The sequence below is a fragment of the Phyllostomus hastatus genome, unplaced genomic scaffold (assembly GCF_019186645.2).
Source record: "Phyllostomus hastatus isolate PE091 unplaced genomic scaffold, TTU_PhHast_1.1 phas_scaffold_55, whole genome shotgun sequence".
NCBI classification, from domain to species: Eukaryota; Metazoa; Chordata; class Mammalia; order Chiroptera; family Phyllostomidae; genus Phyllostomus; species Phyllostomus hastatus.
Genome location: NW_025334035.1, coordinates 12,654,676 through 12,723,248, shown reverse-complemented (window position 1 = coordinate 12,723,248; position 68,573 = coordinate 12,654,676). Strand labels below are relative to the sequence as shown.

The 68,573-nt window shown below is 41.4% G+C and overlaps 1 protein-coding gene across 1 annotated transcript; it reads left to right on the top strand.

Annotated features, from left to right (window-relative positions):
- The first annotated feature begins 13,233 nt into the window (after positions 1-13,233).
- On the top strand, positions 13,234-25,313 carry LOC123809131. Its single transcript, XM_045823993.1, has 3 exons — positions 13,234-13,356; positions 24,397-24,625; positions 24,895-25,313. Exons 2-3 carry the CDS (start codon positions 24,427-24,429, stop codon positions 25,311-25,313), a joined length of 618 nt encoding a protein of 205 aa, XP_045679949.1. The 5' UTR covers positions 13,234-13,356; positions 24,397-24,426.
- Positions 25,314-68,573: the final 43,260 nt, after the last annotated feature.

The window sequence follows — 68,573 nt, the reverse complement described above, 5'->3', positions numbered from 1 at the left end:
TACTTAGTTTGTTTCTGTGGGATTGGCCAATAAGTTCATTAATTTTTTCCTATAATATGGCTCTAGTAGCACTTAGTTGTCTTCAATTTCATTCAAGACAATTTTATTAGATTACATTGTGACAACTGTGCACATTTTAAAAAATACATCAAAATTGGTGAGTTTTTGTGTAGCCATTTTAATATTAAAGATGGAAGAAAATATGCATTTTCAGCATATTATGCTTTATTATTTCAAGAAGGTTAAAAACACAACTGATATGCAAAAAAAGATTTGTGCAGTGGATGGAGAAGGCACTGTGACTGCTTGAACGTGTCAAAAGTGGTTTGTGAAGTTTTGTGCTGTAGATCTCTTGCTGGACAATGCTCCTTGGTTGGGTAGACCAGTTGAAGTTGATAGTGACCAAACTGAGACATTAATTCAGAACAATCAATATTCTACCATGTAGGAGATAGTCAACATACTCAAAATATCCAAATCAATGAGGTTATTGGTGAAAATGAAAAATGTGTTTTTTGTTTTTATGGAAAAATCTAGACAGACTTTTTGGCTAACCCAGTAAGCCTCTAGCAAATTTTTTAAACAAAGAGAGAGGTAGTTGGTGTTAATTGTGTGTTTTTATTCTGTATTTTTTACACTCTGACATCTCGGAGGCCTTGCTGACCCTGGAGGGACGGCCCCTCCCAGGATTAGCAAATTCCTAGAGATACAAGCAGCGTTGCCCGGGTCACATGCAAACCAGCCATCAGGGGTGTTCACACCCCAATGCCTCCACTCCAAGCTCTCCGACTCAGGCCATTGTCCCTCCACTGGGACTACCCCAGAGCCACCCACCTGACAGCTAGGGACAGCCCTGTGCCCAGAGCCAGCTGAAATTAGTCAAACAGGTCCATCTGAAACCTGCCTGCCCCACCTGTTCCTTCCCTGGAAGGCACACTCTGGCTCTGGCCTACAACCCCTCCCCCCCGCACTGACCTGGGGCTTCCCCATGTGGCCCCCCAGAGTCAGGGAGTACCCTTCCTCTTGGGAATTTTGTGCAAGAAGCTGCCTTTTCAATAGCAGCTGTCTCCTTATCTATTGGCTTTGCCATACCTGAATAATAATGAAATCCACATTTTAAAACAGTCCAGAAAAGGGGGTGGGGAACCTCTCATTACTCAGAGACCCAAAGCCTGTGACAACCGGAGTCTGGGCAGCCCTCCCCCGCTGTGAGGTGGCCAAAGTTGTGTTATCAGCCCATCTGGACTGTGTTTCTACCTTCATTCAAGGACACACCAAGGGAGTCCAGGCCAGGAAGCAGAAGGGGGCCTATAGTGTGTAAATCCACTGTGGGAGGTAAGCCCTCCATGGAAAAAATGCAGTGTACCTGGGGAGAGAGTGAAGATCCAAGTGACAGAACATACTGGGTAATACAAGCTTCATGTACTACACTAGCTCCGGAAGTTGGAGGTCCACACAGTAGTTGTGGATGATTCCACCTCAGTAAAGCAGACTGCATATCAGAATCACTTGGAAAGATTTTTTTAAAATTTATGGGTATGGCCTGATCATCTGCATCTTTATTTTTTGTTTATTTGTTTTTTAAAATTTTACTTTTCAATGACAGTTTACATTCAATATTATTTTATATAAATTTCAGGTGTACAGCATAGTGGTTAGACCAGGAGTGTCAAACTCATTTTCACTGGGGGCCACATCAGCCTCACAGTTGCCTTTACAGGGCTGAATGTAACTTTAGGAGTGTATAAATGTAATTACTCCTTAACAGTTAAGTGAGAGCTTGGCAATGCTGCTGAGTAGAAACAAGGTGCCTGGCCAGGTAAAACAAGGTGGAGGGCCAGATTCAGCCTGTGGGCTTTGTGTTTGCCACCTGTGGGTTAGACAATCACATGTTTTGCAAAGTGCTTCCCCTGTACAATGTAAGTTTAACAAATTCAAGAAGATTGAAATCATATTAAGCATATTCTCAGATCACAAGGCTAGACTGTAAATCAACTACAATAAAAAAACAAAAAAAAACAAAACTGAGCCCTGGCTGGTATGGCTCAGTGGATTGAGCACTGGCCTGCAAATCAAAGGGTTGCTGGTTCACTTCCCAGCCAGGGCATGTGTCTGGGTTGCAGTCCAAGTCTCCAGTTGGTGGTGTGCTAGAGGCAACCACACATTGATGTTTCTCTCCCTCTCTCTCCCATCCCTTCTCTCTAAAAATAAATACATAAAATATTTTTTAAAAAATGAAAAACATTCAAACACATCGAGGCTAAATATCATGTTATTAAACAATGAATGGTTGACAGTGATATCAAGGAAGAAATAAAACATTATCTGGAAACAAATGAAAATGAGAGCACAACAGCCCCACACCTACAGGACACAGTGAAAGCGGTCCTGAGAGGGAAGTTCATAGCATTAAAGGCCAATGTCAAAATGCATGAAAAACCTCAAATAAAAAAAAAATCTAACCCTACACCTAAAAGGACTACAAAAAGAACAACAACAAAGCCCAGAGTAAGTAGAAGTGTTACAGAACAGAACAAGGGGGGCCTGGGACAATATACTATTATTTAAAAGGCCCTCAGGTCCGTCATGTCCGCCACCAGAGGAAAGACGTCTCTCAATGCTAGAGATTTGTGAAAAGGAAAGGAAATGTTTATTTAATGCTATACAAACTTAAAGTAGGGACCTAATGTCTTCATCAAAAATCCTAAAGTCCCTCAAAACACCCACAAACACACACAGTCCTTCCTTCCTTCCCCCTTTGCCCAGTCCAGAGTACCGTATCTCAGGAAAGGAAATAGAAGTCTACGGCTCAGGCAGTCCTCTGGTTCTTAGTTAGTTCTCCATCTCGACTGGGAGACCTCCCTGGGTTCCCAGCACCCTCCACTGAGTCGCCGGGATCTCTGCGAAAACCAGGTGGTGGTTCCCCTTCTAAAGCTGCGGGAGTCTCCACTCTGTCAAGGCCGCGTGGTTCTCTCTTCTAAAGCAGCACAGTTCTCTCTCTCAGGGCTGCGGGAGTCTCCACTCTGCTAAAGACACATGGTTCTCTCTCTCTGGAATGCGCATGGCTCTCCTTCTCAGGGCTGCGCATGGCTCTCCTTCTCAAGGCAGCATGGTTCTCCTTCCTAAAGCACCACGGTTCTCTCTCTCAATGGCTGAGCATGGCTCTCCTCAATGGCCGCCACGTCTGGGTTTTAAATCCCCGCGGCCAATCTTCCTCTACAGCCTCATTTCCAGCTTCTCCCACACTCAGCTTCACATGCCAGAATTCACATCCTTCCAGCTTCACTGGGCTGCCATCATGAGTCTGGGCAGGTGTGGCCCCTGTCCTGGAGCCAATCTTCTCCGAGCTCCCACGCAGGCGCTGTAGCTTGGGGGATCTGCCCCCAGTCTCATCTTGGTGGGGAAGTTACTTCCATTCCCCTGGCTCAGAGATGATCACAGCTATTTAACATATCTAAGTGACCAGCCAAAGGCTATAGATATGTTAAATGACCATGCCCGGAGGGTAGCTGCAAGGCTGTTGCTATGCAAAACAGCTCTCAATGGCCCTGCTCCATTTGTCCCTTCCCCCAACCCACACCCTGGGTTGGGGGATGGAGACATCTTAAAATCTCCCGGACACCTTAAGTTCTGGACCCCATTTCAAATGCCCATTTGGGGTCCCCCCTCTTGGCTGCACCCTGTAACAGAAGGAAGGAAATATTGAAGACCAGAGTGGAAATAAATGACATAGCAACTAAAAAAGGAATGAAACCAAGAGCTGTTTCTTTGGAAAGATCAACAAGATTGATGAAAATTTAACCAGACCCATCAAGAAAAAAAGAGACAGGACCCAAATAAAGAGGAGCCAATCAGAAATGAAAGAGAAGTTACAAGCAAACCAATATGAAAGATTGTAAGAGATTACTATGAACAACTATATGCCAATAAATTGGACAATCTGGGAAAAATGGACAAATTCCTAGAAACACAAACTTCCAAAACTAATTTGGGAAGAATCAGAATACATGAACAGACTGATGACAAATAAGAAAATTGAAGCAGTAATGAAAAATATTCCAGCAAACAAAAGTCCTGGACAAAATGGCTTCACAGGTGAGTTTTACCAATCATTCAAAGAAGAACTAACACCTATCCTTCTTAACCTAGTCCAAAAATTCAAAAGGAGGGAAGACTTCCAAACTGTCTTTACAAGACCAGTGTTATTCTACTTCCAAACCCAGACAAAGACAATACAAAGAAAGAAAATTATAGACCTCAGATGGTAAAATCCTCAATTAAATAGTAGCAAACCAGATCCAGCAATACATTACAAAGATCATATATCATGACCAAGTAGGCTTTAGTCTGAGGATGCAAGGTTGCTACAATATTTGCAAATCAATAAATATGGTACATCAAATCTAAAAAATTAAGAACAAAATTCACATGATCATATCAATAGATATATGGATATCACATAGATACAGACAACAATGTGGGGATAGCCAGAGAGAAAGGGGGTTAAGGGTAGGTATAGGTGGGCAAAGGTGTTGGGAACTGCCCTGCCTGGTTTCAGAAGCTGTAACTCCTCATGGCTAAGGCTGAGTGAGAGACCTTGGGACCATAAACCACTGAGGAGACAAAGCTTATCTCCCTGGCAGGGATACTGCCTCTGCCCCCTTTACTTCACCCTGATTGGCTCAGAGCCAGTTGGCCAATGACGGGTAAGATTCTTCAAGGGAGGATGACCTAAGATGGGCATGGTCACAAAGGGGCCCCCAGAAAAGGACTTGGGGGGTTATAGGAAAAAGGGGGTGATGGACCCTCACCTCTCAGCTTTGACATAGCCTGAGTCCTCATTCTGTCTGCAAGAAGTCTCCTAATCTCTTGGCTGCCTTACTTCCCCTGCCTGACTTAAGCCTGAAACAATGTAGAGGGCAGTGCAGCCCTGTGCTGGAAAGGGCAGGTTCCCGGGGGGTGATCAGGCCTAAGAATGCATGAAATCCTGTGGAACCTGCTTTGCTAAGAATGCTCTCAATTTTCTGATAAGGGTCCGAGCAGGAAATGAGTTTGTTTCCCAAAGTTTTATAGCCCTTTAGCTAACTGACCCTGACTCAGAATAAGCCCCCATAGTTCTTTGAGTGTTATCTATTGTTTGATCCTTACTGCCTGACAATGATTGATGAGCTTTACCTGTATTCCTGTGCAAATGGAACCCAATAGAAGCCCATTGAGGAAAAGCCTCCTGGTCCTTTTCCTTTGAGAGATCTGTCACCTTTCCTCCCCAAGCAGATCATGTCTTGGTAGACTTATCCTCATCCATGGTGGCTGGGGTGGCCCTGCAGGTGGAGCCCCTGAACACAAAGGGGTGGGAATGCAGATGGAAAGAGACTTTGAGACTTTGTTGGGGTGATGGGCGTATGATGTAGTGTGAAGATGATGTTTTGTTGAGTTGTACACTTGAAACCTGTATGGTTTTCTGAACCAATGTCACCCCAATAAATACAATTTTTAAAAGTGATCCCCTAATATTTCCAATACCTAACTGGAACCATGCATAGTTATTATAATATCACTGACTCTATTCCCTATGCTGTACTTTATTCCTCATGTCTGTCATGTAACTACCAATCTGTACTTCTCCATCTGTTCACCTTTTTCATTCAGTCCCCCAACACCCCTCCCCTGTGGTAACCATCAGTCTGCTTTCTGTATCTATGAGTCTGTTTCTGTTCTGTTTCTTAACTTATGTTTTTCTTTAGATTACACATATAAGTAAAATCATATGATATTTGTGTTTGACTTACTTATTTCACTGAACATAATGGCCTCCACATCCATCCATGCTGTTATAAATAGTAAGATTTCATTCTCTTTTATGACTGAGTAAAATTCCATTGTATACATACACTATGCTTTTATCCACTCATCTATTGATGGGCACTTGGGTTTGCTTCCCTAGTTTGGTATTGTAAATAGTGCTGCAATGAACATAAGAGGGCATATATTCTTTTGAATTAGTGCTTTGTGCTTGTTTGGATATATTTCCAGAAATGAGATCACTGCCTCAAAAGGGAGTTTCATTTTTAATTTTTTGAGCAAACACCATACTGCCTTCCACAGTGGCTGCACCAGTCTGCATTCCCACCAACAGCGCACAAGGGTTCCCTTTTCTCCACATCCTTGCCAACACTTGTTTGTTGATTTGTTTATGATGGCCGTTCTGACAAGTTGAGGTGATATCTTATTGTGGTTTTAATTTGCATTTCTCTGATGATTAGTAACATTGAGCATCTTTTCAGGTGTATATTGGCCATGTGTATGTCCTCTTTGGAGAAATGACTATTCAGGTCTTTCCCCCATTTTTTAATTGGATTGTTTATTTATTTACTTTTTTTGGTATTCATCCACATTTTTAAAGCATTCCCTAGGTGTCCCAATGACCAGCCAGGATTGGAAACTTAGCAGCTCCCCAGTGTCTGAGCTCTCTTTCCTGGGCTTTTCCTTCCTGATCTCGAGCCGCTGCCACAGCTGGAGCATCCCATCCCCCATGACAACACCCACATGCAAATCTCTGTCTTGGACTCTTTGGGAAATAAGAGAACTTTCCCAGAATTATAGGGAACCTCTTCACATGGAATGGCAAATGTAGCCCCGCCCTATCACAAAACCAATAGGTGCAAGTTGGCACACAGGAAGCCAAACCCATGGATTGGCTTTCCTGTGGAAACCAGTCCTGCATTATATCAAGGCTGATTTGAGGCTTGCTTTTGCTAAAACTCCCTCACCCTGAACTGAAGCAGCAAATGCTTGCTGCATATCTTTAAAGTAACTTCCTGAAGCCTGTGCTAATTCTCCCAAGGACAGAGTGTAACCAGACCAATCACTCTTATCGTTCCCTTGCATTGGCAATATTTTTTCCTTGTTAATTGGTAAGAAGTAATCAGTAACATCCTTTCCTTTGTTATCTGTAAAAAGTAATCACCAAAAGCAAACCTGAGCATAATGAATGAGAACCCTCGTTGATGTATGTTATTAGAAAGCAATAAAATCCTGTCCAGGCAAGGATCAGGACGCTCTCTCACTCAAAGAGTGGCTGTGCTGTCCCCTTTTCTCCACAGGACTTTGGTAGTCCATGTGAATTTGTTCGTTGCATCCACAACACTGCGGACACCACTGAACATCACTGGTGTATGGGTGTGTGTGTGCTCAGTTTAAAAGAAACTTCATGTTTACAGTCTACAATAGTATATGTTTGAGAGTTCTTGTACAGGAAGTGTAACAACGTTGACATCATAGGGGTAGCAGAAGAAGAGAAAGCAACAGATCCAAAACCTATTTAAAGAAATAATGACTGAAAATTTCCCTAACCTACTGAAGGAAAAAGACACATAAATCCAGGAAGTGCAGATTCCCAAACAAGAGGAACCCAAACAGGCCCACACTAAGACACATTATAATAAAAATGGCAAAAGTTAAAGACAAAGAGAGAATCTTAAAAGCAGCAAGAGAAAAGCAGGTACTTAATTGTCTACAAGGGAGCTCCCATAAGACCATCAGTTGGCTTCTCAACAGATTCAATTCGGGCCAGAAGGGACTGGCATGAAATATTCAAAGTGACAAAAAGCAAAGATTAACAACCAAGACTACTTTACACGGCAAGGCTATCATACCAAATTGAAGGAGATATAAAGAGCTTCCCAGACAAGAAAAATCTAAAGGAGTTAGTTCATCACCACCAAACCAGCATTACAAGAAATGTTAAAGGTACTTCTTTAAAAAGAAGAAAGAAAAAGAAGAGAAGGAGAAATATACTTTAAAAATAAAATGGCAGTAAGTGCATATCTATCAATAATCACTTTAAATGTAAATGGCTTAAATGTTTCAATTAGTGACACTGAGCTTCTTTTCATGTCTATTGGCCATCTGTATGTCCTCTTGTTACAGTCTATAGGGGGTTCCTCCCCACCTGTCTGGGTTTGTTTTGCCCACCACCTGAGGAAAGATGTCTCTTAATACCACATATCAGTGAAAAGGAAAGGAATTTATTATTCATCTGAAATAACACAAACTAAAGTTCTCCACAAATGCACACATTCCTCCCAGCACCCTCCACGTGGCAAAAGGAAGCACCTCCAAAGCCTCGTGGTCCTGACTCTCACCCAAGCCTCATGGTCCCAACCAAGACACCAAAGCTGCGTGGTCTTAAACAGACGTGTGGTCCCAAAAAGAGAGACCCCCAATGGCTGCTGTGCCTCCATTTAAATCCCAGTGCTAATCTTCCTCTGCAGCCCCATTTCCGACTTCTCTCACAATTGGCCACAGCTGCCCACACTCTGGGCAGGTGTGGCCCTGTGGTGTGGAGCCAATTATCTCCAAACTCTTCTGGACCCTATTACAAATCCCTATTTGGGGCTCCCCTCTTGGCTGAACCCTGTTACACTCTTTGGAGAAGTGTCTATTCCAGTCTTTTGCCCATTTTTTCATTGGGTTATTTGGGGGGTTCTTTGGTGTTGACCTTTAACTGTTCTTTATAAATTTTGGATAGTAAACCCTTATCAAATGTATCAGTGAATATGTTCTCCCATTCAGGGGGTTGTCTTTTCACTTTGTCGATGGTTTCTTTTGCTGTGCAAAAATTTTCTAGTTCAGTGTACTCCCATTTGTTTATTTTTTCTCGTTTCCTTGGCCCAAAGAGATGTATCAGAAAAAATGTGGCTACAAGAAATGTCCAACATTCTACTGCCTGTTTTCTTCTAGCATTTTTATAGTATTGAGTCTAACACTTAAGTTTTTGATCCATTTTGACTTTATTGTTGTGTGTGTGATAACAAGGTGGTCTAGTTTCATTCTTTTGCACATATCTGGCTGGTTTTCCCAACACTATTTATTGAATAAACTATCCTTAACATATTGTATTTTTTACTTCCTTTGTCAAATATTGACTATAATGGCATGGGTTTATTACTGGGCTCTCTATTTTGTTCCATTGGTCTATATGCCTGTTTTTCTGCCAGCACTATGCTGTATTAAATACTATGGCCTTTTAGCATAGTTTGATATTAGGCAGCATGATTCCTCCAAATTTGTTTTTTCTTTCTCAAGATAGCTGTTGCTATTCAGGGTCTTTTGTGGTTCCATATAAATGTTTGGAATATTTGTTCTGTGAAATATGCCACTGGTATCTTAAAAGGACTTGTGTTGAATCTGTAGATTGCTTTGGGTAGTATGGGCATTTTAATGATGTTAATTCTTCCTATCCATGAACAAGGTATGTGCTTGTACTTATTTCTATCTTCAATTTCTTTCATTAGTGTCTACTAATTTTCCCAGTACAGGTCTTTTATATTCTTGGTTAAATTTATTCCTAGGTACTGTATTCTTTTTGAAGCATTTGGGAATGAGATTGTTTTCTTAATTTCACTTTCTGATAATTCATTATTGGAGTATAAAATGCATCTGATACCTGAATATTAATTTTGTATCCTGCTACTTTACTGAATTCATTTATCAGTCCTAGTAGTTTTTGGTGGAATCTTTAGGGTTCTCTAGACACATGTTAAGAGGTTTAAGAGCCATGAAAGAATATGGAATATCTGGCATTCCAGCCATTTCCCCAGTTTGTCTTCTTCCTATCTCTAAGTTCTATTGTATAACTTATATTTTGAGATTTCTAATTTTTGAATCGCCTTTTACCAAAGGCATTGTCAGCTTAGAGTGAGAAAGACAGTGAGTCAGAAAGGATACTGGTGTTGGGCCAGAAGGAAGCCTGGAGAAGTTAGGAGATGGACAAGTTAAGCATTTCCTTGTTCCGACTTAAGCATCGGAACAAGGACGCTGATCTCTGTGGTTGCCTTTTCTTCTTCCAGTGCATCTCTCCCCACACTGTATCTTTAGATCTTTCTTTCTCCCCTGGCTTCAGGGTAGCTTCTAGCTAGTGGAGTGGGACAAGGGATTTCTGGATCAGTGAGTTCCCTGTCTACTCTCTGTCAGACTTCCCATTTCAGTTGCATCTTCTATTACAGTGGCTTAGCAGGAACATCACTGCACAGGGAGGAGAGTACAGTATTCCTGGGCCTACACAGCGCTGCATATTAAAAATGACATGGCCACACTGGAGAGAATCCGGATGTAAATACTTTTTTACAACCAGAGTTTTGGAGATGTGATCAGAATGCAACTATCAAACAAGAGAGAGGCTAATGAACCTAGAAAAAGAAAAACCATCATGACTGGAATTCATCAAAAAACAGAACAGGCCCTTCTACCATGAGAGGACACAGCAAGAAGACAGCTATCTGGGAGCCAGGAAGCAGGCCTTCACCAGATACTGAATCTGCCAGTGCCTTAATTTTGGACATCCTAGCCTTCAGAACTAACATTTCCGTCACCTCAAAAAACAAAAAGCAGGACTTCTGGCCAAGATGGAGGCATAGGTAGACACACTATGCCTCCTTGCACAACCAAAAGAATGACAACAACAATGTAAAAACAAAAAACAACCCAAACTGACAGAAAATTGAATTGTATGGAAGTCCGACAACCAAGAAGTTAAAGATGAAACATCCATCCAGCCCAGTAGGAGGGGTGGAGATGGGCAGCTGGGCAGAGAGGACTCTTGGCAAAGTGGTGGCTGTAAGACCGGGGTGGGCAAGGCAGTAGCTGGTGGAGAGGGCAGTCTGACATTCACTTGTGGATAAATTGGGAGGACCACCTGGGGAGGAAGACAGATCCCCACAACCCCAGGTCCCAAATAAAGCCTCAAACCCATGGAAAACACACCTGTGGGGGTTGAGGTGTCACTGGGAGAAACTCCCAGCCTCACAGGAGAGTTCATTGGAGAGACACACAGGGTCCTAGAACATACACAAGCTCCTCCACCTAGGAATCAGCTGAGAAGGGTCCACTTTGCTCGTGGGTAGCCAGGGAAGTGACTGAAATCCAGCAGAGAGCAGAGCAAGCACCACTGTTTCCTCTCGGACCCCTTTCCCACATATAGCTTCACAATGCAAAGAAGTGGGTTGCCTCACCCTGGTGAACACCTAAGGCTCTGCCCCTCATATATAGCAGGCACACTGAGACAAAACAAAAAATGGCTCAAATGAAAGGACAGATCAAAGCTCCAGCTTTGCGACGAAGAGATAGCCAACCTACCAGATGCACAGTTCAAAACACTGGTAATCAGGATGCTCACAGGGTTGCTTGAATTTGGTTGCAAATTAGATGAAAAAATGAAGGCAATGCTAAGTGAAATAAAGGAAAATGTATAGGGAACCAATAGTGATGGGAAGGAAACTGAGACTCTAATCAATGGTGTGGACCAGAAGGAAGAAAGAAACATTCAACCAGACAAGAATGAAGAAACGAGAGTTCAAAAAAATGAGGAGAGGCTTAGGAACCTCCAGGACATCTTTAAATGTTCCAATATCCGAATTATAGGGGTGCCAGAAGGAGAAGAGGATGAGCAAGAAATTGAAAACTCATTTGAACAAATAATGGAGGAGAACTTCCCCAATCTGGTGAAGGAAACAGACTTCCAGGAAGTCCAGGAAGCTCAGAGAGTCCCAAAGAAGTGGGACCCAAGGAGAAACACACCAAGGCACATCATAATTACATTACCAAGATTAAAAATAAGGATTCTTAAAAGCAGCAAGAGAAAAGAAGACAGTTACCTACAAAGGAGTTCCCATAAGATTGTCAGCTGATTTCTCAAAAGAGACCTTATAGGCAAGAAGGGGCTGGAAAGAAGTATTCCAAGTTATGAAAGGCAAGGACCTACATCCAAGATTACTCTATCCAGAAAAGCTTTCATTTAGAATGGAAGGGCAGGTAAAGTGCTTCTCAGATAAGGTCAAGTTAAAGGAATTCATCATCACCAAGCCTTATTTTATGAAATGTTAAAGGGATTTATCTAAGAAAAAGAAGATAAAAATATGAACAGTGAAATGACAACAAACTCACAGTTATTAACAACTACATCTAAAACAAAAACAAAAACAAACTAAGCAAACTACTAGAACAGGAAGAGAATCACAGAAATGGAGATCACATGGAGGGTTAGCAACAGGGGAGTGGGAGGGGGAGAGAGCAGGAAAAGGTACAGAGAATAAGTAGCATAAATGGTAGGTAGAAAATAGACAGGGTGAGGTTAATACTATAGAAAATGTAGAAGCCAAAGAACTTATATGTATGACACATGGACATGAACTAAAGGGGGGAAATGTGGGTGGGAGGGGTGTGCAGGGTGGAGGGGAATAAAGGGTAGGGGAAATGGGACAACTGTAATAGCATAATCAATAAAATATATTTTAACAAAACAACACAAATCAAGAGATTTAAACTCACGTGTTCAAAATTTTAGGTGTCTACTAAACCAAAACTTGTGACTTTTTAACACTGAAACCAGCTACTAAGTGGTGTGAAAAATCTAAATCCTTAGAAATTAAAACACACATATACTCCTGTTTAACAGCGGACCCAGAAGGATACACCAAGTAGCTAGGCAAAGTTCCTCCTAGCCCTGATTCAAATCTTGGACTTTTTCAAGGCTGTACCTGATGAACATTTATCAATAAAATGTTTTCATTTTATATTTCTATTCTCTAAGTTTGTCCTATAAATACCTGCACACCAACTTCCGGTTCACCTTATCAAGAGAAGCAGGGCAACTTTAGAAAAGGAGAATGGCTTGTTTTGTTGTACCGCAGCAAAACCAGTAAGATACTAGAATCTTTTAAATGTCTCACTCCAGAATACAGCGTTCAAATAAATGTTAGGCAAAAACTTAAAACTAAGTGCCTTTTTTTCTGAGCCAGTCCTGGGTAGGTACCTGGGTTTAGAGATCTGTACAGTACATAATCCCTGGGTTTCAGGAGGCAGGCACTGGTTACCAAGCTTCTGTCCTGCAAGGTGACTGACAATATGAACTCCCCGCATGGTACCAGAGTCCGGGAATAACAGGCTTTTACACTGAGCTCGAAACTCCTCGCCCAGAACTTTCTGGCCTTTTAACTCAATAAGCCCGATTTCACAGAAGTGCTTTTCTACAGGCGGCCCCTGCTAAACCTAAGGCCAAGTGACACTCTGAGAAGCGCTGTAAGGTCTGCGCCCAGGGGACACAGGCACGAGAAGGCCCAGGAGAAGCCCCGGGGGGCCAAGGAGGGCAGACTACACACAGCCGTTGCCTCCCCTGGGCGGAGTCCGGTGCGCACCTTGGTGAACCATCCTACGTTTCTACAACGAGCCTGCCGCCTCCTCTCAGGGCCGAAACACCAAGTAGAAGACGTGGGAGGCGGCGCCCAACGACAGCGACAGCGGCAGCAATAGCGACGACCAATTTCCACCGCACAAAAGGGCCCCGCTTCTTCCGACAAGGTAGCCACCGTGCCACGGCTACTGAGCTAGGGCGTCCTGGGTCTTCGCCTCCATGCCCGGAGGGGCGCGGGGACTACGGTGATCGCGCGGATAAGCGCTGCTGCCCCCTGCAGAGGACTGAGACACCATCGCCCGTCCGCTCCTGCCGGGGCCAGCTCCGGGGAGACAGGGCTGAGCCCGGGAGAGGGACCGGCCTAGGGGCCAGCGGGGCTCCCTGCCCACCCCACCGTTTCCACTGGGGAGTGCTGGCCTGCAGTGCTCCTGCAGTCTTCTCCCTGCGTTGCTCCGCCAAGGAAGAGCCCAGGCCAAATGGCGACCCTTTGGTTCTCAGGCTTGCAGGCTTGGGCCCATCACCAGCTCCTCCCTCTTGTCTGCCCACGTGCACGGCCGCGTAGCGGCCTCTTGGAAGCCGAGGCCTGTTTGGGAGACTTGCGCCTCCGCCCTTCGCCTAGCCACACACTGGCGAGTGTAGCCTTCCCTCCCAGGGACTCAGTTCCAGGGAGCTGTCCAGAACAAAAGGCAGTCAGCTGGGGAGCTCCCTGCTCACCGAGGGCTCAGTTCCAGGCCGGGCGGCTTCTGAGCACCAATGTGGCCCTTCCAGGCTCTTAAAGGATGTCTCACCACCTGCGTAGGCAAACCCAGCTGACAGATATGTGTGCATGTGTGTATTTGTTGCTAATCAAGACCAGAAATAGACAACTTGTATTTGTGCCCAGTATTGATGCAGTTAACCCCTCTCCCGCAATTTCTCACACTTTCCCCATCTTCCCTGACTCATCCCAATTTTATGGTATGGGGTCTCACAATTCCGTATTTAACTCATTTTCAGTTTAACCTTTCATATGGTGTAACAAAGTGGTCTAGTTTCATTTACTGTATTTATCTGTCCAATATCCCCAACAAGATTTATTGAATATATTTTTTACCTCATTGTATGTTCTTGTCTCCTCTGTCAAATATTAATTGATATTAATTCACCATAATAGCATGGGTTTATTTTGGGGTTCTCTGTTGTCTTACTGATTTTTATAGCTGTTTTATGCTACTACCATGCTGTTTTGATTAGTATGACCTTGTAGTATGCTTTGTTGTCAGTTAATATGATTCCTCCAAATTTGTTTTTCTTTCTCAAGGTTACTGTGCTTATTTGGGGGCTTTTGTGATTCTATAAATTTTTGGAGTATTTGTCTTAGTTCTGTGAAATACACCATTGGTTATGTCAATATGAATTATGGTTGAATCTATGAATTGCTTTGGGTAGGATGGACATTTTAATGAGGTTCATTCTTCCTATCCATAAACATGCTTTATGCTTTCATTTATTTGAATCTTTCTCAAATTTCTTTTCTGTGTCATAATTTTGTGAGTTCAGGTCTTTTATATCCTTAATTAAATTTATTCCTAGGTATTTTATTTTTATTTTGATAAAATTATAAGTGGAATTTTTTAGATTAACTTTCTGAGAGTTCATTATTGAAGTGTCGAAATTCAGTTGATTTCTCAATATTTTGTATTCTGCTACTTTTCTGAATTCATATATCAGTTCTAGTAGGGTTTTTTTGTTTTGTTTTGTTTTGGTGTAATCTTTAGGTTTCTCTGTATTCAGTATCATGTATCTGCAAATAATGACAGTTCTTCCTTTCCTACTTGAATGCCTTTTATATCTTCTTTTAGTTTCATTGCTGTGACTAGGAATTTTAGTACTATGTTGAATAAGAGTGGTGAAAGTGGATATCCATGTCCTGTTTTTAATCTTAACAGAAACATTTTACTTTTTGCTTAATGAGTAGGTTGTTTGGCTGTGGGTTTGACATAAACAGCCTATATACAGTTAAATTATGTTCCATTTATTGTCACTTTGCTGAGTGTTTATGATGAATGTGTGCTGGATTTTATCAAAAGCTTTTTCTGTATCTATTTATATGATCCTGTGATCTTTATCCTTCATTTTGTTTATGTGATGTGTCATGTTTATTGGTTCTCAGATATTGTACTAACATAGCATCCCAAGAATAATTCCTACTTGATCATGGTGTGGGATTTTTTTTTTCGAACCTACTAAGTTTATTTGGGATCAAAATGAATTGCGATTCTGGAAGTACAAATTCAGGCAGAAACCCAAATAATGTTCTCATCACAGGGTGAGGGCAAGGGGATTTTTGTGAGAAGAGGAAGAGAATGATGACATGAACGGGAGAAAGGAGTTTTTGTTCATGCTAAAAAGCTATGCGTGTCTGGTTACTCGTGATCTTCAGAAAGAGGCTCCATTATCATCAGTCATTGTGGTCAGGATGTCTTCTTTCTTCTAAGTTTTGCAAACAGTTGTTTGTAATCAAAGTTGGTTTGGATCATTCCAAAGTTATTTTTCCCAGTTCAACCATTCCAAAGTTTCAAGGAGCAGGACATGCAAACAGTGCCTGTGGACTGGCTGCTCTAGTTCCATATTAAAATGGCTTCATTTATGTTAATGTTTCACACCCTCTGGGTGACTGCTTTCCAGTTATAAAGATTTTATGCTTTTTCTCCACCATCATTTATTGAGCACCTCCTATGCACCTGGCATTTTCCCAGGCAATTTACATAAGCTACCTCATTCGGTTCTATGAGGTAGGAATCATTATATGTCTGTTTTTTAGAGATATGGAACCAAACACCAGACAGTTTGAATAATCCACACAATTTCACACAGCCAAGAAGAGGTCAAGAGAAAATACCTACACAGGTCTGATGAATGCAGAGCAGGTTTCCTTTCTTTTTAAAGTACTGCTGCATCTGCTTTGTTAATATGGTGTTGAGGATTTGAGCATCCAGGTTTATCAGAGAGATTGGCCTATAATTTTCTTTCTTTGTAGTGTCTTTATCTGGTTTTGGTATTAGAATAATGACTAGCCTTGTAAAATGAGCTTGGGAGTTTTCCTTCGTCTTGAATTTTTTGGAATAGTCTGAGGAGACTAAGTGTTAGTTCTTTAAATGTTTGGTAAAATTCACCTGTAAAGCCATCTGGTACAGGATTTTGTTTGTTGTAAATTTTTTGGTTATTACTTTCATTACTATTTCATTACTTGTAGTTGATCTGTTCTTGACTAAGTTTTTGAAGATTGCACAGAAATTTATCCACTTGTTCCAGATTGTTCAACTTCTTGATCTATAATTGTTTTAATATTTTCTTACAATCCCTTGTATTTCTTTGGTGTCAGTTGTTACTTCTCTTTCACTTCTTATTTTATTTTTTTGGGTCCTCACTATTTTTTTCTTCATGAGTCTGGTAAAGCGTTTATCGATCTTGTTTATCCTTTTAAAGACCCCAGCTATTGGTTTCATTGAAAAATTGTATTTTTTTTAGACTCTATTTCATTTATTCCTGCTCTGATATTTATGATTTTCTTTCTTCTTCACACTTTCAGGTGTGAAAGAAGAAAGGTTTCTTTAGGTGTAAGTTTAGATTGTTTATTGAAGGTGTTTCTTGTTTCTTGAGGCAGGCCTATGTTTTCATGAATTTCACGCTTAGGACTGCTTTTCTCTTTGTCCCATAAAATTTTGAGTTGCTCCATTCTTATTTTCATTTGTCTCAAGGTATCTTTTACTTTCTTCCTTGATCTCACTGTTAACCCATTCACTGTTTAGTACCATGCTGATCAGCCTCAATGTGTTTGTGTGTTTTTCATTATTTTTTCTTGTAATTGATTATTAGTATCACCATTCTTGTCAGAAGATTCTTGATATGATTTCAACCTTCTTACATTTATTGAGACTTATTTTGTATTCTTACATGTGGTCAATCCTGAAAAATGTTCTGTGAGCACTTGAAATGTATGAATATTCTACTACTTTGGGGTGAAATGCTCTGAAAGTATCAATTCAAACCAATGGTCCAGTGTGTTATTTAAGGTACCTGTTTTGTTGTTGATTTTATGCCTAGATTTACCCATGGAGGTCAGTGGCTTTATTAACATCCCCTACTATGACTGTATTGCTCCTTTTATGTCCATCATGACTTGCTTTATATTATTGGGTGCTCCTATGTTGAGTGCATAAATGTTTATAAAGATTATATTCTATTGTTGGATGAATCTCTTTCTCATTGTGCCAAGTCCTTATTTGTCTCTTATTATAGCCTTTACCTAAAGTATTTTTTTCTGATAAAAGTAATGCTAACTCAGTTTTTTTGTTTGTAACCATTGCATGAAGTATCCCTATCCAACTCTTTACTTTCAATGTGTATTTCCTTCTGAGGTGGGTCTCCTGTAGACAGTATGACAGTATATATGTGGGTCTTGTTTCTTGTGGATTCAGTTATCCTATGTCCTTGATTGGAGTATTTAATCCATTTACATTTGAAGTGATTATTGATAGGTACAGATTTATTGCCATTTTACTTTATCATTGGGTTCCACTTTTTTTTTTTCATTGTCTTTACTGTTGGGAACTGTCCTGCCTGGTTTCAGAAGCTGTAACGCCCCCATGGCTAAAGCTGAGTAAAAAGACCTTGGGACCATAAGCCACTAAGGAGACAAAACTTATCCTCCCAGCAGGGGCGCAGCCTCTGCCCTGCTTGGCCCCTGGAGGATGGTTGGACAGTGAATGATGCCTAAGATTCCTCAAGGGAGGAACAACCTAAGACAGATACAGTCTCGAAGGGGCCATCAGGGAAGGATTTAGGGGATTATGAAGGAGGGGCAAAAAACCCTCACCCTTGGCTTTGTCTTAGCCTGAATTCTCATTCTATCTGTAAGAAGTCTTCTAATCTCTTGGCTTCCTTGCTTCCCCTGCCTGACTCAAGCTGGAAACCTTGCCAGAGGGTGGTGCAGCCCTGTGCCAGAATAGGCTATCAGGCCTAAGAAAGAGTGCATAAAATCCTATGAAACTTGCTTTGCTAAGAATACCCTCAATTTAAATGTTAAGGGTCCAAGCATAAAATGAGTTTGTTTCCCGAAGTTTTATGGTCCTTTGCCCGGTCACTCTATCTATCTGACCCAGACTCAGAATAAGCCCTTATAGTTCTTTGAATATTATCTATTCTTTGATCATTACTGCCTGACAATGATTGATGAGCTTTATGTATACGCCCTGCATTTCTATGCAAACTAAATCCAGTGAAAGCCCAGAGAAAAAGGTGCTCAAAGTCCTTCTCCTCTGAGAGATTAGTCAGCCTTTTCTCCCCAAGCAGATCATATCTTGGTAGATTTATTCTCATCAGTGGGACAGAGCTCCCCCACACTTTACAAGTGTCCTTTTAACAGGTTTTTTTTTTTTTGGTTTTTTTTTTTGTAATATTGGACTGGTGGTACCAATCTTATTTAACTATTTCTTGTCTGTGAGGCTCTTTATATCTCCTTCAGTTTTAACCAATAGGCTTCTTGGGTAGTATTGATTGCAGGTCCTTGCTTTTCAACACTTTGAATATTCTTGTGGATCCATTTTGGCCTGACATGGTTCTGTTTAGAAATCAGCTGACAGTCTTATGAAAGCCCCCTTGTAAGTAATTAACTCCTGTCCTCTTGCTGCTTTTAAGAATTTTCTCTTTGGTTTTAAACTTGGCCATTTGAATTATGGTGTGCCTTGGTGTGGGCCTCTTGGGTTTATCTTGTTTGGAACTCTGTGCTGCTTAAACTTGGATGCTTATTTTCTTTGTCAGGTTAGGAAAGTGTTCAGTAATTATTTCCTTGTATAGGGCCTCTATGCCCTTCTCTCCCTCTTCTCCCTCTGGGACCTCTATAATATAGATGTTGTTATGCTTGATGTCCCTGAGGTCTCTCAACTATTCTTATTTTTAAAATTCTTTTTTTTTGTTTGCTGCTCTGATTGGGGGTTTTCTGCTACCTTTTTTTCCAAATCACTGATTCCAGCTTCTGCATCATTTAATGTGTAGCCAATTCTCTCTACATATTCATTTCAGATATTGTACAGTTCGTTCCTGACTATTTTTTTTCAGAGTTTCTATGTCCTTTTTTACATGCTCACTATCTCTTTGTTCATGTTTTCACTGAGTTCATCCATTCTTCCCCTGTTTTTTGAAATATATTCTATTGATTATGCTATTACAGTTGTCCCATTTTCCCCCATCCTTTATTCCCCTCCACCCTGCACACCCTCCCACCCACATTCCCTCCTTTAGTTCATGTCTATGTGTCATAAGTTCTTTAGCTTCTACATTTCCCATATTATTCTTGCCTTCCCTCTGTGTATTTTCTACCTACCATCTATGCTACTTATTCTCTGTACCTTTTCCCCCTTTCTCCTCCTCCCACTCTCCTGTTGCTAACCCTTCATGTGATCTCCATTTCTGTGGTTCTGTTCCTGTTCTAGTAGTTTGCTTAGTTTGTTTTTGTTTTTGTTTTAGGTATAGTTGTTAATAATTGTGAGTTTGCTGTCATTTTACTGTACATGTTTTTTATCTTCTTTTTCTTAGATAAGTCCCTTTAACATTTCAGATAATAAAGGCTTGGTGATGATGAACTCTTTAACTTGACCTTATCTGAGAAGCACTTTATCTGCCCTTCCATTCTAAGTTAAAGCTTTGCTGGACAGAGCAATCTGGGATGTAGGTCCTTGCCTTTCATGACTGGGAATACTTCTTTCCAGTCCCTTCTTGCCTGCAAGGTCTGTTTTGAGAAATCAGCTGACAGTCTGATGGGAACTCCTTTGTAGGTGACTGTTTCCTTTTCTCTTGTTGCTTCTAGGATTCTCTCCTCATTTTAATCTTGGGTAATGTAATATGATGTGCCTTGGTGTGTTCCTCCTTGGGTCCCACTTCTTTGGGACTCTCTGAGCTTCCTGGACTCCCTGGAAGTCTATTTCCTTTGCCAGATTGGGGAAGTTCTCCTTTATTATTTGTTCAAATAACTTCTCCACTTGTTGCTCTTCCTCATCCCCTTCTGGTACCCCTATAACTCAGATGTTGGGAGGTTTCAAGATGTCCTGGAGGTTCCTAAGCCTCTCCTCATTTTTTTGAATTTGTATTTCTTCATTCTTTTCTGTTTGATTGTTTCTTTCTTCCTTCTGGTCCACTCCATTGATTGGAGTCCCAGTTTTCTTCCCATCACTATTGGTTCCCTGTGCATTTTCCTTTATTTCACTTAGCGTAGCCTTCATTTTTTTACCTAATTTGGGACCAAATTCAACCAGTTCTGTGAGCATCCTGATCACCAGTGCTTTGAACTGTGCATCTGATAGGCAGGCTATCTCTTTGTCACTTAGTTGTATTTGCTCTGGTGCTTTGATCTGTTCTAATGTTTGGGCCATTTTTTTTTTTTTTGTCTTGTCACGCCTGTTTTGTAGTAAGGGGCAGAGCCTTAGGTGTTCACAAGAGGGAGTCAACCCAGTCACTGGATTGTGATGCTGTATGTGGGGGAGGGGTTCGAGAGGGAACAATGGCACTTGCTCCTCTCTCTGCTGGATTTCAGTCCCTTCCCCCGCTTCCTCCAAGCAAACTGGGCCTTTCTGTTGCTGATTCCAGTGTGGGTGGGCTTATGTATGTTCTAGGACCCTGTGTGTCTCTCCAACAAACTGGCCTGTGAGGCTGAGAGTCTCTCCCTGCACCTCTACCCCCATAGGTGTTTTCAATAGGTGTTTTGAGGCTTTATTTCCCAGCGCTGGAACCCTGGATTGCATGGTTTGTCTCACTCCCCAGCTTGCTTGGTTTATCTGTGCGTGAATGTGTGACTACCCAGTCAGCTAGCCACCTTGTGCACCATGCCTTGCTTCACAATCCGCTACCTCGCTGGGTCTGCCTGTTGCCACCCCACTTCCAGGGTCTGCTAGCCGCTGCCTGTGTGCCCAGGGTCCGCCCACTGCCATCTTGCATGCCTGTGGTTTGTCAGCTGCTGCCTTGTATGCCTGGTGCCACCCCTTTTTCTGCTGAGACCTCTCTCCACCTGGCTGCCCAACTTCACCCCTCCTACTGGTCTGGATGAATTTGTCTATTTTCACTCCTTGGTTGTGAAAGGAGTGGACTTCCATACAGTTGGACTTCCATACAGTTCAATTTTCTGCCAGTTCTGTTTTTTTTGTTTGTTTCTAAATTGTTGTCCTTATTTTGGATGTTCGAGGAGGCACGGTGTGTCTACCTATGCCTCCATCTTGGCCGGAAGTTCCCCTAAGTTTCTTGATGGCCCTTTTTAACTGCTATGTTAAGGTCAGTATCTATTTGACTGCTTGTCTCCACTTCACTTAGTAATTGTTCTGGGAATTTCTCCTGTTCTTTCCTGTGGGGCATCTTTCTTTGTCTCTGTCTCCTTGTTTTGGCTGCTTTCCTGATTTTGTTTCTGTGCATTAGGTAATTCCGCTGAGTCTCCCAGTCTCAGTATGGTGGCCTTATGTAGTGGGTGCCCTGTGGGGCTCACTGCTAGGTGTGGCAGGAATGTCCCTTGTGTTCGTTATGAGAGCTTCCTGCTGTAGTTGAGTCTTCATTGCTGTTGGCCCATCCGTGGGTGGGACTGACCCTCAGACTGGCTGACTCTGAGGACTGGCTCCGACCACAGTGTGTGATGAGCTGCTGCTCTGGGGCAGACCTCACAAAGCTGAATTTGGCCCTGCAGTGTCTGGTGCCAGCCAAAGATGTACCTTTGGGTGTTCCACATTTGGAGCTCATTGAGTCCTGCTCTCCTGTGGTCTGAAGCCTGCTATCTGGAGTGTTTCTGAGTTTAAGGTGTTAAAAGCAATGCTTTGAATCTCTGCATTGTTTTGGATGATATGGACATTTTAACAAATGTTTCTGCCTGTTCATGACCACAGGATATATTTCTATTTATTTGTAGCTCCAATTTCTTTCCTCAGTGTCTCAGAATTTTCTATCTTCTTTTACCACATATTTTTTATTTACCACATTGGTGAATTTTATTTGGAATTTCTACAAAACTTTATTTGAGCCAAACAGTGGTACACCTGGGAACCTGATCTCAATAGACTGAGCAAAATGCTCTCCCTCCTTGGGTCAACTTACTCCTAAGTATTTTATTTTATTATTGTTTAAACAATTGTCAGTGACACTGTTTTCTTAATATTCCTTTCAGATAGTTTATTATTGGTGTCAAAAACTCAACTGATTTCTGGATATTTATTTTATATCATGCTACTTCATCCAATCCATGTGTCAGTTTGAGTAGTTTCCAGGTGGAACCTTTAGGGTTCTCTATATATAATGTCATGTAGTGTGCAAATAATGACAGTTTTATATCTTCCATTACATTTTGGATGACTTTTATTTTTCTGACTGCTGTGTCAAGCACTCTAGTACTAAGTGCAGCAGGAGTGGTAAAAGTGGACACCCTTGACTTCTTCCTCTTAAGGGAAATATTTTTAGTTTCTGCCCATTGAGTATGACATTGACTGGGTTTATCTTATATGGCCTTCACTATGTTGAAGTATGTTCCCTGTATTCCCACTTTGCTGAGAGTTTTCGTCATAAATGGGTGCTGGATTTTATCAAATGCTTTTCAGCATCTATTGAAATGATCATTTTAATTTGATGCTTCATTTTGTTTATGTAGTGTATCACAATTTTTGATTTGTGTATATTGTATCAACCTTGCATTTCCAGAATAAATCCCACTTGGTCAGGGTGTATGATTTTTTAATGTAATGCTTGAACAGTTTGCAAGTATTTTATTGAGGATTATAGCATCTATGGTCATCCAAAATATGGTCCTATAATTTTTTCTTCATCTTTATCTGGTTTTAAAATTAGCATAATGCTGAACTTGTAAAATTAGCTTTGGAATCTTCCAACCTCTTGAAATTCTTGGAATAGTCTTAAATGACTTCTGACCCTGTGTCTCATTTAGAACATACATCCCTACCCTGAGATTATGCACAAACTTACAAAAGGGCTTCTTTTCTTTCAACTGCTCTCTATTCTGTCTGGAAAGTCCCTTTAAATAACAGAAATGGTATTTCAGATAATAACAAATATATGTGACCAGAAACAAAAAGGCACCTATTGTAAGATCCTGTTCATCAAATTGTCCAGAGTAGGTAATGGAGCAGAGACACAAAGCACATCAGGGGCTGGCAGGGTGGGGAGGAGAAGGACTGTATCTTTGTGGGGCAGGTTTCCTTTTGGGGAGATGGAACACCCTGCAGCTGCACAGTGGTGACGCTTGCACAGCATCTGATAGTGCATCATGCTCTGGAGTGGCACAATTTAAAATAAAAACAGTAACTTTCAGTGATAACATAACAAATCACACTGTAAAGAAAATACGTTAAAATGTCATAGAGGTGGAACAAACAAATTCTGGTAGGACAGAAAGTATTGGTTCAATAAGCGGCTATAGAGGTGACCCTGAGGCATGTCTGAGTCAGTCCCTGTGCTGTGCCTGGAAGTGGGGCAGTTGTGGGGGAGAGGGTTCCTCAGGCAGGGGTCAGTGCTCCTGTCTGAGGAGACCCTCAGGATAGAGGATCCAGACAGTGACCTCACTCCCTGATAATAGAGCCCAGCAGAACTTGGAACCCTGGTAACTAGGCAGCCACGTTCTCACTTAGCTGACTTAGATGGATGTATTTCATGTAGCAGGATGTTTGCTTGTTGTCTGCCCCTATCCCAAGGCCAAGGCCTCGAAAGAAGAGGCGGTGATAGTGTGGTTCATCGCAGCTGCTGCTGGGTCCAGACTCAGCGTCAACGCCTTTTCACAGGGGAACAGAGAGGTAACACACAGGGAGCCTAGGGCAGTTTTGTTCGGGCCAGGCCATCACTATGATTCCACCTCAGCAACCCTATATGTTACCTACCTGTGTGTGCACATGTGTGTCAGGGGGTTCCCTGAGCAGGTACAGGCTGAGACAGGAAAGAATTCTGGTTGGCCGGTCACGTTCAACTGTAGGTCAAGGCTGGGTGGGTTCATGTGGAGTATGGATGGCATCCTCTGCCCAAAGTTCATCCCAAGCCTGGGAGGTGAACCTCATTGCCCCTGTGTGTAGGTCTGAGAGACACAGGTCTGGGCCTGATTCTGGAGCAGAAGGTACAGTGGTCAGGAATAGCAGCTACTAGGGCCCATCAGAGCTTGAGGCCTTGGGACCGGCTGCCGGTTATTATCATTGCAGAGGTCAAGAAAGGTCCTTGAGGACCAACAGATGGTAGATGAAGTCTCCAGCCTTGTCTCTACACATGGATCTGGGGATCCAGGGCCCATGGATGGGAAAAAGACTCTTCCCCTGAAGTCAGCCAGGCTTTACATGGAACTGACATTTTCAGAATTGGTCCTGGAGCACGGTGGCCTGGTTACCACACCTGAGTTCAATGATGCAGTTTCCAAGGAGGAAGATCCAAAGGGTGAGAAGGTGGAAGAGGTGGGTGTGTGTGGTGGGTGAGGTACAAGTAAGCTTACAGGGAGGGGTTGGTGCCAGATACACAGGAGGCACCCACAGAGGCTGCCCTGGAGTGCAGATCAGACTCAGACCACCCATCTGCTGGACTGCCCGCAGAGACGATGTCCTGGCTGTGGCTTCTCCAGAAGGCTCTGGCTGTATTCTGTCTGTTGGGTAGGGGACATGGAAATTCGGGCATGTGGGTGATCTTTTCTCCTCTCATGAATCCAGTAGGAGCCCAGGAGGCAGACCAAGCTCCTGATTCAGCACCTGTCCAACACCTGGAGGAGCTGGCTATAGGGTCAGACAGGGATGACACTCCAGGCCAGGAGAGCAGCCCATTGCCAAGGGTGGTGCCACCTCAAGTGACCACTCTAGCTGTAGCTGTGGAGCCCGGGCCAGGCTCTGCATCATCTGCTGACCTTATGGAGGCCCCATTCCACCTGCCTGAAGAGTCCTCCCTGGAACCTGCCCTGGTTGCCACCACTGGGGAGGAGCTGGCTCTGCAAAGTGCACCTGGGCCAGTTCTGGAGCTGCGTATTATCCCTCCGGTTCTCCCACTCCCACCCGAAGTTGTGTTACCTCCCCTGTTTGACCTTCTCCTTTTATACTGTTTAATTGTTGCATTTTCCCTTTCTCCATGGCATGGTTAATTTAAAGTGTTAAATAAATTTTATTCTTTAAATTGTAAATTGTGCTACTTCTGAGCATGATATACACTCATGACACTGTGCAAGCCTCACCACTGACCAGGTGCAGGATGTTCCATCTGCCAAAAAAGAAACCTGCAGCAAAAGTACTCACTCCCCACACCTCTTTCCCTGGCAACCCCTGATGTGCTTTCTGTGTCTTTTTTTTTAAGTTATTCTGGACATTTCCTATAAGTGGAATGTTACGACAGGTGCCTTTTGCTGTTTGCTCACATATTTTTGTCATTTAAGAGAAAATTCCCAGAAGGATAAGATCACATATAAAAAATTAAGCTCTGTCCTCGCTGGTGTGGGCAGTGGATTGAGCACTGTCCTGCGAACCACACAGTCACCAGTTTGATTTCTTGTTGGGGCACATGCTGGGATGTGGGCCTGGTCCCCTTTTGTGGGCAAACCAGATGCAACCAATCGATGTTTCTCTTGCACATTGATGTTTTTCTGCTTGTCTTTTGCCCTCACTTCTTCCTTCTCTGAAAATAAATAAATACAATCTTAAAATTAAAAAAAAACATACAAACAAAAAAATAAGCCTTTTTGGTAAACATGTATATGATCTCAAGATACAGACCCCACTGCTAAGTGTGACCTGAGGGCTAGAAGGAAGTCATGCAGTGGCTGCCTCATCCTGTGCCCAGACAAGAGGATAAAATGCAGCAATCTGGAAGGACAAAGACAAGCTGGATGGCATTCCTCAGCAACAGGAGGCCAGTGAATCGTCTCATACCTGTGGTACAGCAAAGTCTCTCAAGTCCATGTTTTCTAAAGGGACAGAGTATGCACATGTACTTCCGGAGAGAGGCACTGCACACCTGTCTACATGTCACAGATGCCCGGCCTCTATGATGGGAACACGTGCACTGTCAACACTGGGAACAGAGCACTGTCACCCTCAGGCTGGCAGGCTTCTGGTCTGGTGGTGACCAGCCATGGGGATACAGCGAGGAAGCAGAGGCCCCAGCTGACCCCTTGGAGGGAAGGGGGGAAAGGCCCCTCCTCTGGGAGAACAGTGTGCAGGACCCATCCTAGTTCCACAGGTGCACACGTGCCCCTGGCAGTGCTCATGCTAAGAGGTCTCCCCACAGCACTTCCTGCACAATTTTTCACAGACATATTTTCCTGGCTACCCATTGGAGCACTGGGGAAATTGCCTGGACCTGGGAAAGACACCAATGTCCATGGAGAGAGGATGCATCCACGAATCCTGGTCCACACGGACAAGGCGAGTTGAACAGCTCTAAAGCAGATGGAAGGGTCTCTATGTGCTGACAGATAAAGACGTCAGAAGTCTTCTCAGGGGAGACACATGCACCAAGGGTGTGCATCCAGGGTCCTACCTGGTAGACCACTTACATGTGATTTCCTCAGGCAGACACACATATGTGACGATAATTTTTCCTGTGAGAGAGACAGACAAACAGAATGAGAACAGTGGACCCTGAGAGAGCCACCAATCCACTCATGATGGTCACCTCTGGTGGGACATGCACATCTCTTACTTCTCCTTGAGGTGATGTCTAGATTTTTTTATAACACATGTGTGACTGACAGTCCTCAAAATATCACAGTCATAGGTTCAATCTTATCCATTTATCACTCATTTATGGGGTAAAGTGTATTATTTGGTTTTGCATTTTGAAAATATTTGTGACAAAAAAGTTTCATTATAGTAATATAATGAATTCTAGAGCATAAAACAGATATATAGATCAATGGAACAGAATAGAGTACCAGAAGGAAAACCACACCTATTTGGTCAAAAAATATTTGACAAAAAAGCAAGAACATACAGTGGGGTAAAGACAGTCTATTCAATAAATTATGTTGGGAAAATTAAACAGATGTCTGTAAAATAATAAAACTAGGCCACATTCATACACCACACACAATAAAGTCAAAATGGATTAAATACTTAATTGTAAGTGTTGATACCATGAAAATCCTAGAAGTAAACATAGGCAGTAAAATATCAAGCATTTTTTGTAACAATATGTTTTCTCATATATATCTTTTGGCAAGGAAACAAAAGAAGAACTAAACAAATAAGGCTATATCAGACCAAAAAGTTTTTGCACAGCAAAGGAAACTGTCAACAACTTACTCAATGAAAAGACAACTCACTCACTGGGAGAACATATTTACCAATGATCTATCTGATAAGGGGTTACTATAAAAAATTTATAAACTAGTAAAACTCAACACCAAGTAAACAAACAACTACCTGGCTGGCATAGCTCAGTGGATTGAGTGCGGGCTGCGAACCAAAGCATCGTAGGTTTGATTCCCAGTCAGGGCACATGCCTGGGTTGCAGGCCACAGCCCCCAGCAACCACACATTGATGTTTCTCTCTCTCTCTCTCTCTCTCCCTCCCTTCCCTCTCTAAAAATAAATAAATAAAATCTTTTAAAAATGCTTAAAAAACCCCAACCAATTAAAAAATGAGCAAATGGGAAGTGGTGGTGGGGAGGGGGTTAAATGCTGACAACTGTAATTGAGCAACAATAAAATAATTTTTAAAAATGGGCAAAGGACCTGAATAGACACTTCTCCAAAAGGACACACAGATGGCCAACAGACTGATGAAAAGATGTTCCATGTCACTAATTATCAGAGAAATGCAAATTAAAAACACGATATCACCTCACATCTGTCAAAATGGTTGTTATCAACAAATCAACAAACAATAAGTACAGGCAAAGATGTGGAGAAAAGTAAACCCTCACACATATTTTTGACAATACTGATTGTTGCAGCCACTGTGTGTTGGGGACTGTCCTGCCTGGTCTCAGGAAGCTGTAACCCCCGTGACTTAGGCTGAGTGAGAAACCTCTGGACCAGGAGCCACTAAGGAGACAAAACTTATTTCCCTGGCATGAACGCTGCCTGTTCTGTGCCTGGCCTCCTAGGCTTGGTCAGTTAGCCAATGATGGGTAAGATTTCCCATGGAGGGAATCGCCTAAGACAGGCATGATCATAAGGAGGCTTCTGGGAAGAGACTCGGGGCTATGGAAATGAAGGGGTGATGGACATCAACCCCTGCCCCCTTGGCTTTGTCAAAGCCTGAGTCTTTGTTCTTAGATGTGAAAAATCCAAGTTTCCTGGCTGCCTTTGTCTCCTCTGCCTGACTCAGACCTGCGGAAATAGCAGGGATGGTGCAGCTCAGACCAGGGACAGCAGACTTCCGGGGTAATCAGGCCTGGGACATAAAATATGAAAGATCCTGTGAGATCTGTTTGCTGGAGGATGTTATTGATTTAGAATTTGAAGGCACAGACAGGGAACCAAAACTAGCCCTTTGAGCCCTGTTAGTCCTTTCAAATGTTAAAACTCCAAACTCTGCCCAGAATCACAGTGGGGGTTCTGTCTGCACCTTTGAAAGTCACCTACTTCCTTTGATCTTTTCTGCCAGACTGTGAATCCACAAACTAAGTCTGTATTCTTAATAAAAATCTGCTTGGGAATGGAAACAAGGCACTCTCCACTAGAGAGAGTGGCCCTTTCTGTCCCTACTTCCCCACAGTGTCACAGGTGTGCACAGGTGTGCACAGGTAACCAGGTTCTTAGTGATCGAGGACAAAGAATTGAACCGAACACACAAAGTTTATAGCATAAAGAAAGAGGGGAGGTTTATTAAGTGATAGTACACACCACAGGACACGGGAGTGAGCCAGCTCTGAGCAGAGGAAAAAAAAAGGGCACGTGGGCTGGGGGGATTCTATTCTTATAGAGGCAGAAGCCCCCCTGCTAGTCTTTGGCGGGCTTTTCCTGCGCAGGTACAAGGAGTTGGATTTCAAAGCTACTGCGCATGCGTGGTTTCCCATGACTTTCTTGATTGGCTACTGGAGAAGGGAGTCCCACAATGTTATTTCATTATAATGATATTATAATGAATCAGGGGTAGCGCGCAGGCGCATTCTATGATTCAGAGTTGTCCCAGAAAACAGGAACAACCCGTCTTAGGGGGTCTTTGTCATGTATAGGTGTTTTCTACCCTCAGCCCTGCGGGGCCTCGGGAGCTTCCTTCCTGACTACCTCCTGCCTCAACTTCCCCCCTGAGAGACATGGTTCTCAAAAATCTTTTTGGGGTTGTTGAAGGATGAAGATCCGTCTTCCATAGCTGCTTCAGGCTTAGATTGGACAGTAGACCCTGCCTATTGAGAACCACGGAACTCTCGCCCTATTCTATCTAGGGGTTGAAGAGGAATTCCTGAGGCCACCGCAGATGCTGTATGTTGGTCAGCTTCAACATCGTTCTCAGGGATTGGTTGGAAACCTTGGAGCGTCATCAGTTTGACGTGGAACTGCTTAAGTCTAGAAGAAACAAATTTAACAAGTAAATTAAATAAGCAAGGTCCTAAAAGTAGTAAAACCAGCAGTGTTATTAAGGGCCCTAAGAAGGGTAATAACCATGTTAAGCCAGGGAACCAGGAGGTCAGGGCTTCCTTAATCCCTTGGCCCTGTTGATTATACTTATGTAGCCATTCTGCCTGTTCATAAATTTTCTTTATGTTAGTTTCGATCATTCCAGAGTTATTTACATAGGTGCAGCAGGTTTTATTGATAACAGCACATACCCCTCCTTGTTCTGCTAGAAGATAGTCAAGGGCAAGGCAGTTATCCATGACTACATTTGCCAGTGAGTCTACTGATCTTGAGAGTCCAGCTAGAGTACCAGCAGTATCTTTGGAGATTTCTTCTATAATCTTAGTGAGTTCCCTTAGAGTGGCCTCATGATAGGCAAAGCCTCCCCAGGGGGCTGCAGCGGCTATAGTGGCAGCAGCTCCAGCCACTACTAGACCAAAAGCTCGTTTTTTTTTCTGCTGAGAGATGGACTCCCAGGACCCATGGTTATATTTATAACAGTAAGGTCTTGGGGTGCCAAGGTCCCTAAGGTACAGTCACCCCCATGTTTAGAGTTGCTGAGATGAGTATAAGCAATAGCTTCTTGAAGTTCTGAATGATCCGTTAGCCAGTTATTGGGAGTCCCACATAGCCAGACGAGCCCCGGGGGTGCTGCAATAACTGTGGCATTAGTGGAGTTATATTTGTTAAGGAGGGCATATGGCAAGGGGGGAAAGGCAGTCCTTAAAAGGGCCTAAGTTATTTCCTTGATCTTTCCCCCCTGCAGGAGGTGGTAGAAATTTTGCTAATACTCCTTGAAGAGATTGGTTTAATTTCCAAGTAACACATTTAGAAGTATCGTTTGTATCTGCATTGTGAGTTTTGTCAAAGCAACAATGGGTACTATTAGGAATACAGTTAGAATCATAATTCGGGTAGCATACTATATGTGACCAATTTAAAGGTTTGAAAATTTCTTCCTCAGAAAGATTCTCTAGAAAGCTGGAACTTGAAAGAGAAGCCAGGGCTTTAAATGGGTCAATGGCCCTTGTATGAGTATTATTATAACATGGGGTACATCCCATCGTACTGTTGCACTTAAGAGAGGTGCTGGAGTAATTAAATGGCTTTAATTCTAGTGGGGTCATACGGAAACACAAAGGAGGATTTTGCTCCCATGTGACTCTTAAAGAAAAAGAGGAACACGTGTAATTGGCAGAGGAATTCAAAGCACTGATTAAAGATTCATTAGCTATTGGGTAGGCTTTTATATGAGTATTATATCTGGAAGGAGTTTCCGGGTTAGGATGACATATCCAACATTGGGCCAGGTTTTCTCCTGCTGCTAAGGTTCGAGAAGCATTCACTAGAAAATTTTCATCCCATTCCGTTACACAGGGTGCAGGCGAGTAGAGAATGGTTAATAGAAACAACAAAGACATTTTCATTTTAACTGGATTTTAACCGGTAATGCAGTCTTTGCTCTTCCAGGAATCCCTGACTCCCAAACTAGTGGGTTTACTGCATCCAGAACTGAACTTGGGATTTCTTCCTGATTTCGAACACTACTGATTATCATCACCTTACTTAACTCAAATGGCACTTCAGGGAACAACAAGATGGTTCCCATCCGAGCTAAAAGGTCCCGGCCTAACAGAGGAATAGGGCACTGAGGAACAATTAAAAAGGAGTGTTTGAATATTCGACTCTCAAATTGGCAAGTGATAGGGAATGTATAAAAAATATGCCTTAGGATTTCCTTCGACCCCCCATTACCTTAACTGATTTGGAGGAAAGAGGTCCAGAGTAAGAGTTAAGGACAGAGTAAGTGGCCCCTGTATCAACAAGAAAGTCGATTTTCTTACCTGCCACATCTAGAGTTACCCGGGGCTCCTCGGTAGAGATGGGAATATGAGTATTCCCTGGGGCCGACCTGTTCCCCGGGCACCTTCAGTCCTCAAGAGTAGCCATGGCCTTGGGAGATGACCCCTTTCCACTATGGGAACGGGGGCAGTCTACCTTCCAGTGCCAGGGATCAGAACTGAAGTTCTTGCATAGAGGACAGGGCCTCGGAGGTGGCTGAGTGCAGTTCTTTGACCAGTGTCCAGGGCGCTTGCACTTATAACAGGTCTGATCCTTTTGCCCCTGATTCCTTTGAGGCCTCCCGAGCTCCCCTGATGGGGCTGGTTTCCGCCAATGGCACTACTAAAGGCTAGTGCAAGGAGCTCTGCTTGCCTCTCCCTTTCCTTCTTTCCCTGTTTTCTTTCCTCCAAATCCCTATTGTTAAAGACTGAAAAGGCTGTATCCATGAGCTGATCTAAGGGGGTCTGCGGGCCCATTTGTAATTTCTGAAGCTTCCTGCGAATATCAGGGGCAGATTGAATTATAAAATGCTGCCCTATCAAGATTCGACCCTCCGGGGATGAAGGGTCCAAGTTTGTATATTTTTGGAAGGCTTCTACTAGTCTGTTTCTGAAGAGAGCTGGGTTTTCTTCCTTGCCCTGAAAGATTTCCCTAACCTTTTCATAATTCACAGGTTTCTTGATGCAGTTTCTCATTCCTGCCAGTAAGCAATCTATCATTGCATCCCTACTCCGGATCCCTGCCTGAGTATTGTATTCCCAGTTAGGTTCCTGGTCCGGGACAGCTTGGGCAGCTGGCTGGTTAGTGCCAGGGTTCTGGGTATGCAGCTGATCTGCATACTTACGAGCCTCCTCCCAGATCCGCTGTTTCTCGTCTGGGGAACAGCAGGTGGTCAGAATTATGTACAAATCCCTCCACGACATACTAAATGCTAGAGTAAGAGTCTGGAAATTACTAGTGAAACGTGAAGGGTCCTCTGAAAAACTCCCTAGCCTGTCTTTACATTGTTGTAAATCAGTTATAGAGAATGGCACTTGTACCCTTATAGCACCTTCAGGGCCTGCTACCTCCCTCAAGGGTAGGAGTGCAGAGGTGGTAGGGAGATAAGAAGCGCCACTTCTAGTATGTCCTGCAGGGCTGGGTTTTTCCTCAGCTGGTGGCTTTAGGTTATCCATAGCATAAGGTGGTGGAGAGGTCGCTCCCTCTAAGGTAGGGGCAGAGACTTCAGAACTCTGGGGTTCCCTTAATCTCCCTTGAGAGACAGGTGGGGGAGCTAAGGAGGGTATCTTCTAATTGATCAACACTTGGGCCTGTAGGTTTTGTCAGGGTGGGGCTGGAGCAAAATGAGGGATCTCGGTACAGAGCCATAAACGCCTGCACGTAAGGAACTTCAGACCATTTGCCTTCCCTCCGGCAGAATAGATCTAGCTGTAGGATAGTATTATAATTTGTGCTCCCATTCTCAGGCCATATCTCTCCACCCCCTAATTTATACTGGGGCCAAACAGTGTTACAAAAGAAAACTAATCTCTTCTTTTTTAAATTTTTGGGGTCAAATTTATCCCAGTTGCTAAGAATGCAACCCAATGGTGATTTGGAAGGGATGGAAGATGTAGTTCCCATCTCGACTGCGGTGATCCTAAGAGAGAAGAAACACAAAGATACTCCTTTGCAGACTAGAGGCGTCCCTCTCTTTGCTGCCCTTAGGAGATTCCTAGTGGGCCATGGGCGTCCCCTGGGATCCCACCGAACTACCAGACGTCTCTGGCGAAAGAGATTCTAGTGAGAAAAATACTCCCTTGCAATCAAGAGGCGTCCCCCCTTTTCTTGCCTCAGGAGCTTCCTAGTGGGCCACAGGGCGTCCCCTGGGATCCCACCGAACTACCAGACGTCTCTGGCGAAAGAAATCCTAGTGAGTGTCGGCCGACAGAAATCGAAAAAGACTTGAGAGAATCACCACAGTCTACTTTTGTCTCTAACTATTGGGAAGGAACCAGTCCTGCATTCTTGAGCAATTGCCTATAATCCTGAAAATCCCAGACTCTACCCTTGTGGCCCTAGTACATTTCCATTTCTGTATTCTTCATCTACGGGGACCCTCATTTTCCTGTAAGCTTTAAGATCTGGGGCAAAGGAAGTGCCTTACTAGAAAAATAATTTCTGGCCCTGTAAACCATTAAGAGGAGCACCAAGATGACCTTATTATAAAATGACTCCTTTCCAGATCACAAAGAAGACCCTTAAATATTCTATGTAATTTTCCAGAGCTTTAAGAAATTGTACCTGCGTCTGAAATCTCCCAGAAGGGACCTCAAGCGATGTCTAAATCACCACCCTTCATACTGGAGGCGTATCTCATGGAGGGACAATGAACTGAGAGGGGAAAATTAAAATACCCTTATAGAAACAAGTAAACCACCTTAGAATTCCAAATTCAAATTAATTAGGTAAAAGTGGCTCTATGCAGCCATTCTAGTAACCAGCGACCAGCAGGTACCTGTTGTGCAGTTCTGAGCGATGTTGCTGCTTACAATGATAGTATACACGTGGCAAAGATGGGAGTGGCTCATTCCTGCAACTGTACTTAGCGCTAGCCTAACAATGACCCCAAGGTAGATATCTTAGTACAAAGACAGCAGGAACCCTTCATACATAAAAAGGCAAGTGGGGTGTGAGTGAAGGTATAAAGATCAGAAGTCAGTTGGGGAGGAAAAGCATAAAAGACTGTCCGTGGGCCTGATGAAAAGAATGCAAAAGGAAGTCACAGTGCAGGTGCGGTGGTGACTGATATCCCGCTTGGAAGGTCCGACTATGCCTGCTGGGGGAGTGGCCGCGGGGGTGGGGGCAGTGTTTTGTGCTTTCCACAGTGTGCCTGACCGTTGTGCGGACATTTTCTTGTACCTGGCGGGGACTAAGGCTAACCCCGTTCCGCATCCAAGTTATCCTATCACAGGAGTCTTCAAGCGGCGGGCGCCCTTGTGGCTTTTAACTGCCCGACCTGTGCCCGCAAATTAGCGGCCGACCTTCCATCACGGAACATCAGAGTCACCGAAACAGAATAGGTGATAACGGAAAAGGGCATCCCGGGTGTCAGAGCAGCAAAGGGGGGCTTACCACTCCGGTGTCTTCTCCTGAGCTGGCTCGCCAAAAACTGTCACAGGTGTGCACAGGTGTGCACAGGTAACCAGGTTCTTAGTGATCGAGGACAAAGAATTGAACCGAACACACAAAGTTTATAGCATAAAGAAAGAGGGGAGGTTTATTAAGTGATAGTACACACCACAGGACACGGGAGTGAGCCAGCTCTGAGCAGAGGAAAAAAAAGGGGCACGTGGGCTGGGGGATTCTATTCTTATAGAGGCAGAAGCCCCCCTGCTAGTCTTTGGCGGGCTTTTCCTGCGCAGGTACAAGGAGTTGGATTTCAAAGCTACTGCGCATGCGTGGTTTCCCATGACTTTCTTGATTGGCTACTGGAGAAGGGAGTCCCACAATGTTATTTCATTATAATGATATTATAATGAATCAGGGGTAGCGCGCAGGCGCATTCTATGATTCAGAGTTGTCCCAGAAAACAGGAACAACCCGTCTTAGGGGGTCTTTGTCATGTATAGGTGTTTTCTACCTCAGCCCTGCGGGGCCTCGGGAGCTTCCTTCCTGACTACCTCCTGCCTCAACAGGACCTGGTTGTCTCTGTGTGTTTTTCTCGTGTTTCAACGAGCCATTCACAGTGTTCTGTGATCACTGCAGGTCAGTGAGCACACATCAACTGTGGAAAGCAGTGTGGGGTTTCCTCAAAAAATTAAAAATGGAACTGACTTATGACCCAGTGATTCCACTTCTGGGAATTTACCCAAAGGAACCCAAAACACTGATTCAAAGGAACATATGAAGCCCGAGATTCATGGCATTGTTATTTATAATAGCCAAGATATGAAAGCAGCCCCAGAGCCCATCACTAGTGAGCAGATAATAAAGCTGTGGTACATTTACAGAGTAAAAAAGTACTACTCAGCCATTACAAAAAAAAAGAAAAGGAAGGAAGGAAGGACGGGGGCTTACCTTTTGCGATAGATGCAAGGTAAGGTGCATGGATGCACCTTAAGGATATTATGCTATATGAAATAATCCAGTTAGAAAGAGAAGTGCTACATGATTTCATTTATGTAAAACCTTTGAACAAAATAAACCAACAAACAATAGAGCAATAGACTCATAGATATAGAGAACAGACTGGCAAATTTCAGAGCAGAGGGGTACTGTGTGGCTGGGTAAAGTAGGTGAAGGGATTAAGCAAAACAATACAAAGTAAAACAAAACTTCATAGGCACAGACAACAGTGGTGATCATCAGAGGGAAGAGGAGGTGGAGCATCACAGGGAAGTATAAGGGGATATAAATACTGATTAAGAGCAGACTTGACTTTGGGTGATGAACACGCAACACAATAAAAATATGATGTGTTGTAGAACTGCACATTTGAAACCTATACAATGTTATTAACCAATGCCAACCAATAAATTTAGTAAAGCATAAAGAAATAATAAATTAAAATAAAAGCTATTTTTGCATATTATTAAAAGTTATGTTTTGTGTCCTGCCTGGTGTGGCTCAAGTGGATTGAGTGCCAGCCTGTGAACCAAAGGGTGCCAGTTCAGTTCCCAGTCAGGGCAAAGGTGTGGGTTGCAGGTCAGGTGCCCAGTAGGGGGCGTGCAAGAGGAAGCCATTCACTAATGTTTCTCTCCCACTCTTTCTCCCTCCCTTCCCATCTCTCTAAAAATAAATAACAACTTCAAAAAATAAATAAAATAAAATTTATGTTTTGCATATTATATTGGCAAGAGGACACATATCCCAGTCACTTAAGACACTTTGAGAGGGCAATGGAGGAAGACGATACATGGTGGAGAACAAATTAGAGGAAGTTAATAAAAGAAGGTGATGAGAAGAGAAAAAAATAAAAACAGAGCACAAGCCTCCAATTGTACATGTTTCATTCTACATGGAAGGAGAGAGTCAGGAGAACAACTGAAGGAAACAGCAGGCTTGGTAAGCTTCGAGCCTCAAAGAGGAAGCCTATTAGTTTTAAAAGACCAAAGAGAAATATTTATCCAACATTTATCCTACATCCTCCAGCCACATTACTGCTCCTACATTAACTCTGCAATTGCTGACAAAACTGGAGAGTCTCTCCCAGAGACACGTTCTTAGTAAGCATTTGACAAACTGCTCAGGCAATCCGGGCCATGAACCACATCAGATTATTGATCTCCTCTATAACATAGCTTATCATTTCCTCACCTCCAGCCACATTACTGAATATTAGACCTTACCCCTAAATAATCCCTCTGTCACACTCTCCACCTGCACAGGCCTGAACCCTGCCACTCTGCTTCCAGATCCCCAACAGCCTCCTCTTGAACACTTTTCAAAGAGGCCCCAGAGCACCCACTGCAGTTCGCACTGACTTCTCAGATACTCCCCTGTCCTCACCTGACCTAATTGGTTCATAGAGGGCAGCAGTGATATTCTCAATGGACAGAGGAAGGCAGGATGTGCAATAGCTACTACCACTCAGTAGAAAGCTCCCCCTTACCACCCAACATCTCAGCCCAAAAGGCTGAGCTCATTGCCCACATTAGGGCCTGTAAGGCCCTAGTTGTAAACTAGGAAAGGGCCTAAAAATCAAGATTTACACGGACTCTAAATATGCTCACCGCATCCTTCCTTCTCACCCTGCCATCTGGAGAGAACAGGGCCTCCTCAGTACTCGAGGGTCCTCTGTGAAGCATGCCAACCTCATCCTGGAGCTTATTCCAACGGCACAGCTGCCTGCCCAGACAGCTATTACTCACTGCAAGGCACAGCAGCACACTCAGTCCACTGAGGCCTTAGGAAACAATGGGGCAGATCAGAAAGCCAAATTACCAGCCTCTCTACTCTTCCCAGCAACACAGGCTCTCTCCCTTCTTTCACTGTTGGGACAAACACCAGCTAGACCCCCAAGAAAATCTTGAGACACGCTCAGTTGGGTGCCACCTGGGAGGGACCCTGGTGTACACTGGAGGAAAATACAGGGTCCAGTAAAAATAACACCCCTTTTTTGTTACAAAATCTTTTATTACAAAATCATAAGCATGTAATTCTGTAACACAATGATATCACACTCAAGCATACCATATGACATTTTAGGTGAAATATTAAAATGAAAACTATAAATTATTACACCCATATTATTACCCTATCATCCACACTCAAGCAGGCCTTACTTCTGCTGGATCCTGTGGATTCTGCCTCAACTCCAGGAGACCTTCACCTTATGGCATCTGCACAACTCCTTCAACGTTGGCTGTTGGCCCCTTAAGGTACTCCTTTCCCCCTCCTACACTCTGACCATTTACATACTAAACTAAAGAAATCACCAAAGACTGCTGCATCTGCCAACAGGTCAGTCACCAGCTGTGGGGATACTTCCCCAGACAAGCCTGGCAACTAGACTTCACCCACATGCCCCACTGTCATAAACACAAACACCCACTCACTCTTACTGACACTTTCTCCGGTGGATAGAAGGCTTCTCTGCCACTACTGAATAGGTGTCTGAGGTCAATAAAGTCCCCCTCTGCATTATAATCAGCTGGTTTGGACTTCCAACCTCACTCCAGAGTGACACAGTACAGTTTTTACCTCCCAGATCACCCAACGAATCTCCCAGGTCCTAAACATCTGTTACAAGCTACCTGGCATTGCCAATCCTATGGTAAGATTGAAAATACACACTGTAGTCTCTAACAACAACTCACCAAACTCACCTGAACTTGATCAGAGCTGAATGGAGCTTCTTCCCTCTGCAGTCCCACATTCCGAACACCCCCAGGGCTCCTCTCTTCATCAGCCCCTTTGAACTCATGTATATCCACCCAGCACTTTTATCTCCCTTCATATCCACCTCACCTCCAGTTCGAGGTAATTGCCTTCCAGTCCTGGAGCTAACCAGACATCCCCTCCTCCGATATGCAGACACCTATTTATCACAGCCCAGCCTTTTACAGCCTGGGTCCTACTCAGAGGCCTCCTTGGGCAAACCAAAGCACTTCAGCCTCCTAGGAAGGGCTTGGTACAGGTCATCCTTACTACTCCTACAAAACTCAAAGCTGCAAAACTCATTGGGCTTCCATCTTGGATCCATCTCTCTTGCCTAAAAAACACAGATCGGCCTGCAGGCAAGCCTGAACCTCCAGCTCTGAATCTGCCTCTGTGCTCCAGTCAAACTCTGACCAACACCAAGCTCTGGCTCACCAGGCTCCAGCAGACAGACACCTGAGTCCCTTATAAACTATACTTCAATGTAGCTCTGGTATTACTACATCATAATTTTTCTTCTTTTCCTCATCCCCCTCCTTATTATTTATCACGGGTGTCATTACAGCAGTGCTTACAGCCCTAGGTGCAGGTTCCTTTGTCCCTGCTGGAAGCCATATATAATCGCTCTCTCTCTCCTCCTTCTCCTGATATTTTCTCCTCAGATGATGCCTTTCTCCAAAATCCTTACTTTCCTGCTGTACAGGGGACTCTTAATATTCTAAATAATGAAACCACTCAGCCCTCTAAGAATTGTTGGATCTGAGCCTACACCTCACTTAGGGAAGGACTATTAGCCATTCCTGTCCCTACTTCAGAACAGAGTCAACTGAAAACCCACCCAGTCCCAGCCTATTTAGATCCACCTGCATGGGTTGTTAATAAATGGGTCAGCCCACGGTAGATCACATATCTCTCAGGCATTTACACTCATAAGCCCATTTTAATTTCCCAGAATGTATATTTTCCTCATCTTGTTGGCCAAGCAGAGACTAGGCCAGGACCTCCAGTTGGATCCTTCCCCAACAATTCCAAGGTCTTTAAGCAATCTTTTATTTTGTCCCAGAGGTGAACATGGGTTTCCTTAGATACCGTGACATCAACTAGCCCTACTTACTACTACAAGTCTCCTTTCTACTCTATCTATATCCCTATACCACCCAATAGAACCACCACCTGGGCATGGGCTTGTTACTTTGGAACCTCTACCTGCCCTGGCCCCAATAACAGCCGTCCCTTTAAATATCATGATTTTTCAGTGTCATTCACATAACACAGGACAATGTGTTCACTGCAGAATGCTATCCACTCCCCAAAACTATGCTGTAGGCTGGGACCCTACCATTCCTTCCTTCAGCTGGGCCTTCAGTGATTCCTCCACCCCAGCTCACACTGCCTGTCTTCCCCCACTAGCTGGGACAGCTCTAGCCATCACCCACAAAGGTATTGGGGCATTCTCATCAAGCCTAGCCTAGCCGTACTTCACCATTGCTATAGATACTTGCATAAACTCACAAAGCCACACTTATTTTCTCTGCTGAGATAAGGCCTATCTCTGTTTGCCAGCTAACTGGACAGGCACATGCACTCTCATTTATATTATTCCTAAAGCCACCCTTTTCTATAACAACATACCCTTTCCCATATGTTCGCAATCCACAAAAGTCAAAAGAGGTGGCCTAGTTACAGTGAGACTAATGGGTATCCTGGCCCAAACTGGTGCTGGCACTGGGGGCCTTTTAAACTCCCTTTTCATGATCCACCATCTTTCTTTAGATAGAACAAATAATTCATTTACCCTACCAAATTAGTACCCTAGAGGAACAAACCACCTCACTGGCGGTAGTAGTCCTACAGAACAGATGGGCTCTAGACTTACCAACAGTTAACCAAGGAGGAACCTGTGCCATATTTATCAAAGACTGCTGTTTCTTTACAATCAAACTAAGGGGCATAGCCTACAGGGGTAAAGAATTCCATCTATAAGGAGGGGGCATCAGGAGGATTTGACCGGTGGGACTTTAAAACCATTATCTGGGACTTCCAGTCCTGATGGAGGCGTAGGTAGATACTCCAACTCCTCATGTAACTACAAGAAGAATTACAACTCCCCTCAAAACAAATAACACTCAGAACAGTCAGAAGATTGAACTGTATGGAAGTCAAACAATCAAGAATTTAAAAAAGCCACATCCATCCATATGGGTGGGAAGGGTAGAAACAAGGAGACAGTGTGGAGAGGAGATGCAGTGTGACAGAGAGGGGGTGGTGGTGGTGGAATGGGCAGTCTCACACTCATGTGTGGTAGATAAAAATCAGGAGGGATACTTTGGGAGTGAGCAATCCCAGCCCCAGGCCAGACTGCACATCCAAGGGTTCCAGTGCTGGGGAGATAAAGCCCCATAACTTCTGCCTGTAAAAACCAGTGGAGGTTGGGGAAGGAGAAAAAAATGAGCCATTTCTCAGGAGAGTCTGTTTAAAGGACCCACACAAACTTAGAATGTATGCAAAAACACCCACACCCGGATTCACCACCAGGGTAAAAGCTGGAAGAGCACCAGTGGCACATGTGAAGTTGGTGAAGTGACTGAAAAGGGGGAGGCAGGTCAAACCTCCAGAAGACAGGAATATCACTGTCCTCACTCTGAGGCCTCTTCCCACACAGAGCCACAAAGCTGTGAACTGGTTACCACCACCTGGCAATTACCTAAGGCACCACCCCATACAACTTAACAGGTGTGCTAAGACAGGGAGGCAAAACAGCTCTCCCTAATATACAAAAACAAACACAGGGGGGCTGCCAAGCTGAGACAAAGAAATAGGACCCAAAGGAAACAACAGAACAAAACACCAGAAAACAACTAAACAAAATGGAGATAGCTAACCAATCAGGTACAGGTTCAAAACACTGTGATCAGAGCTCAGAAAACTCACAGAATACAGCTACAACATAAAGAAAGAAATGAATGATATGCTAAGTAAAATAAAGAAATATCCACAGGAAACCAACAATGAAGGGAAGGGAGCCAGGAATCAAATCAACAATTTGGAATATAATGAATAAATTAACATTCAACCAGAACAGAAAGAAGAAATAAGAATTTTTAAAAATGAGGATTATATAAGGAGCCTCTGAGATACCTCCAAAAGTGCCAACATCTGAATCATAGGGGAGCCAGAAAGAGAAGAGGAAGAGCAAGAAATTGAACTTATTTGAAAAAATAATGAAAGAAAATTTCCCTACTTTGGTGAAGGAAATAGACATACAAGTCCAGGAAGCACAGAGTGTCTGAAACATGTTGGACACAGAGAGGACCACACCAAGGCACATCATAATTAAAATACCCAAGGTTAAAGATGAAGAGAGAATTTTAAAAGCAGCAATAAAAAAAGCAGAGAGTTATCTACAAAGGAGTTTCCATAAGCCTCAGCTGATTTCTCTAAAGAAACTTTGCAGGCAAGAAGGGACTGGCAAGAACTATACAAAGTGATGGAAATCAAGGACATACAACCTAGATTACTCTATCCAGCAAAGCAATTGTTTAGAATGAAAGGGCAGATGAAGTGCTTCTCAGACAAGGTAAAGATAAAAATCATCATCTCCAGGCCAGTATTATGTGACATGTTAAAAGGACTTATTTAAGAAAAATAAGAAGACCAAACCTATGAACATTAGGGAGTTCCGGACAAGATGGAGGTGTAGGCAGAAGTGCTTCCATTCTTTGTACAATCAAAAGAAGGATGACAAGCAATTTAAAATATAAAAAACAACCAGAACTGCCAGAAACTCATTTGCATGGAAGTACAACAACCAAGGAGTTAATGAAACATTCATCCAGAGTGGTAGGAGGGGTGGAGATGGGCAGATGATGTGGAGAAAACAGGAGGCAAGGTAAGGCAACAGACCATAGGGGCAATCCCACATTCGCCCTGAGATAAGCCAGGAGGAACAACGGGGAGTGAGACAGACCCCAAAACCCAGGGTTTCATCTTGGAAAACTGAAAGCTTAAGACCCTAGGCTGTAAAATATCTGTAGGGGTTGTGGCAATGGGAAAAACTTCCAGCCTCACAGAAGAGTTTGTTGGAGAGACCCACAGGGTCCTAAAACATACACAAATATACCCACCCAGGAATCAGCACCTTAAAGAGCACAATCCACTTGTGGGGAGCAAGGGAAGTGACAGAAAGTGGGACAAAAGTAGAGCAAGCAGAATTGTTCCCTTTCTTACCCCACCCCACAGACAGTGTCACAATGCAGGAAAGAGGGTTGCCCTGCCCTGGAGAATAACTAACACTCCACCCCTTACCACATAACAGGTGAACTGAGACAAAGAAATATGGCCCAAATGGAAGAACAGATCAAAACTCCACAAATAGAACTAAGTGACGAGGAGATAGCCAACTTATCAGATGCAGAGTTCAAAACACTGGTAATCAGGATGCTCACAGAAATGGTTAAATATGGTCGCAAAATAGAGGAAAAAGTAAAGGCTACACAAAGTGAAACTGAGGAAAATATCCAGGGAACCAACAGTGAAGGGAAGGAAACCATGACTCAAATAAATGATTTGGGACAAAAGGAAGAAATAAGCATCCAACTGGAACAGAATGAAGAAACACACATACAAAAAAATGAGGAGAGGCTTAGGAACCTCTGAGGCAACTTTAAGCATTCTAATATCTGAATGATGGGGGTGCCAGAAGGAGAAGATGAAGAGCAAGGTATTCATAATTTATTTGAACAAATAATGAAGGAAAACTTCCCCAATCTGGCAAAGGAAATAAACTTCCAGGAAGTCCAGGAAGCTCAGAGAGTCCCAAACAAATTGGACCCAAAGAGGAACACATCAAGACACCTCATAATTAAGTTACCCAAGATTAAAGGTAAGGAGAGAATCTTAAAAGTAGCAAGAGGAAAGGAGAGAGTTACCTACAAAGGAATTCCCATAAGATTATATGCTGATTTCTCAAAAGAAATCTTGAAGGCAAGAAGGGGCTGGAAAGAGGTATTTGAAGTCATGAAAGGCAAAGACCTGCATCCAACATTATCCAGCAAAGTTATCATTTAGAATGGAAGGGTAGATGAAGTGCTTCTTGGATAAGGTCAAGTTAAAGGAGTTCATCATCACCAACTCTTATTATATGAAATGTTAATGGAACTTATCTAAGAAGCAGGAGAAGATCAAAAACTATGAACAATAAATGACAACAAACTCACAACTATCAACAACTGAATCTAAAAAACTAAAACAAAAACTAAGCAAACAACTAGAACAAGAACAGAATCATGGAAATGGGGATCACATGTAGGGTTATCAGTGGGGAGGGGAAGGGGTGAATAGAGGGAAAAGTTACAGAAAATAAGAAGTATAATAGGTAGGCATAAAACAGACAGGGGGAGGTTAAAAATAATATAATATGGAGAAGCCAAAGAACCTATATGCAGGACACATGGACATGAACTAAAGGGGGAGGTTGCTGGAGGGAAGGGAGGTACTGGGCATAGGGGGAAAAGGTGGAAAATCAGGACAAGTGCAATAGCATAATCAAAGAAATATAACTTTAAAAAAAACAATATCTGCTCTTGGTTTTCCTGGCTAAGTCCTTTTCTTGGACCCATCACAGCTTTACTCTTTATCCTGGCTTCTGGGCCAGATCTCCTGCAATACCTCACATCTTTTATCTGCCAGAGCATTCAGGCTCTAGGGGACGCCCTTCACAAATGACCTCCAGCAAAGGCTCCTGCCTTTCCTGCTGTCCAATTCCACCCTCTCCCTCTTAATAGCCCTTATCCAGACTCACAGGCAGGGACAACTCTATGGCCATAACACTCAGGCTGTAGCTATAAGAAGAGAACTTTGTCCCTACTCCCCAGAACCAGAACTGGGCCAGGTCATTAAGAATAAATCCACTTAAAACCAGAGGGGGTACTAAAAGGAAAAAAAAGAAAGACCTTTTAAGGAAAAAGCTCCTTTCGGGCCCTCTTTACCAGAGGTGGCCCTCTCTTCCCTTGAGTGTGTCAGGCATAATTAACTACTGTGTCTCTGAGCCTCTTCATCCTCAGACTGGGGAGGTTGCTGGAAAGCATCCTCCGTGCAGGTGCTTTAAGACTTACACAAACAGTCTTTAACAGACCCCAGCACCCAGACCCTGAACCCAAAGAAAACAGCAAAACAAACTCAAGCCTGATGGTCAGCCTGAAACCTCCTGATTTACAACTAATTGTCATGACTCCCAGCTCCACCCTCCTTCCCTTTATCACCCAATACAAACTGGAAGCCCCTGCACTTTGAGGCTTGTGTGTCCCTTCACACCAACCCCTTTCCTTCTTGAAAAGTAAACAAAACCTTTGCTCTCTGCACTTTCTTCTCTTGGTGAATTCTTTCACAGCTCACATCACCAGCCACCCTAACAATTACCTAGAACTTTGTGGTCATTCAATTAATAATTATTACTTTACTAAATCATTTACTAAATGAATAAAACACTAAGCGGGGTGAACAAGTTCAGACAGAAAAAGTTAAGAACCATATGATTTCGCTCAAATGTGGGATATTAAACTGAAAGCAACAATGAATAAACAAGAAAAACAAAACTCATATATACAGATATCCATATGGTGGTTATGGGGGACAAGGGGGTGGGAGGGGAGTAAAGGTGAAAGGGTCAAATATAAGGTAATGGAAGATGATTTCACTTTGGGTGAAGGTCACATTGTGCAATATACCAATCTTGTATCATAGAAATGTACATTTGAAGCCTATATAATGTTATTAACCAATGCCAACCCAATAAATTTAATTAAAAAATATAATAAAAAATGTATGCATTACAGGAAGAAGCATTGGCAGCATTAACCAATTATCCTATAATTTGAAGAATCAAAACTGGATCTGCCTGGCTGGCATAGCTCAGTGGATTGAGCAAGGGCTGTGAACCAAAGTGTCGTAGGTTCAATTCCCAGTCAGTGTACATGCCTGGGTTGCAGGCTATGACCCCCAGCAACCACACACTGATGTTTCTCTCTCTTTCTCTGTCTCCCTCCCTTCTCTCTCTAAAAATAAATACATAAAATCTTAAAAAAAAAACAACTGGATCTGATTGAGTTAAAGTGTGGATTTTGTATTTGGAGCCCCCTTTGCAATAGAGGGTTAACATTACTTTGATACAGAGAGATCTGATCAAGATAACTCAGATCACTGGGGTGAAGAGGGAAGGGCCCTAGGAGGAGTTTGTGGAGGCAACTGTGGGCAGTGTAGGGTGGGATTGGCTGGGAAATGGAACACCTCCAGAGCCAACGGAAATAAAGACAGGACTGGTGCTCTGGCTCCTGAGCAGCCTCTCAGGCTCAGGCGCTTCTTCCTCGAGGATGCCTGGATGATCCTGCTGCAGCTGCCTGCATTTCCTGCTGCAGCTGCCTGCAAAATTTAGTATTTTCTACGGGAAGGAACTCCAGGGACAGCCTAGGATCAGGCTGGCCTGGCAGAGGGTGGCAGGCTTATTCTTTGGGTGTTCTAGAGGGAACAGACCCTGAGGCAGAAGCCAGCCATTCTTCCGAAATGGTGTACCTTTTGTATCTTATGTTGTTTTAGTTTGTAAATTAATCTCATAGGAAAAAACATAATTAAAAAATAACAGGGAAAAGCTAGGAGAACTCCAATGTTAGAGTTCAGCCTTAATTGATAGGCTTAAGTGATTAAAGCTGTGACTTGATAGACTGCAGTAACTGCTTTAGAATAAAGGCTTTCTTCCTTTATCACCAAACATTACCTCTGGAATTTTTGCCTAGAGGGTGGCGGCAAGCAGCAGAACCTGGAGTGCTGTTCAGTAACAACTTGATGGGAGCTATACCTGGGATTGAGAGTCGAATATAACTCCATTGAACCCACAGTCCTTGGGTTGAAAGCTTTCTTTCCAATGCAGCTGTCCCACTCAGAGTGGCCATAGGTCCATTTCTTCCCAGGGGCACACAGCCCACCATCGGTGGAGCAGGCACACCCCAGTTAGAGAGGTGACCACACAAAGGAGGATGACAGCCTCACGTGGGGGCCCAGCAGAGTTCCCAGGCCACACTGGAACCTGGAGATGGATACTGGTCACTGACACAACAGTTTCAACAAACACAAGTCGTCAATTCCATAGAGATGAACTCTCTTCTAAGAGTGCTTAATCTCCTAGGTCCTTGACCCTCGCTCCACCAAGACTGCGGGGCACCTGTAATGAAACAGAACTACATCCTATCATTGCTTGTCTCATGATTTGATGGCAGATTCTGACAGTTCAGCAAAAGGCAAGAGACCTAGTGAAAACCCACTAATACTACTTTTGTCAAATATCTGCTAGAATACACCTATTTTCAATTAAAAAGAAATTGATTTGAAACTTACCTTCTTTGAACAAATTGCTCAATGTAACAGAAAGGAAGGTACACAACCCTCATGAGGTAGAGGAAAGATTACCATATAAATAATATCATGAATGACAAGTAAATTTTAATGGTATCAGGTTTTCATTCCAAGGAAATGGATGACCACATTGTAGATAATAGACCTGGGAATTAGATACTGAGCCAGCATATCAGCAAGAAGAGGAGACCAACAGATTCACAGACATGCAGACATGTTTTGCATGCATGTACGCAGAGCTGTGGAAAATACTTTTTCTCATTCCTTCTATTTACAAATACTTGATTGTAAGGCATTTTCCCCTCAAACCTCACTTATTGACAATTTCTGTAGTAAAAATTGTTTTGTCTTGGTTTTAAAAACAAAACTATAGCCTATACTTGATATCTGGAATCTGCCTGAGGGAAGGTAATTTAAATTCAGAGTCTAGCAAACCACTTTTGGGAATTCAATAGAGAGTATAACTTCATATATCTGGTTAGATATGATGAAACAAATAATCCCAAAGCACAGCTATCACTTTGGGTAAGTAACATTGTTTGAGTCAGCTTCATAAATCTACCAGTAAATCATAGATCTATAATTTTAGGTAAGTGCCCTTCCAATTAAGAGCCATTTAATTTGCAAGCATTTCAGTGTAAACGGGACTAACGGCAAGGGGTCAGGGAAGTGTAAGTCAGTTGAAAAGAATTTTTTTATATGATACAGGTGAACTATATTTAATGTGAAAAATTGGCTTCACGTGGAAAAATAACATTTTCCTGTGAACATGAACGTAAACTTGTCCGTGCTGTTCACTTATACTTGATGTTCACTTATAAGCCTCTATTACTACATTGCTGAAACTTTCTGAATATTTCCCATGTCATTTTAACATATTTTTCCTTTATTATCCAAATTCATCACTCTGACAAGAGTCAAATAACTTTATCACTGTCTTTTCTATCTTAAATAATGCATGCATCTAGAAAAGTCTAGTCATTCTCAATGATATATATTCTTCAAAAAATATTCTTTTCTCAACCATTCTCAATACAGATTTTGTAACTGCTGTGTAGTCACTGAGACTCTTCACTGTAAATACAAAAAAAATCATTAATTAGCAATCTTAATTACATAGATCATTATAGCAAAGCAGTAGATTTTTGACAACTTAACCTGAAAAGAAAGTCATTTGTTTTACATATGCATCCATTTGTTTTGTGTATATATATATATATATATATATATATACACACACACACAGATATATGCATACACACAGTGTGTGGCTATGTGTACACATTGTCTTTAAATAGATACTAAAAAATGACTGAGACCTTGTCTTTAAAAAACTCAGTATATCCAAGACCACTTAGGAAATGACGAAATTATTTGAGTATTCATTCTTTTGAAAAGCTTTTGCATTCTGTGACCCCTTAGCAGTCTTTTTGAACTGTGGAAAAATATCAATAGAAAATATGGGTAAGACCAATTGAAATTGTAGAGCCAATAAGTATAAGATGGTTTATTCTATGAAGAAACTATGACTATGATTTGCTTTGAGAGTTTTCTCCCTGTGACCACTTTTCAGCACTGTTGTGAATACCAGCAGTCTGTACTCAACATGGCAGCTATAATTAACTTTAGAGCCTTGTAAAAATGATTCCTAGCAAAAGAACACCAGGATAATAGGAGTTGGTGTAATTCATTCATCAGTTCAAGTCTCTCTGGGAGGATAACACTATTCCTTTCTATTATCATGTTGTTTTTAAAACAATAACTAAATCATTTAAATTCAACAAGTATTTATTCAGTGTGTTTACCACTTACCTGGTACTTTTCTTGGCACCGGTGATACATTAGTGAAGCAAACAGATGAAAGACCTCCTCCCTTGTAAAAAAATATAATTTCTCCCCACATATATACATATACATATATGGGGAGTGATGAAGAGAGCTAGAGTGAGAGGGAGAATGAGAGAGAGAGGAGCATGGTAAGTGGTCTTGGGAATCTCATTGGCTTGGTGGTGATTTGTATATAGACAATGCTGTTCTATGAAATTGAAGGCATTTTACTGCTTCCTTCTCAAATCTTATACTTTTATGTAATTTACTTGTGTTACAGAACAGACCTGGTGGGGGGACAAATGATATACTATTAAGGAATGGAATTACTCCCTTGTGCTCTGGGGTTCCCCCCCAATACTAGGTTTGCCTTGCCCTCCACTGGGGAAAGACATCTCTCAATGCCAGAGATTAGAGAAAAGGAAAGAGATTATTTACTTAAAAAGTTATACAGACTTAGAATAATGACTTAATGCCTTCATTAAAAAAACTAAAGTCCTGTCCTGGCTGGCGTAGCTCAGTGGATTGAGTGCGGGCTGCGAACCAAAGCATTACAGGTTCGATTCCCAGTCAGGGCACATGCCTGAGTTGCAGGCCACGGCCCCCAGCAACTGCACATTGATGTTTCTCTCTCTCTTTCTCCCTCCCTTCCCTCTCTAAAAATAAATAAAATCTTTAAAAAATATTTTTAAAAATACTAAAGTCCTTTAGAATACCCACAAATGCACAGTCCTTCCTTCTCCCCTTTGCCCAGTCCGGGGCATCATATCTCAAGAAAATAAATAGAAGTCTGTGGTTCAGGCAGCCCCTCAGTTTCATCCTATCAACTATGTCACCATCGCGATCTCCAGTTAATCCAAAACCATGTGGCACCTTCTCATGGCCCACCAGCAAGAATCCTTTCACTCTTTTTCTTCCAGGCAAAGTCTCTACTGCTTCCTAAGCCACAGGGCAAAAAGGGAGCACCCTAAAGTTGCATGGTCCCAAAAAGCCTCAGCATGTCTGCTTGTATCTGGGTTTAAATCCCAGTACCAGTCTTCCTCTGCAGCAACATTTCCGACTCCTCCCATAATAAGTTACACCTGCCAGCATTCCTGTATTCTTCCAGCTTTACCAGGTTGCGATAGTAAGTCCGGGCAGGCATGGCCCCATGATGTGGCGCCAATCATCTCCAAGCTCTCATGCAGGCGCTGTAACCAGGGGGAGTTGCCTCCCAGTTACATCATGGGTGGAAGTCACTTCCATCTCCCTGGCTCAGAGCATGGCCACAGCTATTTAATGTATTCATGAAACCAGTTAAAGGTTATAGATATGTTAAATGACTGTTCTAGAGGTTATCTGCAAAACTGTTGTTATTCAAAACAACTCTCAATGGCCCTGCTTCATGTGCTCCATTCCTCAGCTCAGAATTGTGGGGTGACAACATCCTATATATATATTTTTTCTAATATTTCCTGGACACCCTGAGTTCTGGACCCCATTACAAATCCCCATTTGGGGGTCTCCTTGGCTGCACCCTGTTATACTTGCTGTAATTACACTGGGTAGAACCTCCAATATAATTGTCAATTAGAAATGAGAAATGATAACAATAGATATCCTAGCCTTGTTCCTGTAAGGAATAAAAGTTCAATATTTCACTATTCAATGCATGTTGACTCTATTTTCTAAAGAAGTTCCCTTCTATATTTGAAGACAACCATGCCATTTTTCCTAACTTTATTACATCACTATGCATCTATTCTGTTGATTTTTTTATGTTAAACTAACCTTGCATTCCTAAGGTAAATCTACTTGGTCATTATGTCTTAAATTTTTATGTGTTTCTCAGTTCCATTTGCTAATACATTGTTTGCAGTTTTTGTATCAATGTACATGAGGAATGTCAGTCTCTAATTTTTATCTTGTAATATTTTTGCCAGAATTTGGTGTCAAGGTTGCATTGATTTAATAAAAAGAGTTTGAAAAATACTTCATTCCTTTATATTTTTGTAGGAGCATTTGTGAAATGGGTACTGTTTCTTAGAAGTTGGATAGAATTCATCAGTACAATTATACTGGCCATGAAATAGTCTTTATCAATAAAGTTTTTACGATGAATTCAATATTTAAAATAGACATAGTAATATATACTTTTTACTGCTCATTATTTCTCATTCCCTCTAGGATTTAGCCTTTAACTAACTTTCCAGAGTCTGCAATTGGGTTGTCTGAGAGAAAACAGAAGTGGAGAAAAAGAGAGAAAAACCATCTTGTTAGTTGGGAGTACACTGTTTTAAACTTGACCTTGAATCTCTACTGCCCATCGCAACTGACAATGATTCCTTGCAGAACAAGTTCTAAAATCAGAGGAGATATGTCTAATTAATCTGGTATGGTTTTATAAGTGGCATTCTAGATTTACTTTATACAAATAAGTAATTTTAATCACTGGGTAGTATCCCAGTAATGTTGGTTATTCATTTGCCCTCTATAAAGAAGCATCTCAAGAGAGCTTGCACAGGTAAGACACACCTTCATAGATATTTTAATAGTTTTCTAAGATTCATCTTTAAAACAAAGAATGAAGGAAAACAAATGACCTAAATGGAGATCTCCTAAATGGAGATTTAGGTTCCAAGGGCTGAAGACCTTCATTAAAAATAACCAAAATGAGGTGTTACACACATGTGCCCTGTGCCTTGCCTCTTGGGTTTTACTCAAGTGTTGCAGTGCAGTTTTTCTCTTCCAAACCTGATTGCCTTGTGCACAGAGCTGACAGTTATTTCAGACTAAATTCAGTAACTAAAAAAGCTTCCCAATTTTCACAAAGTGCTACATACATAAGACAGTCATTAAAATGGGTATAAGTTTAAGTATAAACATTTTATGGAAAATGAAATAATTTATATGATGAAATAGCTGTGCTTAAAGCCTGCACTTATGAATGTCTGGGGCGTCCATCAGTTGGAATCTATGGCCCTTTACTTTTCTAAGATTAGCTACCAAGCCAGGAAAAATTTACATACTATATCGATTTTTCTTATGAAACTAGCAATAAGTTTTTTCTTATACTGGGCAGGACAGTTGCTGCAAGAGGCCAAGTTGACTTCGGAAAAATGGTTAAGTAAAAAAAAAAAAAGACTCCTAAAGCACAGAATTTAAATTATAAACAACAGAGAATAAGGTTTCCAAAGGTCTCTGTTAGTAATTAGAAAGTTATCTACAGTGGAATAGGGTTCCTTTTTCTCTACAACCTCACCAGCACTTGTTGCTTGTTGATTTGGTTATGATCACCATCTGACGATGTGAAGTGGTATCTCATTTTGGTTTTATTTTGCATCTCTCTGGTGGCTAGATGATGCTGTGCATCCTTTCATATGTCTCTGGGCTCTCTGTATGTCTTTCTTGGAGAATGCAGACTGCTGTAGCCTACATGGAAAACACTATGGAATTTCCTCAGAAAACGAAAAATGGAACTGTCTTTTGACCCAGCAATTCCACTGCTGGGATTATACCCTAAGAATCCTGAAACACCAATTCAAAAGAACCTATGCACCCCAATGTTCATGATTAGATCAAAAGAGTATGGTACATTTACACAATGGAATTCTACAAAGCAGAAAGAAAGGAGCTCCTATCCTTTGGCAAAGCATGGATGGGACTGGAGAGCATTATGCTAAGTGACATAAGCCAGGAGGTGAATGACAAATACCATATAATCTCACCTTTAACAGGAACCTAATCAACAAAACAAATAAGCAAGCAAAACATAACCAGAAACATTGAAATAAAGGACAAACTGACAGTAATCAGAGGGACAGGAGGAGGGGATAATGGGAGGAAAAAGGGGAAGTCATTAAAGAACATGTATAAAGTACACATGGACAAAGTCAAAGGGGGGTAGGATCCAAGGTGGGAGGTGGGGATGCCTGGGCTGGGAAAGAATATTGAGGGGAAATTGGAGAGAACTACTTGAACAACAATAAAAATAAACAAATTTTAAAAATAAAATAACAGAGGTAGTTAAATAAAATGAAATAAATATTTTTTGTTTTATTATTGTTCAAATACAGTTGTCTGCATTTACCCCCACCACTCCCAACTAACCCCAACCATCCCCACCTCCCTCCCCTGATTCCACCCCCACCTTGGTTTTGTCCATGAGTCCTTTATAGTTTTTCCTGAAAACCCTTCCCCCTTTCCCCCTATTATGCCACCCCCTCTCCCCTCTGTTTACTGTCAGATTGTTCTTAATTTCAATGTCTCTGGTTATATTTTGTTTGCTTGTTTGTTTTGTTGATTAGGTTCCACTTAAAGGTGAGATCATATGGTATTTGTCTTTCACTGCCTGGCTTATTTCACTTAGCAATGGGTCATAAAACTATGAAACATTTGCACAAAGCAATACTAAGCAGCAGAAAGAAAGAAGGAGCTCCTCCCTTTGCGATAGCATGGATGGAACTGGAAATGAATATTTTTAAAAAATTATCTACATAGCTTTTATAGCCTTTTAAAATCAATATGCCCTTTAATTTAACAAATTAATATAAATGTGTCATAAGGCTAATTTTAAGCAATGCAAAATTACTTTGTCTGTAATGCAATAATAATAAACATTACATAAGATTATAAAGCTGTAGCAATAAAATCTAGTGAAAAAAGACATGATGCCCATTAGTAACGTACCAACATAGTAATTCCCATAATACATTTTAGGATTGATCATTGGTTATGGCCAAGAAGTTCAACAGCTCCATTAATTTTAATTTTTTGCTATTAAGAAAAATGATGATAAATATTCCTAATTAGGAAAGTATTGTTAACTCAGAATTTATTCATATGATTATTGCTAAGAAAATAAATTACTTTAGGGGTACACAGGTACTTTAAACAAATCTTTTGAAAACTAGAAATGAAGGCTATAAATAATTTAATAGTAGGTAGATGAATTCAGATACATTCAGTGAAAGAAAAAAACAGTATTAAGAGTTGTCTTTGACTGACAGGGACAGTAAATGCTGGCTAATGTTTTTTATAATTAATATAACACATTCCCCAGCAAGACATAAATATATATGAATTCATATGATACGCTTCATTATTCTATGAGAGTATATTTTTAGGGAAATTATACATAGATATAGATATAGACACACACACATGCAGGATATATTTAAAAAATCAAGAATATAATTTCAAAATGTTAAGATATACTCCAAGCAAACAAGCATCTCTATCTAGCCTACAAAAGCTCCTTAGAATATTTACTAAGATAACAACTAATAAAATAGTAGTTGTAGAATTCAACAATTTTAGCAGTTAAGTCTCTATATATTTAATAAACCCATAATGTCTATGAAATACATGTTATTCTCTACCATAATAGATGAACATTTCCTCAAGTAATAAAAGTTGTAAAGTTAGATCTAGGCAAAATAGTGCATATTTGACATATTCACAAATAAAAATTATTCTGATTTCTAAAGTTTATATATATATATAATAATATAAGCGATATGTAAATAAAATTAGCAATAATTAAAATCATGGTGAACCATGACCAAAAGATATTTTACTAAACTTTTAAACAAATTCTAATTAAGAAGCTAATGTAATTCATATATCTATCCTTCAGAAGAGAAATAATACTAATTTTTATGAAGGCTGAACAAACTTCATATTTAAATTTAAATTTCAAAAAAGCGAAAAGAGAAACCCAAATGATATAAAATGCATCAGGGCAGAAATGGAAACAAAATAAAATATCTTAAACAAAATAAAGAATATCTTTAAAAAGATCCTATGTACCCTGACTGGTGTGGCTCAGTGGATTGAGCACTGGCCTGTAAACCAAATGGTTTCAGGTTCAATTCTCAGTCATGGCACATGCCACAGTTGCCAGCCAGGTCCCCAGTAGGAGGCATGAGAGAGGCAACCACACACTGAAGTTTCTCTCTCTGTCTTTCTCCCTTTCTTCCCCTCTCTATAAAAATAAATAAATGAAATTAAAGTAAAAAGATTCTATTTAGTACTTGATAATAAATTAATAGAGATTTCCCCAGTGAAGCCAGGATCTAAAAAATATTAAATCTATCTCATGACTATTATGGAAGAAATAATGAAAAAGAGGGTTTTGTATATTGTAAGAATAAATACAATAGTATCAACATACAGATAACTCTAGAAAACTCAAGAGGATCAACTAAAAACAACTTAGAGGTAATGAAAGAAATAGACACAAATACAAAGAGGTAAAAAGAGCAAAACAGAAATGCTGAAAACTACTAATGTATGGATATTGATTATTTTATGTAACTATAATAAATTAAAGAATAGGTCATGGCTGCAAGGAGGGCATAGAGAGCATGGCAATGGAAAGAATGTGTAAGTGCCTGGTACATGGAACTGTAGTAAATATTAAAGAAGGCTTTTGACTTCCAGCCAAGATGGAAGTGTAGGTAGAAACACTGTGCTTCCTCACACAACCAAAATTAGGACAACAAAAATTTATAAAAAAAATAACAACCAGTACTGACAGAAAATTGAACTGTATGGAAGTTTGACAACCAAGGAGTTAAAGTAGACACATTCATCCAGACCTGTAGGAGGGATACAGTCCAGCAGCTGGGCAGAGAGGGGCTGAAACAAACAAAAAAAAAAGCGGTGGCTGATGGTCCCCAGCAGGTGCGCTACTGGCATCTGGCAGACCCAGCAAGGCAGCGGATTGTGGAGGGGCTTGGCAGCAAGATGGTTTGCGGAACCCAGTGGTCCCACATTCATGTGCAGATAAACCAGGCAAAATTGAGGAGCAAGACACCATGCAACCCAGGGTCCCAGAGCCAGGAAATTAAGCCTCAAATACCAATTGAAAACACCTGAGGGGATTGAGGTGCCAAAAGAAACTCCCAGCTTCACAGGAGAGTTAGTGGGAGAGACCTGCAGGGTCCTAGAATGTACACAAGCCCACCCACATGAAAATCAGCAACAGAAAGGCCCAGTTTGCTTGGAGGAAGCGGGGGGAAGGGACTGAAATCCAGCAGAGAGAGGAGCAAGTGCCATTGTTCCCTCTCAGACCCCTCCCCCCACATATAGCATCACAACCCAACAACTGGGTTGACTCCCCCTGTGAACACCTATGGCTCCACCCCTTACTACAAAACAGGCGTGACAAGACAAAAAAAGTGGCCTAAACAGAAGAACAGATCAAAGCACCAGAGCAAATACAACTAAGTGACAAAGAGATAGACGGCCTATCAGATGCACAGTTCAAAGCACTGGTGATCAAGATGCTCACAGAACTGGTTGAATTTGGTCCCAAATTAGGTGAAAAATGAAGGCTATGCTAAGTGAAATAAAGGAAAATGCACAGGGAACCAATAGTGATGACAAGAAAACTGGGACTCCAATCAATGGAGTGGACCAGAAGGAAGAAAGAAACAATCAAACAGAAAAGAATGAAGAAATAAGAATTCAAAAAAAATGAGGAGAGGCTTAGGAATCTCCAGGACATCTTGAAACCTCCCAACATCTGAGTTATAGGGGTACCAGAAGGGGATGAGGAAGAGCAACAAGTGGAGAAGTTATTTGAACAAATAATAAAGGAGAACTTCCCCAATCTGGCAAAGGAAATAGACTTCCAGGGAGTCCAGGAAGCTCAGAGAGTCCCAAAGAAGTGGGACCCAAGGAGGAACACACCAAGGCACATCATATTACATTACCCAAGATTAAAATGAGGAGAGAATCCTAGAAGCAACAAGAGAAAAGGAGACAGTCACCTACAAAGGAGTTCCCATCAGACTGTCAGCTGATTTCTCAAAACAGACCTTGCAGGCAAGAAGGGACTGGAAAGAAGTATTCCCAGTCATGAAAGGCAAGGACCTACATCCCAGATTGCTCTGTCCAGCAAAGCTTTAACTTAGAATGGAAGGGCAGATAAAGTGCTTCTCAGATAAGGTCAAGTTAAAGGAGTTCATCATCACCAAGCCCTTATTATCTGAAATGTTAAAGGGACTTATCTAAGAAAAAGAAGATAAAAAAACATGTAAAGTAAAATGACTTAACAACTATACCTAAAACAATGACTTAACAACTATACCTAAAACAAAAAACAAAAACAAACTAAGCAAACAACTAGAACAGGAACAGAACCACAGAAATGGAGATCACATGAAGGGTTAGCAACAGGGGAGTGGGAGGAGGAGAAAGGGGGAAAAGGTACAGAGAATAAGTAGCATAGATGGTAGGTAGAAAATAGACAGGGGGAGGGCAAGAATAGTATGGGAAATGTAGAAGCTAAAGAACTTATGACACATGGACATGAACTAAAGAGGGGCATGTGGGTAGGAGAAGGTGTGCAGGGTGGATGGGAATGAAGGGGGGAAAATGGGACAACTGTAATAGCATAATCAATAAAATATATTTTAAAAAAGAAAAAAGAAGCCTTTCAAATAAGTGCAAAAATCTGGACTGTAGTTTCAATCAATGGTTGAGAAAGTGAATTATTAAGTAAAATAAAGTGACATTCTTATTCACATCATATAATACAATTTTTGGATTTGCCAATTATTTTTTAAGTGTAGAAATATAAAAAAATTATGCATAAAATATGTGGAAGAAATATAGTATTTATTCATTTAATATCAAAGTAGTTAACTTTCAGAGAAAAAAAGAAAGAAACCATAAATAGAATGTGTTGTAGATTTAAATATACAATTTAAAAAATTGTATCCATGGACAAAAACTAGGGGGAGGGTGGTAATGGGAGGGAAGAGGGGAGGGTTGGGTGGGTGGGCTGGATTGGGAGTAAAAGGGAGAAAACTGTACTTGAACAATGATTAAAATAAAATTAAAAAAAAATTGTGTCCAAAATGCTAAAATCAACTAGAAGAGACTGAAAAGTAAGCTTTTTTTTCACATGTTATTGACTGGTAAGGCTATGTTTTCTAGCTTTCAGAATAAATTTGATAATAGCCATTGATACGCTAAACTTTAAAATGTCAGCATTGTTTACATATCAAATTGCAAAACTAAAATTAATAAAAATGAGTGTTTTAAAGGTGTGTGAAATCAGTATTCTGTTTTATCAGAGATTATGTTTGTTAATTTATACATTTCTTTTTAAACTTCTCTCATAAATTCTACCTGTAAAATGGTAATATCCTAGTGTAGTTAAAGGGGAACTGAGTTTGGTATAGTTTAAATTACCTGTTCATGGTGATACAGGAGACTGCAGAACAACATTAGAGTCGATACCTAACTCAAAGTCCTTATCTTTTCATGGTTCCCTCAGTTTGTATAATTGGTTCTTCTAGTGAACACACAAGTGAGGCAACAATAAAGTGCTAGCATTTCTGATTTGAACTACTAACTGTAAACCCTAAAGGCCTATTAGGAACAATTACAGTAACAAATAAAATTACAGAGCAAATGCATAATGTGGAACAGCCATGAAGGATACCATGGGCTGATCAGAACCCATCGAGGGATGTCTGGAACCTTTGATGGTTTATTAGACTTCATCAGAATTCCTATGGGAACCTTTGATGGTTTATTAGACTTCATCAGAATCCTCTGACATGAAGAAATAAAAGTGTGAAATAAATAAAATAAGGTAAAATAGTGAGTCCTGTCAGAAGAAAAACAGGATATCCTCAGGATTCATGAAAGGAGGGAATGGGAGAGGAAACAGGGCATGTAGCCTCATCAGTTTCAGGAATTAAGATGATGCATCTCAATTAATTAATCCTCAGTGGATCTAGATGTGAAAATATCCATCACAGCTTTTCACATGAAAGAGGAATTCCTGACCCGATCACTTTCTGAGGACATGTGGGAGCAGAGAAAAGCTAGCTTCAGAGCTAAAGCCCCCACAGAAACCAAGAGCTGCTTTACTGCCCAACCAGCTAATCTGATACCAGAAGACTAGCATCAGGTCACGTGTTATGTACTTGAAATGCAAGAATGGAGGCTAGGCTACCTGTGACAGGTGCAGCCCCAGGGAATTTCATATGAGTTTGGGAACTGGGCTCAAACTACCATTACTGTTTAATATAGACCTTTACTTTTAAATATAGCAACACAACGAAAGAATCTCCACATATCTGAGGAAATCAGCATTGTGAAATGGAGAGAGAACTAACCATAAAAAAAAGAAAAGAGTGAATATACATAATAAAGTGTATCAAAGAAATAAAAGATAGATTCAAGATGCCAGAGGAGTAAGTGAAAGCTACACTAACCTCCTCCCAGGACCAATCTGGAATTACAACTGAATTGTAGAGAAATCATCTTGAATAACCAACTGAACTATAGCTGGAGAGAAGGCTTACAAGTTTGACAGACAGAAGAAAACATTTCAGCACAACATGACAGGTAGGCAGGGTGGAGGAGACTCGAGAGGGCTGGTTGGGCTCCCAGAGGCAGCAGCTGAACTACCAGAGGGATATTTCAGTGGCCAGGGAGTTCCCCCTGAGAAGTGTGGGGTCTAAACCCAAGCCAGGCTCCCCTGCCTGCAGTACCAGGTGTGGGAAGGAACCCAGATAACATCCAGCTGTGAAAAGCAGCAGTGGATCTGTCAGCCAGGGAGAGACAGCTGGAGAAGCAGAAAGCCTTTTAAAGGGCCAAAAAGCAAAATTTCATTTGCAGCCACTTATGCTGGGTGCCAGCAAAGGGAGAGCTAAGTGGACTAGAGATGCTTGAGAGAGTCTAGGCTTGGTGGCTCTGGAGAGAGAACTGAGGGAACAGCAGCCAGGATCCATGTGCTGAGTCATCATTCAACCTACAGGAACCTCTCAGGCAGAGCACTCCTCTCTGAATAGCATCAGTCTCAGGGGAAGCAACAGTCCAGCCCTCAGGAATTACTTTGTCCCATCCTGGGGAGCTTAAGCCTGACTGCTGATCACAGATTAATTAGATTATCAATGGATGGGTTTGCTGGCTGATTAGTTTAACATCTAAGGCTGAAAATACACAGAAGCAGTGAAAATAGGAAGAAAAAGAAGTAGGCCCCAAATGAAAGAATAAGAGAATTTTACAAAAGGACTAAGTGAAATGGAAGTCAGCAATTTATTAGATAGGGAATTTAGAGTAATGATAATGAGGATACTCAATAGCATGAGAAAGGACGTAGAAAACATAAAATGGGATCAGTGAGAAATAAAGAATGCAATAACTGATGTAAATAATACACTGGAGAGAATAAATGGTAGGTTAGATGAAACAGAGGACCAAATCACTGTTTCAGAAGACAAGGTAGAAGAAAGCAATCAGCAAGAGCAATAAAAAGATCAAGGAATTTGAAAAAATGAAGAGAACTTAAGAAACATATTGGATAACATGAAGTGTAACAAAATCTGCATCATGGGAATACCAGAGGAGAAGAGAGTGAGCAAGGGATTGAGAACCTATTTAAAGTAATAACAATTGAAAACATCCCTAATCTGGTGAAGGAAAAACTTGCACAAGTCCAGGAATCTGGTGAAGGAAAAAGTTACACAAGTCCAGGAATCTTGAGACTGCCAACAAGTTGGACCAAAAGAGGCCAACACATCATACCTGAAATAACAACTCTTAAAGATAAGGAGAGAATTGTAACAGCTGCAAAAGAAAAGCAGGTAGTTACCTACAAAGGAGCACCAACTAAACTGTCATCTGATGACTCATCAGAGATATTTCAGGTTAGAAGGGAGTGGCATCAAATATTCAAGGACCTACAACCAAGGCTATCATTTAAAATCCAAGGAGAAATAAGGAGGTTCCCAGACAAGGAAAAGATAAAGGAATTTGTTTACACCAAACCAACACTGCAACACATGGTAAAGGGCTTGCTTTAGAAAAAGAAGAAAAAAAGAGAAAGGAAAAAAACTTCAGAGGAAAAGAGTCTAACAATAAAATGGCACTGCATATGTATCTATGAATAATCACCTTAAATGTACACAGCTTAAATGGTACAACCAAAAGACAGAGGGTACCTGAATGGATAAAAAAACAATATCCATACATATGCTGCCTCCAAGAGACCCATCTCAGATCTAAACATACACACAGACTAAAAGGGAAGGGATGAAAAAGCTATTTCATGCAAATGTAAAGAAAGAAAAAGCTGGGGTAGCAGTACTTATATCTGACAAAATAGACTATAGTTAGAGACAAAGGACACTATATAATGATACAGGGAAAAATCCATTGGTCTATATGTTTCTTCTTATACCGGTACCAGACTGTTTTGATTATGGTGGCCTTGTAATATAGTTCAATATCAGGTATTGTGATCCCTCCTACTTTGTTCTTCTTTCTCAAAATTGCTGTCAATATTTAGGGTTATTTATGGTTCTATATATATTTTTTGAAATGTTTGTTCTATATCTGTGAAATATGTCACTGGTATTTTAATAGGGCTTGCAATGAATCTATAAATTGCTTTGGGTAGTGTGGACATTTTCATGATATTAATTCTTCCAACACATGAGCACAGTATATGCTCCCATTTATTTTTCTTCCTTAATTTCTTTCTTCAGTGTTGTGTAGTCTTCCAAGTAGATGTCTTTTACCTCCTTGGTTAGGTTTATTGCTAGGTGCTTTATTTTTCTTGTTGCTATAACAAATAAGATTTTTTTCCTGATTTCTGTTTCTGATATTTCATTGTCGGTGTACAAAAATGCCTTTGGTTTCTGAATATTGACTTTGTATCCCACTGTTTTGCCAAATTCCTTTATTAAGTCGAGCAGTTTTTTGGTGAACTATATAGGATTTTCTATGTACACTATCATGTCATCTGCAAACAATGACAGTTTTACTTCCTTCTTTCCAATTTGGATGCCTTTTATTTCTTCTCCTTGTCTGATTGCTGTGGCTAGGACTTCCAATACTATGTTGAATACAAGTGGTGAAAGTGGACAACCTTGTCTTGTTCCTGATCTTAGTGGGAAAGATTTTAGTTTTTGCCCATTGAGTATGATGTTGACTGTAGGTCTCTCATATATGGCCTTTACTATGTTGAGGAATGCTCCCTCTATTCCCACTTTGCTGAGTGTTTTTATGTAAATTGTTGCTGTACTTTATAAAATGCTCTTTCTTCATCTATTGATATCATCATGTGATTTTTGTCTTTGCTTTTGTGATGTATTATGTTTATTGATTTGTGAATATTGCATACCTGGGATGAATCCCACTTGGGCATAGTGTATGATCTTTTTAATGTGTTGGTGGATGCCATTGCGAATATTTTGTTGAAGATTTTAGTGTCTATATTCATCAACAATATTGGCCTGAAGTTTTCTTTCTTCGTTGTGTCTTTATCTGGTTTTCGGATTAGGATGATGCTGGCTTCATAAAAAGAGCTGTCTTCTTGGATTTTTTGGAATAGTCTGTGAAGAATAGGGGTTAGCTCTTCCTTAAATACTTTGTAAATTTCTCCTGTGAAACCATCTGGTCCAGTCTTTAATTATGATGTGTCAGAAGCTTTTGAATACTGCTTCAATTTTATCAGCTGTTATTGTTCTGTTCAGGCATTCTGCTTCTTCTGCATTGAGTTTTGGAAGATTACATTTTTCTAGAAATTTGTCCATTTCACCTAGGTTTTCAAATTTCTTGGAATATAGTTCTTCATAGTAGTCTCTTACAATCCTTTGTATTTCTGTGGTATCAGTTGTAATCTCTCCTCTTTCATTTCTCATTGTGTCCATTTGGGTCCTCTCTTTTTTCTTGATGATTATGGTTAAAGACTTGTTGATTTTGTTTTGTTTTATTTTGTTTTGGTTTTTAAGAACCAGCTCCTGGATTTATTGAACCTTAAATTTGTACTTTTAGTCTCTATGTCATTTAATTCTTTTGTTCTGAGATGGGTCTCTTGTAGGCAGCATATGTGTGGGTCATGATTTCTTATCCATTTAGCTATTCTACATCTTTTGATTGGAGCATTTAATCCATTTATATTTCAGGTTATTATTGATAGGTACTTACTTCTTGTTATTTTTTTGTACCTGTGTTCCTCTCTCTCCCACTCTTTTTTTTTCCTGTTCTGAAAGCAGTGCCTTTAGGATCTCTTACAGATGTGGCTTCATGGAGGTGTATTCTTTTAGATATCTTTTGTCTGGGAACTCCTTATTTGGCCTTCCATTTTAATTGAGAGCCTTGCTGGGTGGAGTAATCTTGGTTGAAGTTCTCTGGCTTCAATTACTTGGAATATTTCTTGCCATTCTCTTCTAGCTTAGAGCATTTCCATGACAAGTCAGCTGCTATTTTTATCAGGGCTCCCTTGTATGTTACTTCCTGTTTCTCCCAAGCTGCCTTTAACTTTTTTTTTTTGTCTTAGAATTTTGCACTTTAATTATGATGTGTCTTGAAGTGGGCCTCCTTGGGTTCCTCTTGATTGGGACTCTGTGTTTCCTGGATTTGTGTGACTTCTCTCATCATAGGATGATGCTGGCATCATAAAAAGAGTTTGGTAGTCTTTCTTCTTCTTGAATTTTTTGTAATAGTCTGAAGGATAGGCGTTAGCTCTTCCTCAAACCTTTTGTAAAATTCTACTGTGAAACTGTCTAGTCCAGGTCTTTTGTGTGTCGGGTGTTTCTGTATTACTGCTTTGATTTCACCGGCTGTTATCAGTCTGTTCAGGCTTTCTGCTTCCTTTTCATTCAGTTTTGGAACATTATATTTTTCTAGAAGTGTTTCCATTTCACTCATATTTTTGCATTTCTTGGCATACAGCCATTCATTGTAATTTCTTACATCATTTGTATTTCTGTGGTATCAGTTGTAATTTCTGCTCTTTCATTTCTGATTTGTTTATTTGGGTCCTTCCCTTTTTTTCTTGATAAGTCTGCTTAATGGCTTGTCAATTTTGTTTATCTTTTCAAAGAACCAGCTCCTGGATTTATTGATCCTTTAAATTGTTCTTTTAATCTCTATGTCACTTAATTCTGCTATGATCTTGGTTATTTCCTTCTTTTTACTGCTCTGTGCTTTGTTTCTTATTGTTCCTCTAGTTCTTGTAGATATAGGGTTACAGTGTTTATTTGAACTGTTCCTATTATTTTTAGGTAGGCCTGTTGCTATGAATGTCCTCCTCAGGACTGCCTTCTCTGTGTCCCATAGATTTTGGATGGTTGTGTGTTTATATTCACTAGTTTCAGAAACTTTTAGATTTCTTCCTTGATCTCATTATTAACCCACTAATTTTTAAGGGCATGCTCTTCAATCTCCATGAATTTCAGTGTTTTTGAGATTTTTCCTTGAAGTTGGTTTCGAGTTTCAAGCCCTAGTGGTCAAAAAAATGCTTGATACGCTTTCAATTTTCTTGCATTTGTTGAGGCTTGCTTTTTTAAAATATATTTTATTGATTATGCTATTACAGTTGTCCCATTTTCCCCCCTTCATTCCCATCCACCCTGCACACCCTCTCCTACCCACATGCCCCTCTTTAGTTCATGTCTATGTGTCATAAGTTCTTTAGCTTCTACATTTCCCATATTATTCTTGCCTTCCCTCTGTGTATTTTCTACCTACCATCTATGCTACTTATTCTCTGTACCTTTTCCCCCTTTCTCCTCCTCCCACTCCCCTGTTGCTAACCCTTCATGTGATCTCCATTTCTGTGGTTCTGTTCCTGTTCTAGTTGTTTGCTTAGTTTGTTTTTGTTTTTGTTTTAGGTATAGTTGTTAAGTCATTGTTTTAGGTATAGTTGTTAAGTCATTTTACTTTACATGTTTTTTATCTTCTTTTTCTTAGATAAGTCCCTTTAACATTTCAGATAATAAGGGCTTGGTGATGATGAACTCCTTTAACTTGACCTTATCTGAGAAGCACTTTATCTGCCCTTCCATTCTAAGTTAAAGCTTTGCTGGACAGAGCAATCTGGGATGTAGGTCCTTGCCTTTCATGACTGGGAATACTTCTTTCCAGTCCCTTCTTGCCTGCAAGGTCTGTTTTGAGAAATCAGCTGACAGTCTGATGGGAACTCCTTTGTAGGTGACTGTCTCCTTTTCTCTTGTTGCTTCTAGGATTCTCTCCTCATTTTAATCTTGGGTAATGTAATATGATGTGCCTTGGTGTGTTCCTCCTTGGGTCCCACTTCTTTGGGACTCTCTGAGCTTCCTGGACTCCCTGGAAGTCTATTTCCTTTGCCAGATTGGGGAAGTTCTCTTTTATTATTTGTTCAAATAACTTCTCCACTTGTTGCTCTTCCTCATCCCCTTCTGGTACCCCTATAACTCAGATGTTGGGAGGTTTCAAGATGTCCTGGAGATTCCTAAGCCTCTCCTCATTTTTTTTGAATTCTTATTTCTTCATTCTTTTCTGTTTGATTGTTTCTTTCTTCCTTCTGGTCCACTCCATTGATTGGAGTCCCAGTTTTCTTGTCATCACTATTGGTTCCCTGTGCATTTTCCTTTATTTCACTTAGCATAGCCTTCATTTTTCACCTAATTTGGGACCAAATTCAACCAGTTCTGTGAGCATCTTGATCACCAGTGCTTTGAACTGTGCATCTGATAGGCCGTCTATCTCTTTGTCACTTAGTTGTATTTGCTCTGGTGCTTTGATCTGTTCTTCTGTTTAGGCCACTTTTTTTGTCTTGTCACGCCTGTTTTGTAGTAAGGGGTGGAGCCATAGGTGTTCACAAGGGGGAGTCAACCCAGTTGTTGGGTTGTGATGCTATATGTGGGGGAGGGGTCTGAGAGGGAACAATGGCACTTGCTCCTCTCTCTGCCGGATTTCAGTCCCTTCCCCCGCTTCCTCCAAGCAAACTGGGCCTTTCTGTTGCTGATTTTCATGTGGGTGGGCTTGTGTACATTCTAGGACCCTGCAGGTCTCTCCCACTAACTCTCCTGTGAAGCTGGGAGTTTCTTTTGGCACCTCAATCCCCTCAGGTGTTTTCAATTGGTGTTTGAGGCTTTATTTCCTGGCTCTGGGACCCTGGGTTGCATGGTCTCTCTTGCTCCTCAGTTTTGCCTGGTTTATCTGTGTGTGAATGTGTGACTGCCTGGTCAGCCAGCAGCCTTGGGTTCCTCACTGGGTATTCCCACTGCCACCCTGTGCCCGGGGTCTGCCAACCACCGCCTGCGTGCCCATGGTTCACCCACTGCAATCTTGAGTGCCCAGGGTCCCTCAGCTGCTGCCTTGCGCACCCGAGCTCTGCAAGTAACCACTTTTTTTTTTGTGGCGACCCCTCTCTGCCCTGCCGCCTGTCTCTGCCCCTCCTACCGGTCTGGATGAATATGTCTATTTTAACTCCTTGGTTGTTGGACTTCCATACAGTTCAATTTTCTGTGAGTTCTGGTTGTTTTTTTGTTTCTAAATTTTTGTTGTCCTTCTTTTGGTTGTGCAAGGAGGCACAGTGTGTCTACCTATGCCTCCATCTTAGCTGGAAGTCTGTTGAGGCTTGTTTTGTGTCCTGTTATGTGGTCTATTGTGTTGCCACCCTTCAAGGCCTGACAGGTGCATGGTATTCATGCAGATGGAGAAATATTCATGGAGCTGTTGGGATGTCTGGCATGCCTTTATTCATGAGTGGGTGAGCCACACACGCTGCACATTATATGTCTATCTACATGTCTCATGTCGTGGTTCCTGCTCCCCAGCGTGGCACCCATCGTGGCTCCTGTCCCCTTCCATGTGTCTCTCATCATCACCCCCAGCAGGGAGTCCCTACCTCTTTAAATACTAAAGTGGAACAAAGCCGGAAAACTTCCAGAACTTTACATAACATAACTTAATTCTGTGCACTCAAGCCCACTTCATGTTATAGGAACAGTTTATCAGACCCAGTCTCAAGGCCATGAAAACATTAGTTATCAGGCCCCTCCAAGGCTATGGGAGTACTGCTCCCCTTAGTTACCCAGACATCTTGGTGAGGAAGCCAGACTGCTTCCACTTACCCTACATCTATCTTTGAAAATGTTCCATGTGCATTTGATAAGTGTGTATTTTGCTCTTTGGGGATGAAAAGTACTATGTACATCAGTTAAGTCCATTTGATCTAGGGCATTATTCAATGCTGCAATACCTGTTTTGATATTTTGTTTGGAAGGTCTATCCATTTTTGACAGTAGGGAACTAAAATCCCCTAGTATAACTGTGTGTTACTGTCTATATCTTTCATAAAGTCCTCCACAATTTTCCTTATATATATTGGGTGCTCCTATGTTGGGTGCATATATGTTTATAATGTTTATGCCTTCTTGATGGATTCTTAACTTGAGTATTATGAGGTTTCCTTCTGTGTTGCTTTTTATGGCCTTGGTTTTGAAGTCTCTTTTGTCTGATATAACTATTGTTACCCTAGTTTTTTTTTTCCTGTCCATTTTTTTTGGAATATTTTTTCCCAACCCTTCACTTTCAGTCTATCTAGGACTTCTGTTCTGAGGGGGCCTCTTGTAGGGGTCATACATTCAGTTCATGTTGTTTTACCCATTCAACTACCCTACATCTTTTGATTGGAGAATTTAATCCATTTACATTTAAGGTTATGATTGATAGGTACTTATTCATTGCTGTTTTACTGCCTTTGTACCTGTGTTCCTTCTCTCTCATTCTTTTTCTTCTTCTTCTTAAAGAAGTCCCTTTTTCCTACCTTGCAGTTTTGGTTTGGAGGTGTATTCATTCACCTTTCTTTTGTCTGGGAAAGTCTTTATTTCCCCCTTCCATTTTAATGGAGAGCCTTGCTGAGTAGAGTAGTCTTGGTTGCAGGCCTTTGCTTTGCATTACTTGGAATATTTCTTGCTATTCCTTTCTGGCTGGCAGTGTTTCTGCTGAGAAGTTGCTGGCCTTATTGAGGCTCCCTTGTATGTTACTTCTTTTTTCTCCCTTGCTGCCTTTAACATTCTCTCTTTTTTCTTTGAATTTTGCCATTTTAATGATGATATATCTTGGAGTGGGCCTCTTTGGGTTCCTCTTGATTGGGACCCTCTGTGCCTCCTGGACTTGTGTATCTTTCTCTCTTTAAATTAGGGAAGTTTTCCATCATTACTGTTTCATACATGTTTTCTATCCCTTGCTCTTCTTCTTCTCCTCCTTCTGGTATCCCAATTATATGGATATCATTACATTTCATGTTGTCCAGCAGTTCCCTTAAGGCCATTTCATTCTTTTTTAGTCTTTTTTGTTTTTCTTGCTTTTGGGGGGAGTTTTTTTCTACCTTGTCCTCCAGCTCACTGATTCAGTCATCTACTTCATCAAGCCTGCTTTTGATTCCTTCTACTTTGTTCTATTAAAAAATGTGTTCTTCTTTCCTCTTGGCACTTGTTGATAGTTTCAATGTCCTTTTTCATGCTGATATAGTTTTCTGTGAGTTCCTGGTAGCTTCTCTCTAGTTTTTGGTAATTCTCTCTGAGCTCATTGAGCTTCCTTATAACCATTATTTTGAACTCAATATCTGATAGTTGACTTGCCTCTATTTCATTTAGCCCTCTTTCTGAGGATTCCCCCTTTCCTTTTGATTGGGGATTGTTTCTTTGTCTTTCCATTATTTGTGAGAATCTTCTTGTATTCTTCTGCTTCTTAAGTTGATCTGTTTTGACTCCTGACTTTGTGGTGTGAAATTCTTTGGTAGGAGACCTGTGAGATTCAGTAGTGCCATCTTCTTGATTTCCCAAACTTGGTTTTTGGGATGCCTTTGATGCCATTTATGTTGGCTCTCTGGATAATTGGGTTTTCATTGTTGTTGGGTCATTTTTTGGTGAGTCCTTCCTCCAGCTCATTGACTGAGGGACACTCCACTCAACATGCTTTGTATGCTGTTGTGCTACCCGAACAAAACCACAAAGCCCAGGAAACAAACCCACATCCACAAGAATAACTCCCTCTCTCAATCTGACTATCAATAGCAAATGAACCAGTATTAATAAGAGTTTAAGGAGAAATAAACTATAGTATAAAATTTAGTGACTTAATATGTACAAAATTGATGGACAACAAATGAATGTTAAAAAAGA

What these genes read in the sequence shown, in the direction of transcription:
- LOC123809131 (XM_045823993.1), top strand. Translation starts at nt 24,427, where the DNA reads ATGGTAGATGAAGTCTCCAGCCTTGTCTCTACACATGGATCTGGGGAT. An exon ending in CAAGGAGGAAGATCCAAAGG is followed by an intron (nt 24,626 to 24,894) that starts GTGAGAAGGTGG and finishes TGAATCCAGTAG; the next exon opens with GAGCCCAGGAGGCAGACCAA.